This window comes from Coregonus clupeaformis, chromosome 14, assembly GCF_020615455.1.
Source record: "Coregonus clupeaformis isolate EN_2021a chromosome 14, ASM2061545v1, whole genome shotgun sequence".
In the NCBI taxonomy this organism is placed as follows: Eukaryota; Metazoa; Chordata; class Actinopteri; order Salmoniformes; family Salmonidae; genus Coregonus; species Coregonus clupeaformis.
In genome coordinates, this window is record NC_059205.1 from 26,416,822 (window position 1) to 26,486,088 (window position 69,267).

The window sequence follows — 69,267 nt, forward strand, 5'->3', positions numbered from 1 at the left end:
ATATATTCTCCCTGATCTACCCCTTTAACATTACTCAAAATAAGTTAGCAATCACTCATAACCCTCTTCCACTTCATATCGTTTTACAAAATATACTTCCTTTCACTAGATGAAACAGCTTCTACTTCTGGTCCTGATAACAGCACTTCTTCTCCATAATTATCTCTCCACATGGGAAGAATTTCACCTCCCCCACTCCTTCTCTCACATCTACAAGGAAGATGAGCTGTACCACCCATCCTAACCCTAATGACAGTCTTTTCTTCTAAAATTGGTGTTGAAGCGATTGTCTAATGCTCCATTGTAATCAAATGTGATACATTTATAGCTTTAATAACTGTCAATGTTGAAAGAGTTGAATTGCTTCTCACTGTTGTTGTAATAGGCTGAAGTGTTGATGTCATTGTTGTTGATTCATCTATTTTCCCTACAGCTTTTGAGCTCTTTACTTGTATTTCCATCTATCACCACTAGTCTCACTACATTAACTCTCACTCCCAACTCTAATCCCTCACTTTCAAACTGTTGATTATAAAAAATACATTTATAATCACCTTGATCCTCCTGCTGTGAATTGTACACATAGAGACTACAATCACCCTCAATCTTCATTCTTCTCTTATCATTCAACAATGCATACTTTCTCAATGCAACTGCTCCTAACAGATCTAAACTCCTACCATATCTATCTTCCCACTGAACTCTAAATTTCCCTTCACCACTGTTCTCTCTCATGCACTTACATTGAAGCTGAGCTGACTGTCCTAGAGTTACTTCAACCCTAGTTTTCATAACTTTTTTAGTCTGACTTTTTTCCCCAATTTCTTCAAAAACCATTTCACTGATTTATCCACAAAACTCTCTCCCACTAATTTGAGGATATTCCATCGGGAAATCCCCACCTGCTTATGACTTCTTTACACAAAAACTTGGCAAACGATTGAGCATCTTTTAGCTTAGTTTGACATCTTATGCACCTCTTGGTGTAGGAATGTAACCAAGAAGAACAGTCACACCCCTGCGAACATTATTTTTCAGACAGATTGTGCACCTGCCTATGACATAGTCAACCTGTTCAAGCAAATATGATTCCCAAAAACCATACTCATTTGTGATCTTTCTCCTAACCTCCCCCCTTGCAACATTAGCTAACCCATAGCTTCCTGAATCATCAGACCTAATAGGTCTAGAGGCGCTACTATCAACCCCTCATGGTTTCTCCAAAGACAACAATGGATTGCTACTCTAGTCTTCAAAACACCTGCTTTCGAAAGTCCTTCAATTTGTGGTTCAATCCCTTGGATTGCTTCATCTTTCAATGGATACTGATTCTTCCAAGGAGGTCTGGCTCCTCGTCGAAGTTCAACTTTCACCTCAATTGGGCTGATTTCACAAGTCCAAAATCGGTACTATTTTGAGACCACAAACATTCTTGAACTTTTTGCAACATCTCCTCTTTCATAGGGTCTTAATCCATCTTCACACTGCAAATAGATTCATGTGTCATCCGTACAGCTTATGGCTCTCCTTGTCCTTGAGCCAAAATCATTATTTTGAGAAATCGCTGATCTTCACTCCTCCAAATCCCCAAATTCTCTTTCATCAGTACGAAAACAACTTTCTCTGCTTCTGTCATCATTTCTCCTATTTGCTTCTACTCATAGCCTTCAGAAACCAACAAGGTCACATGTGGCACACTCTTCTCAATCTCCAATTCTTTATCCAGATATTCGTCTATGTTTATCTTCATAGCTGCTCCTTGTGGTCCTAAAATTATTCAACATAAGCTGAGTTGAACTTTCTTTGGTTGATGACTCAACCATTCCTCTGAGTTCGATTGGGCAGCATTCTTAAAATACTTGAGCTGAGTTGAAATGGATATTCCCAAAGCCTCGCATCTGGCATATTTTTCCCCCAATAGATTTCTCCCATATCTTAGCCTGCTTCAAAAAATCTTCACTGAGATTTCCAATCCAGAATACTAAAGACGAATCCATCTCTGTCATCATCAACAATTGGTAAACCTTTTCCTTTGGCACTTCTACCAGACAGCCGTCTGGTGTACATTTTATTTTACAGTTCAACTTACACAATGCATCTCTTCCCAACAATGCAATAGGTGTATGTTCTGATACCAGTATGGGTATTGTAATTTTCTGATTTTCATAGCAGAGCTCAATTGGTTCCGTAAGAGGAATCAGCTGTTTCACTCCCTCAAATCCCTGTCCTAATTAGTTGATTGGACATAGTGAGATGTGTAACATCTTCAGGCTGAACACAGATAAAAACAGCTCCGCTATCCACCATGGTCGGTTGTTTATTTTCACCTCAATTGTTGGATCTTTTTCCCCTAACTGGTGCTACCAGCTGACACCCCCCTTTCAGATCTTCTCTGCACCCCTAGAATCCTTGCTCCAGGCTCCTATAAGGGTTCACCTGTCCTCCAGATGATCTTCACTTGCCCCTGTATCTTCCTCTGAAATTCCCTCTGATGTTTCCTCCTGGCCCATTACACTCACAGCAAAGTCACCAACCTGTCCACAATCATAACACACTTCTGAAGATTGCTGGAAGTATGGCTTAAATCTTCCTCCTCTTCCTCTTCCTAAGCCTTCTCGTCCTCTTCCTCTCCAATTATGTGTCTGTCCAAAAACTGTCTATGGATATGAAACAACTTGTACCACTAGTTGTGGCTGGTACAATTGCGGTTGGAACTGGTCCAGTTGAAGCTGTGGCAGTGATTGTTGATTTGGTGCACACTGATTCTTCATAACCAAAGCTTATTTCTTCTCCTTCTTATTCTCCACCAGTTGTATTTGATTGAGTTTTCTGAGAGTTTCTTGGTCCTGTTCTTACTGGTTGTGTTCCTTTTTTCGGTACAGATCCACTTGATGGGCTATATGATCTATATCTCTTTCTATTTCTTCTGTGCTAATCATTGTAGAATAAAATCCTCCCGAACATAAAGCACCTTTAATCTCCAAATCTTCATCGCTTTCTCCATCTTCACTTTCGAATCTCTTCCTTCTTCTTCCAACTTCCATCACCCCTTCTTTCCTCTCTGGCCAACCTCCATCTGATCACAGGGTCATATCCACCCATGATCTCTTCTGAATCACTCTGATCATCATCATCATCTTCAAGTTCCATCCTCCTGAACCTCACTCCACCCTTAGTTTCCAGACATCTCGTTTTCTTCTTACTTTTGGAGTTTTTGATTCATCTTTATGGTCGTTTCTGCTTTTCTTCTCTCTATTATACAAGCACTTTCATTATGTTGATGACGTCAGGGTTAAGAGTCCCTTCCACTGGCCATGGTTGTTCAATGTCAGGCCAACGTTTATTCCATTTTCCAGATAACCTTGCAATACCATTAACTAGAGGATTACTATTTTCTACTACATCAACAGGAGTAATTACTTTCATAGTTTTGATGTCCTTTTTCCCCATTGTAACAACTCTTTTATATTCCTTTATTGTGAATTATTTTATTATTTTAGACTATGTAGAATAATGTCAGTGCTGGATTTCCAACTCAACTCTAATCAAACCAACTCATTCACAAAAAACTCCAATGTGTAATTCTTTAATTACATCAATTGATCAGTCTGTTGCCATGTCCTTGTCAAATTGTCACAACATGAAATATGCTAGGCACACAAAATATCCTCTATGGGAAGGTAAGTTTTGTAAACAGAACAGTACTGGCCTTAATTTGACTTGATCCGTTGCAGCACACCCTCTCGCGTGAGGCACTCGTCAGCACCTCCTCTCTCTCTCTGTCTCCTCCTTATCGTCTCTCATATGACAGGAGAACAAAGTACAGACAAGAATTTAGTCTTTTATGCACTCACTGGGTTATTTCAACCATACAATACACTTTTGTTCACATTCGCGCTAAGAAATAAGCAAACAGCTTAACTCAGGAATATTATAAATAGCTCAATAACATTTTATTTTAGTTATTTATTTAATTATTTTTATTTTTAATCTGTCAACATATCTCTCATTTATAAATTCAATAGATCTCAATCAAATAGTTTCATCGTTAAGCAACAGCCGATTTAACAAACAGAATACTTTATTTGTGTGTAAGTCTCCCCCTTCTTCTCTGTCTGCATGTCACAGCAGCTCAGTGCAGGCAGGGGAGTGGCATATTTGCTCTACGTAACACTAAACTCATAAAATCCCACACATGCGCAGTTCATTCACCAATGCGATTTCAAAGTGAGAAGAGCTCCCAAGCTGTCACGCCCTGACTCTGGGGACTGGTATTTGTTGAGTCAGGGTGTGTATTTTCTGTGTGGTTATGTTCTATGTTGTATTTTCTATGTTTAGATCTAGATCGTGTAGATCTATGTTGGCCGGTGTGGTTCCCAATCAGAGGCAGCTGTAGCTCGTTGTCTCTGATTGGGGACCATACTTAGGTAGCCTATTGGCACTAGTGCGTTGTGGGATCTTGTTCCGTGTGATGTATGCTGTTTGTCTACCTTGGACTTCACGTTTCGTTTCATTTGTTGTTTTGTCGTGGTGTTTATTCAGTAATGATAAACATGTATGCATATCACGCTGCGCCTTGGTCCGTCCCGTCTGTAAGCGAATGTGACACATGCAGCTCTCTCCAAGCTAAACAACAGAAAGTAGACAGACCAGCTGTCCCTCCGTTATTTCCCCACACAAACAAACAGTAACACTTAACAGAACTCACAAACCAACACAAAACATAGAACACAAATCCTACTTCGAAGTTTCTTATCTTTACTTATCCTAATCTGCAGATTTATAGTTATTTTCTTATCCATTACAAAACATCTCTATACACTCTTAAAATCCTCCCTGTAGGCTCCTAGTCTTTTAACAGTTATTAAACGTTCTCTTTTTATAGAGACTCATAAGATTTTTACTTTAACTTACATATTTCCTTACAAAAAACTAAAACCGCTGTTCTCATAGCCTTAGTCGACACACTGCAGAGACCTCCCCTTTTTTCCCACATGCTCAGGCTCTCTTCTACACACACAATTCAAGAGGTTTGTATCCGTTCCTACGGACCTCTAAAGCATGCTACCGTCGTTCCTTATTTCTCATTATTCCTTCCTAAATTTCTGCTACCTCGAGTTTGCGGATATCCAATGAGAGGTTACATCGAACATATACCTCATCAACTATAAGTCGAGCGGTAACTTGCAACCGAATGTATCTACCACAAACACCAATCCCCAGAACTGACCTAAAAATCAACCTAGTGAGTTTTCAGGATTTTCGGCCCATCCTAATGATCGCCTCGTTTGAGGGCTTGCCATAGATCACCTGTCTATATAAGGTCCCCTGGTTGATAGTCCATGTCAGAGCAAAAACCAAGCCGTGAGGTCGAAGGAATTGTCAGTAGAGCTCCAAGACAGGATTGTGTCGAGGCACAGATCTGGGGAAGGGTATCTAAACATTTCTGCAGCATTGAAGGTCCCCAAGAACACAGTGGCCTCCATCATTCTTAAATGGATGAAGTTTGGAACCACCAAGACTCTTCCTAGAGCTGGCCGCCCAGCCAAACTGAGCAATCGGGGGAGAAGGGCCTTGGTCAGGGAGGTGACCAAGAACCCGATGGTCACTCTGACAGAGCTCTACAGTTGAAGTCGGAAGTTTACATACACTTAGGTTGGAGTCATTAAAACTCGTTTTTCAACCACTCCACACATTTCTTGTTAACAAACTATAGTTTTGGCAAGTCGGTTAGGACATCTACTTTGTACATGACACAAGTAATTTTTCCAACAATTGTTTACAGACAGATTATTTCACTTATAATTCACTGTATCACACTGTTTACATACACTAAGTTGACTGTGCCTTTAAACAGCTTGGAAAATTCCAGAAAATGAAGCTTCCAATTTCGTGGTATCCAATTGGTAGTCTTTGTCCCATCGCTGCAACCCCTGTACGGACACGGGAGAGGCGAAGGTCGAGAGTCGTGCGTCCTCCAAAGCACAACCCAACCGAGCCGCACTGCTTCTTGACACAGTGCCCGCTTAACCCGGAAGCCAGCTGCACCAATGTGTCGGAGGAAACACCGTTCACCTGGCGACTGAGTCAGCGTGCACTGCGCCCGGCCCGCCACAGGGGTCGCTAGAACGTGGCAGGTAGCTTAGTGGTTAAGAGCGTTGTGCCAGTAACCGAAAGGTTGTTGGTTCTAATCCCCGAGCCGACTAGGTGAAAAATCTGTCGATGTGCCCTTGAGCAAGGCACTTAACCCTAATTGCTCCTGTAAGTCGCTCTGGATAAGAGCGTCTACTACAATGTACATGTAATAATTATTTTGATGGAAAACCGAATTTTGCTTCTTAGCCTACGTCGTTAAAAATGATATCGATATTACTTCTTAATTCGCTCGATAACGTTATGGAAAATGGGTTGATTTGATAAATGTGGCAACTCCTCTCCTGCTGCGATTTTTTTATTTAAAGATTGTTTCCAGGCATTGTGGGCGGGTTTTCAGAGGACATTCGGGTAAAAATTGTAGCGTAGCTACACCTGGCAACCTTGTCTACAAGTCAGTGGAGGGTGGAAAAGAAGAAAGTTAAAATACCTGAATGGATATTTGGGGATAAGTAGGCCTACGCCGTTTTGGGTGGTCGAAAGCTTCTTTTTCAGTGTGGATAGATATAGTGAACATGTTTGGAAATAATTGACCATTGAAGTAAAGGGCGAATAAAATACATAAGCGCTAGGGTGAGGTTTCATGGTTCCGAAACAAAAGTCGGGAAGAGGCTATGTTCGCACTCGGTTTTCACTCCAGACCGAAGCTGCAGGGAAGTTTAGAGAGGACCCCTGGCCTGATCGGGCCTATTGTTATATTCACACAGGCCACGTAGCAACGTGGTTCGAAGAGTTGAATCCTCAGTCCCAACAATTTGGCAGAAATTAGCCGACCCTCATCCCAACGAGATGGGAACGAGACGATGAGAGGACACGTGTGGGTTTAAGCTTCGTGAGAAATTTCGCCGAAGGTTGGTGTTCAATTCAATATGCATGATCCATTCATCCAGGGCTTCCCCTTTCGAAAATAAATGGAGGAAAATATTGGCGGACTGGAAACGGATCATCCATTTGTGCCCGATAGTGACGGGAGATTCTCGTCCCATTGTTTGCTAACCCTCATAATGGAGGATACATTTCTGCTACGTCGGATAAAATTGGCATTTATAACTTTTATATATCGTAGTTGAATCTTCGATAAACATGTTTTGTGTTTACTAGTTTATTGCTAATTTAGTAACAGGTTATTGTTTCATTCAGTCTTTTGTGGTTACACTTAATGAAGATCCCTGTTCCAAACCGACTGGTAATGAAATGAGGCATGCCACTATTTGTTACGAATATAGTTAACTACGGTGTATCTGATTCAATTTGTGGCTAAATTACATGTTTGTAACGTTGTTGCACTTGCAACATTGTAACAACGTAGGGTATGTCACCATTGTAAGAAGTTATTAACAAGGACTGCAGATATGCATGTTACAAATGTATCATAGAGACTAAAGTGAAACAGTATGTCAACAGTAGGTTACTACAGCACCACAAATTATGGCGATTGTTAAACTTTAACTTCGTAAACTACACAATTACTGAGTTTTAAATGTTTTAAGTTAAAAGTTATGTTAGGCCTATGCTATCAAAGTGGTCCTGTAAAATGATCAGAATCTAATGAAGTTACAACAACCAACTTTGATTAATCTGTATTTGTTTATCTGATGCCTATTTTTCTCATGCAGTTAGCTTTTGCTAGGGCTATTGTAGAGTTCCCAGGGCCAAGGCTATTGTCCCAGTTGCCTGTGGCTCTCAAAATAAACAGGCCCACAAGTCGGAGGCCCATAGATGAGGCATAGTGGTGACTGAGGCAAGACTTTGGACAGTGGTAACCTCAAACCCATGCTTGGATATGGTCACAGAACAGTTAGTGTTGGCAAGTGAAGGGTCAACTGTCTTGCCCCTCTTGTAACAATATCGTAATAAGACTGCTTTGTCCAGTCCATAAACCAAATGTTGATTTGGCCACACCCCATCTTTTACATTGTACACACACCTGCTCCACTTCATAGCACATAGGAAGATTGTCACTGCAGTTAGAAGTAGGTGGGTGGAGGTTGAAATGGTGTGTGTGGCCCTTTCTCATACTCACTCTACCACTGTACTGGGCATGTTTATTTTCACAGTTGCCGTCTTTTTGCTTCAAATACTGTTACATGAAGTTACATACCGCTTTGCCACAATGAGAGTTGTTTGGAATCTGCCACTCCCTCAAACAGTTGGTGAAAGTTTGGATTTCATGAAATGTAGAAAACGTTGATTTGTCCAATGGCTTTGAATTGTATTTCTGTGTGGGCATGTAGTTAGGGGTATATCACCTCTGTTTATATTTACCAAGCAACTATTAAAGCATTAAGCTTTGGAAGAGAGGAAGGAAATGGTTGTGTCATTTGGCAGGCATGTGTGCTGTTATGTTAGGCTAGTTAATTGTAGAGTCATGGGAACAGAGAGATGTGTACTCAGAGAAGGCATCTGTGATGCTCACTGTGGGGCAACGAGACATGCATGATAGTTTATACACTGTCAGACAAGCCCTGCCTTCGGCGTTGACTTGTCTGACTGGGTCATCATCTTAAATCCCGGACTACACGGCCAGATTTCTAAAAGTGACTGAGGTTGAGTTGGATATATCATTTGACTTTCATTCCTGGTAGCTACTCAAGGGGCTGGAGTGGGTACTGGACTTGCTTGTGTATGAATTTTCAACAAGCACAGGCAGATGAATCTGACAGATGCCAGCATACTTGGTAGATGTTTGCATATTTTCCCTATCTATATTATATGGATTAGCCTTGCCAGAAGATACTGACCCTACCGTTACGCTTGTTTACACTGAGCTGCACTGGGGTTGGAAGGCAATCATGGTTATGTAACCATGGCTAGGTCTTTTTTATTTACAGTGAGGGAAAAAAGTATTTGATCCCCTGCTGATTTTGTACATTTGCCCTCTGACAAAGAAATGATCAGTCTATAATTTTAATGGTAGGTTTATTTGAACAGTGAGAGACAGAATAACAACAGAAAAATCCAGAAAAACGCATGTCATAAATGTTATAAATTGATTTGCATTTTAATGAGGGAAATAAGTATTTGACCCCCTCTCGCTTCTGTGGACAGGTGTCTTTTATACAGGTAACGAGATGAGATTAGGAGCACACTCTTAAAGGGAGTTAAGAGTTACCTGTATAAAAGACACCTGTCCACAGAAGCAATCAATCAATCAGATTCCAAGCTCTCCACCATGGCCAAGACCAAAGAGTTCTCCAAGGATGTCAGGGACAAGATTGTAGACCTACACAAGGCTGGAATGGGCTACAAGACCATCGCCAAGCAGCTTGGTGAGAAGGTGACAACAGTTGGTGCGATTATTCGCAAATGGAAGAAACACAAACGACCTGTCAATCTCCCTCGGCCTGGGGCTCCATGCAAGATCTCACCTCGTGGAGTTGCAATGATCATGAGAACGGTGAGGAATCAGCCCAGAACTACACAGGAGGATCTTGTCAATGATCTCAAGGCAGCTGGGACCATAGTCACCAAGAAAACAATTGGTAACACACTACGCCGTGAAGGACTGAAATCCTGCAGCGCCCGCAAGGTCCCGAGTGGCGCAGTGGTCTAAGGCACTGCATCGCAGTGCTAGCTGTGCCACTAGAGATCCTGGTTCAAGTCCAGGCTCTGTCGCAGCCGGCCGCGACCGGGAGACCCATGGGCGGCGCACAATTGGTCCAGCGTCGTCCAAGGTAGGGGAGGGTTTGGCCGGCAGGGATGTGGGTTCGTTTCCCACGGGGGGCCAGTATGAAAAAAACTAACATGTATGCATTCACTAAACTGTAAGTCGCTCTGGATAAGAGCGTCTGCTAAATGACTAAAATGTAAAATGTCCCCCTGCTCAAGAAAGCACATATACAGGGCCGTCTGAAATTTGCCAATGAACATCTGAATGATTCAGAGGAGAACTGGGTGAAAGTGTTGTGGTCAGATGAGACCAAAATCGAGCTCTTTGGCATCAACTCAACTCGCCGTGTTTGGAGGAGGAGGAATGCTGCCTATGACCCCAAGAACACCATCCCCACCGTCAAACATGGAGGTGGAAACATTATGCTTTGGGGGTGTTTTTTCTGCTAAGGGGACATGACAACTTCACCGCATCAAAGGGGACGATGGACGGGCCATGTACCGTCAAATCTTGGGTGAGAACCTCCTTCCCTCAGCCAGGGCATTGAAAATGGGTCGTGGATGGGTAATCCAGCATGACAATGACCCAAAACACACGGCCAAGGCAACAAAGGAGTGGCTCAAGAAGAAGCACATTAAGGTCCTGGAGTGGCCTAGCCAGTCTCCAGACCTTAATCCCATAGAAAATCTGTGGAGGGAGCTGAAGGTTCGAGTTGCCAAACGTCAGCCTCAAAACCTTAATGACTTGGAGAAGATCCCTCCTGAGATGTGTGCAAACCTGGTGGCCAACTACAAGAAACGTCTGACCTCTGTGATTGCCAACAAGGGTTTTGCCACCAAGTACTAAGTCATATTATGCAGAGGGGTCAAATACTTATTTCCCTCATTAAAATGCAAATCAATTTTTTAACATTTTTGACATGTGTTTTTCTGGATTTGTTTGTTGTAATTCTGTCTCTCACTGTTCAAATAAACCTACCATTAAAATTATAGACTGATCATGTCTTTGTCAGTGGGCAAATGTACAAAATCAGCAGGGGATCAAATACTTTTTTCCCTCACTGTACAATGGGGAAAAAAAAGTATTTAGTCAGCCACCAATTGTGCAAGTTCTCCCACTTAAAAAGATGAGAAGCCTGTAATTTTCATCATAGGTACACGTCAACTATGACAGACAAATTGAGGGAAAAAAATCCAGAAAATCACATTGTAGGATTTTTAATGAATTTATTTGCAAATTATGGTGGAAAATAAGTATTTGGCCACCTACAAACAAGCAAGATTTCTGGCTCTCACAGACCTGTAACTTATTCTTTAAGAGGCTCCTCTGTCCTCCACTCGTTACCTGTATTAATGGCACCTGTTTGAACTTGTTATCTGTATAAAAGACACCTGTCCACAACCTCAAACAGTCACACTCCAAACTCCACTATGGCCAAGACCAAAGAGCTGTCAAAGGACACCAGAAACAAAATTGTAGACCTGCACCAGGCTGGGAAGACTGAATCTGCAATAGGTAAGCAGCTTGGTTTGAAGAAATCAACTGTGGGAGCAATTATTAGGAAATGGAAGACATACAAGACCACTGATAATCTCCCTCGATCTGGGGCTCCACGCAAGATCTCACCCCGTGGGGTCAAAATGATCACAAGAACGGTGAGCAAAAATCCCAGAACCACACGGGGGGACCTAGTGAATGACCTGCAGAGAGCTGGGACCAAAGTAACAAAGCCTACCATCAGTAACACACTAAGCCGCCAGGGACTCAAATCCTGCAGTGCCAGACGTGTCCACGCCCGTCTGAAGTTTGCTAGAGTGCATTTGGATGATCCAGAAGAGGATTGGGAGAATGTCATATGGTCAGATGAAACCAAAATATAACTTTTTGGTAAAAACTCAACTCGTCGTGTTTGGAGGACAAAGAATGCTGAGTTGCATCCAAAGAACACCATACCTACTGTGACGCATGGGGGTGGAAACATCATGCTTTGGGGCTGTTTTTCTGCAAAGGGACCAGGACGACTGATCCGTAAAGGAAAGGAATGAATGGGGCCATGTATCGTTAGATTTTGAGTGAAAACCTCCTTCCATCAGCAAGGGCATTGAAGATGAAACGTGGCTGGGTCTTTCAGCATGACAATGATCCCAAACACACCGCCCGGGCAACGAAGGAGTGGCTTCGTAAGAAGCATTTCAAGGTCCTGGAGTGGCCTAGCCAGTCTCCAGATCTCAACCCCATAGAAAATCTTTGGAGGGAGTTGAAAGTCCGTGTTGCCCAGCGACAGCCCCAAAACATCACTGCTCTAGAGGAGATCTGCATGGAGGAATGGGCCAAAATACCAGCAACAGTGTGTGAAAACCTTGTGAAGACTTACAGGAAACGTTTGACCTGTGTCATTGCCAACAAAGGGTATATAACAAAGTATTGAGAAACTTTTGTTATTGACCAAATACTTATATACCATAATTTGCAAATAAATTCATTAAAAATCCTACAATGTGATTTTCTGGATTTTGTTCCCTCATTTTGTCTGTCATAGTTGACGTGTACCTATGATGAAAATTACAGGCCTTTCTCATCTTTTTAAGTGGGAGAACTTGCACAATTGGTGGCTGACTAAATACTTTTTTCCCCACTGTATATATACACTACCAGTCAAAAGTTTGGACACAACTACTCATTCAAGGGTTTTTCTTAATTTTTTACATTGTAGAATAATAGTGAAGCCATTCAAACTATGAAATAACACATATGGAATCATGTAGTAACCAAAAAAGTGTTAAACAAATCAAAATATATTTGAGATTTTTCAAATAGCCACCCTTTGCCTTGATGACAGTTTTGTACACTCTTGGCATTCTCTCAACCAGCTTCACCTGGAATGCTTTTCCAACAGTCTTGAAGGAGTTCCCACATATGCTGAGCACTTGTTGGCTGCTTTTCCTTCACTCTGCCGTCCGACTCATCCCAAACCATCTCAATTGGGTTGAGGTCGGGTGATTGTGGAGGCCAGGTCATCTGATGCAGCACTCCATCACTCTCCTTCTTGGTCAAATAGCCCTTACACAGCCTGGAGGTGTGTTGGGTCATTGTCCTGTTGAAAGACAAATGATAGTCCCACTAAGCCCAAACCAGATAGGATGGCGTATCGCTGCAGAATGCTGTGGTAGCCATGCTGGTTAAGTGTGCCTTGAATTCTAAATAAATCACAGACATTGTCACCAGCAAAGCACCCCAACACCATAACACCTCCTCCTCTATGCTTTACAGTGGGAAATACACATGCAGAGATCATCCGTTCACCCACACCACGTCTCACAAAGCCACAGCGGTTGGAACCAAAAATCTCACATTTGGACTCCAGACCAAAGGACAAATTTCCACGGTCTAATGTCCATTGCTCGTGTTTCTTGGCCCAAGCAAGTCTCTTCTTATTGTTGTCCTTTAGTAGTGGTTTCTTTGCAGCAATTCGACCATGAAGGCCTGATTCACAAAGTCTCCTCTGAACAGTTGATGTTGATGTCTGTTACTTGAACTCTGTGAAGCATTTATTTGGGCTGCAATTTCTGAGGCTGGTAACTCTAATGAACTCATCCTCTGCAGCAGAGGTAACTCTGGGTCTTCCATTCCTGTGGCGGTCCTCACGAGAGCCAGTTTCATCATAGCGCTTGATGGTTTTTGCGACTGCACTTAAAGAAATTGACTGACCTTCATGTCTTAAAGTAATGATGGACTGTTTTTTTCTCTTTGCTTATTTGATCTGTTCTTGCCATAATATGGACTTGGTCTTTTACCAAATAGGGCTATCTTCTGTATACCCCCCCCTAGCTTGTCACAACACAACTGATTGGCTCAAACGCATTAAGAAGGAAAGAAATTCCACAAATGAACTTTTAACAAGGCACACCTGTTAATTGAAATGCAATCCAGGTGACTACCTCATGAAGCTGGTTGAGATAATGCCAAGAGTGTGCAAAGCTGTCATCAAGGCAAAGGGTGGCTACTTTGAAGAATCTCAAATATAAAATATATTTTCATTTGTTTAACACTTTTTGTTTGGTTACTAAATGATTCCATATGTATTATTTCAATAGTTTTGATGTCTTCACTATTATTCTACAATGTAGAAAATAGTACAAATAAAGAAAAACCCTTGACTGAGTAGGTGTGTCCAAACTTTTGACTGGTACTGTGTGTGTGTGTGTGTGTGTATATATATATATATATATATATATATATATATATATTAGGGCTGTCAAATGATTAAAATTTTTAATCAAATTAATCAGAATTTTCAGTGGATTAATCATGATTAATCACTATTTGCAATTACACCTGAATCCTAACCATTTTTTTTCTGAAATGCATACGATGTCCCGCTCACGTGCAACAGACAGGAACTGTTCTTTACAAGCCTCCGCAAAATGACGCTCCTCAGTTTTTAATATAGTCAGCGCAAAAGACTTCAGTTCCCACGTGTCACTGATTAAATGTGCAGTTACTCCGAGGTAATTGTTGTTACTCACTGATGTCCAATGGTCTCCTGTCAGGGCGATATGATTTACTTGAGCCAAGACCTCTTTCCTTTTTTCTTTTTTCGTTTTCATAGAGCTCGTGGATTTTCTTCATAACTGTGGCTCTTGACGGTGGCTTATAGAATGAGTCTTGAGACGGCACTTGCAAAACATCAAGGAAACCTGAGTCTTCTACAATGCTAATGGGTCTACAATCCTTTGCAATCCATTTTGCTATTGTGTTGGTCAAATTATCTGAGGTTGATTTTGTTAATTGCCTGCAAACATTCAGCGTGGTCTGGCGCAAACCACTTGCTGAATCTGACGGCCCAGCAAACGCATGTTTAGGCGTTGACATGGTACTTCAAGCTTGAACAGCTCCGGTGAAATTGAAACTCCTTCTTACAAATCTTGCAAATAACCTTGTACTTGTTAACTGTACCATCATCATTCTTTTTATATTTGAATCCGTCAATAGGCCCACTTTGCTCACCTTGCTCCATCTCGCCTCTAGCTCCCAACCACTTTCCTGACCTGAATAATTTGTCACACTGCGCATCGTGAAATGCGTTAAAAAAATTGGCGTAATTAACAGCAAACAACTAATTAACGTCGTTAACGCGCTATTTTTTGACAGCCCTAATATATATATATATATATATAATCTACCTGCAGTGAAACCGGCAACATTTACATTACATTCAGTCATCTAGCAGACACCTCAACCCATCCCACCTGTCTCTGCTGGCCACCCTCTTTGGATTTTTACACACCATATATCTTTCAACTATGATGTGATGTTTAACATACAATTTGAATCTATCTAATCGAATAGAATCCACAGATTGCGAGTTGAAGATGATTACTAATACTCTTAGTAAAAGTATTTAACTGACCAGGTCTCTCCAAATCTCCCAACAATGCTATTTCTAGGGTCAATTTTAGATTAATGTTATGCTTTTTTAGCCATTCCTTTTTTAGCCATTTCGCTGAACCGGAGACCAGAAACAGGCTATACCAGAACAAATAGTCTATTGTTTCTTTATCCTCACAACAAAATATACAGAGCTGCGATGATTGTATGCCCCAAATTTTAAATTTTCTGTTGGTGGCAAGAATTCTGTACAATCATTTTAGCTGAAAAGCACGAAGTCTTGAATCTTGTCGTTTTATATACCAACTCATACACTCTGTGCCATGAAATCGGTACATAAAACATCTCTTCCCAGCTATTTTGCAATCTGTATGGCACAGCTGTCAACATCCTGGTCCTCAAATTAAACTGGTATACCTTCCTATTTATGCTATTTTTGTTCCTCCGCCAGTTTTGATCCTTTATATTGGGCAGACAGACCAGTTCCCTACCTCCTCCTGCTGCTACCTGCCTCCTCCATTTTTGGGGTAATGCTGTAATCAATTGGTTGTAATCTTGGATTGAGTAGACCTTCCCATAAAATTCCGATAGCTCCATGAAAGACATAATTCTACCATTCCAATTTACAATATCATTTATATCACTCAGCACATTTGAGTTCAACTATAATATTTGTTGTAATAGTTGTTCTATCTTTTCTGGGGATGAAATTGTAACCAGCTCTGCAATGCTTGTTTGAAAAAGAGCGATACTTTGAACAAGGTTTCATTTTCAATTAATCGAAAATGAGACATGGCAATCTACACAAAAGCAAAAAGGCAATTTTTAAACAAGGAATGAGCCTTTCTTAGTAATCTACTTGAGAACCATTTTGAATTAAAGTAAAACTTTTGTATAAGTGAAGCTTTTAGAGACGTTTAGTGCTTTTATATTTAATAATCTCAGCCCAACCAGTTCATATTCATTGGCATACATGGACACCTTTGTTTTTAAGCCTTGGATTTCTAATCCTCTGTTGTTATTTGATCTGATTTTAATAGCTAGCATTTCGATGGCAATATCGAATAGATATGGTGACAGCGGGCACCCTTTAACTCCTCTTGACAGTTCCAAACTCTCTGAGAAGTAGTCACTATTTACTATTTTACACCTAGGATTGCAATACATTTATTTTACCCATTGAATAAGAGACTCGCCGAAATATATATATATATATATATATATATATATATAAAATCCAGTCTTACTTTATCAAAGGCTGTTTCAAAATCTGCTATGAATACTAGGCCTAGCTTCTTATGTTTCATGTTGTTCTATTATTTCTAGTAGTTGTCATATTATCTCCAATGTATTGTCCATGTAAAAAACCTCTGATCAGGATGAACAATACCTGGCGAAACCTTTTTTAATTCTGAGTGCTATGCATTTCGCTAGTATTTTTGCATCACAACATTGAAGAGGCCTCCAGTTTTTTTTTATAGATAGACTGGGTCTTTATATTTGACATCTGGGTCTTGTTTCAATAATGGTGAAATCAGAGCTTCCTGCTGGCTAGGTCTTTATGATATGATGATGTGGCTAAGTGAGGTTGGCGTGAGTGAGGAGTCACCACTATCGCACAGTTCATTGACCTGGTTACATGACATATAGGGTGGAATAAGAAAAGGGAATTCTGTCTCTCCAGCAGACCACACCTTGATGGATCAGATGTTCATCATAATCATATCCCCAGTATCAAGTAGACAGCCTGTGTGGGGGATCTGTTTTTGGGAGATCAAGTCCAGAGCATGGGAATATGAACAAGCCAAGCAAGCCACAATGAGCATGTGGGTTCTCTCTGCTCTGCCTTATGTAGCAGACATTTTTTGAAATGTAGGAGGAGTAGGCTATACATTTTGCTCCATGTGCACCACACCCTCCCAAGGCTGCACAGCACATCCACATTGACTGATTTATAGATTGTTTCGTATCAGCATGTGATGGGAGCTGAAGTTCAGCAAATGCTCTAGGGCTCTTAGGTTTTTATTGGTGGGTACAAAGGATATGAGTTTATAGCATAGACAGTGGGGCACTTCCCAAGTCGATGCTTAAATAAACTTGTGCATGCAAACAGACATACAGTTGAGAATAGAATGGCAGTTTAAGGGAGTTAGTTGTTCAACGTAATGCCCTGCATGCATGGCCATGACTGACTATTGCCCCATATGTGACAAATCAAACTGTCCAATTTAACATGGTAAGCCAATACAGTTAACATAGTGCCCATATCAATTAAGCATGTGACAAGACAGTCTTTTTCTCAGGGTAGGAGAGGGTGGCATACGGTCAGTTTTCCATGGAAACTGTCAACCTCCAATCCCCTTCATCTGAACACCCTCTTTTCATCACCATGGCAGCAGAGAGGCCCTGTTACCCAGGGGGCCAAGGGAGACCAAGAGGGAATGTGAGATGGGGAAAGAGAGGGAGAGGGCAAACAAGTTTGTGAAAACACAGTAATCCAATATGGTCTGTAGAACTACTTGAGGGCCAACCTTACCTGAGATCTAAAAGCTTGTATTCACCCCTAGAGCTAACACGTTTTAGCTCAATTGGCTAACGTCATCTTCAGTTGCACAGACAGTCAGGGTCAAATACCCACAAACACTTTCAGGCTATGCTCAAACACTACACCCCAAACCCCAGTACTCCATTCTGCCACCTCTGGTCTCTTGGCTCACCCACCCCTACGGGAGGGCAGCTCCCACTCAGCCCAGTCAAAGCTCCTCTCTGTCCTGGCACCCCAATGGTGGAACCAGCTTCCCCCTGAAGCTAGAACAGCAGAGTCCCTGCCCATCTTCTGAAAACATCTGAAACGCTACCTCTTCCAAGAGTATGTTAAATAATCCCACAGATTATCCCACAACCACCCCCACTAGCATTGGTTTTGCTGATAGCAACTTTGAGGAAAAATTTACTTGCTATGACTGAGAGATGTGGTTGTCCCACCTAGCTATCTTAAGATCAATGCACCAACTGTAAGTTGCTCTGGAGAAGAGCATCTGCTAAATGACTAAAATGTAAATGTAAAATTAAATCAGGTTGGATTTAAACACCAGATTAGGGATAGGAGTTTGATTTTGTCACCAATTCTACCCCTTCTCTCCTCTATTTCAGGGCCTGTCCACTTCAACCCCCCCCCCCCCCCCACCCCCCACCCCACCCCCATCCTACTCATAATCCTATATTTTCACCCCCCCCTCCTGTCTAGTCTATCTTCTCTTCTTCCTCCCCTCCCCTCCTTTTTCTAGTCCATTGTTTCCCTGATTCCGTCTTTGTCTGGTGGGCTCTTCTCCCTCTCCCTGTCCTCCGGCCTCCAAGATAGATTCCCTCAGGAGTAAGGTTGAGCTGCTGAAGCTGCCCCTGGCCCTATCCACCAAGTCCATCTCTGAGCGCAAGAGCCAGCTGGGCAGAGTCAGGGAACTAGGCACGGGGGGAAGAGGGGCCTGTCAACCCCGTCCACCGACCCGAGATATGGACAACGAGTCACAGTACTCGGGCTACTCCTACAAGTCGTCCCACTCCCGCAGTTCCCGCAAGCACAGGTACCAGAGGGTTGGTCAGACATGCACAAAAAAACACACACAAGCGTGCAAGTACACTTTAAACAATCGTTCCACGCATGTTTTAGTGAAACACTAGGCTCAAATGCATGTGTAATACACACACACACACACACACACATTGATCCATTAGTCAATGGGCATATTGATGAGCAACCACACACACGTGGAAAACACATGTACCCCCAGGCCTCGGTTACGCAACGACAAAGGCTTAACACGCTAACATATAACTGTGTGGTTGTCCTTTCTTTTATCCAGGGATCGGAGGGACAGACATCGCTCCAAGAGCAGAGACGGCAGCAGCCGTGGGGACAAGTCTGTCACCATCCAGGCCCCTGGGGAGCCACTACTAGATGCAGAGTCGACCCGCGGTGATGACAGGGTTAGAATCACAACCTTCTCCTCTTCAACCCCTCTAGATCTCCATATTTCTTTCTCAGAATCTTTATCTCATAATGGCGACAACGGTTTTTCCTGACCATGTGACCTAACCAGGATCAGGTTATGTGGTCAGAAAAACGTCAGGTCCAGTTATAATCTTCCCTACCCATCCAAATCGCAACCTCTCTATCCTTTTATATCTCTATAAAGCCCCCCTCCAATCTCTCCTCCACGATTACTCTATGTCCTGTCTCTGTCCCTGTCTGCAGGATGACAACTGGGGCGAGAACACCACCGTGGTCACAGGCACATCAGAACACAGCGTGTCCAACGAGGACCTGACGCGCGTCTCCAAGGAGCTGGAGGAATCGTCTCCCCTGGAATGCAAGCGCTTCCTGGGGCCTGTGCTGGGTGGCTGCCTAGGCCTGTTTGCTCTGGTCACCCCCCTGGCCTTCCTGGTCCTCCCCCAACTGCTGTGGCGTGAGGCCCTGGAGCCCTGCGGCACGCCCTGCGAGGGTCTCTACGTCTCCCTGGCCTTCAAGCTCCTGGTGCTCCTCATCTCCTCCTGGGCGCTGTTCCTGCGCCCGCCGCACGCCACCCTGCCCCGCTTCTTCATCTTCCGCTGCCTGCTCATGGTGCTGGTGTTCCTGTTCGTGGCGTCCTACTGGCTGTTCTACGGCGTGCGCGTGCTGGAGCCCCGGGAGAGGGACTATAGAGGCATCGTGGAGTATGCTGCATCGCTGGTGGATGCGCTGCTCTTCATCCAGTACCTGGCCCTGGTGCTGCTGGAGGTTAGACACCTGCAGCCTGCCTTCTGCCTCAAGGTGGTGCGCGCGACAGACGGGGCTAGTCGCTTCTACAACGTTGGACACCTCAGGTGAGTGTGTGCATGTGTTTGTCTCTGTGTGTCTGTGTACGTACAGTGCCTTGCAAAAGTATTCATCCCTGTAATTTAAATGGATTTTTATTTGGATTTCATGTAATGGACATACACAAAATAGGCCAAATTGGTGAAGTGAAATGAAAAAAATAACTAAACTTATAACTTAATTCTAAAGAATAAGTAACGGAAAAGTGGTGCGTGCATATGTATTCACCCCCTTTGCTATGAAGCCCCTAAATAAGATCTGGTGCAACCAATTACCTTCAGAAGTCACATAATTAGTTAAATAAAGTTCACCTGTGTACAATCTGTCACATGATCTGTCACATGATCTCAGTATATATACACCTGTTCTAAAAGGCCCCTGAGTCTGCAACACCACTAAGCAAGGGGCACCACCAAGCAAGCAGCACCATGAAGACCAAGGAGCTCTCCAAACAGGTCAGGGACAAAGTTGTGGAGAAGTACAGATCAGGGTTGGGTTATAAAAAAATATCAGAAACTTTGAACATCCCACGGAGCACCATTTTAAATCCATTATTAAGAAATGGAAAGAATATGGCACCACAACAAACCTGCCAAGAGAGGGCCGCCAACCAAAACTCACGGACCAGGCAAGGAGGCCATTAATCAGAGAGGCAACAAAGAGACCAAAGATAACCCTGAAGGAGCTGCAAAGCTCCACAGCGGAGATTATAGTATCTGTCCATAGGACCACTTTAAGCCGTACACTCCACAGAGGTGGGCTTTACGGAACAGTGGCCAGAAAAAAGCCATTGCTTAAAGAAAAAAATAAGCAAACATGTTTGGTGTTTGCCAAAAGGCATGTGGGAGACTCCCCAAACATATGGAAGAAGGTACTCTGGTCAGATGAGACTAAAATTGAGCTTTTTGGCCATCAAGGAAAACGCTATGTCTGGCGCAAACCCAACACCTCTCATCACCCCGAGAACACCATCCCCACAGTGAAGCATGGTGGTGGCAGCATCATGCTGTGGGGATGTTTTTCATCGGCAGGGACTGGGAAACTGGTCAGAATTGAAGGAATTATGGATGGTGCTAAACACAGGGAAATTCTTGAGGGAAACCTGTTTGTTTTCCAGAGATTTGAGACTGGGACGGAGGTTCACCTTCCAGCAGGACAATGACCCTAAGCATACTGCTAAAGCAACACTCAAGTGGTTTAAGGGGAAACATTGAAATGTATTGGAATGGCCTAGTCAAAGCCCAGACCTCAATCCATTTGAGAATCTGTGGTATGACTTAAAAATTGTTGTACACCAGCGGAACCCATCCAACTTGAAGGAGCTGGAGCAGTTTTGCCTTGAAGAATGGGCAAAAATCCCAGTGGCTAGATGTGCCAAGCTTATAGCGACATACCCCAAGAGACTTGCAGCTGTAATTGCTGCAAAAGGTGGCTCTACAAAGTATTGACTTTGTGCTCAAGTTTTCTGTTTTTTTGTATTATTTCTTGTTTGTTTCACAATAAAAAATATTTTGCGTCTTCAAAGTGGTAGGCATGTTGTGTAAATCAAATGATTCAAACCCCCCAAAAATCCATTTTAATTCCAGGATATAAGGCAACAAAATAGGAAAAATGCCAAGGGGGGTGAATACTTTCACAAGCCACTGTACATTGTGCTGTTCACATAACCTCATTGTGATGTTGATAGTAATGAAGATTATGATTGTGTGTTCCAGTATCCAGAGGGCAGCAGTGTGGGTGCTGGATCAGTACTACAGTGACTTCCCAGTCTACAACCCTGCCCTGCTCAACCTGCCCAAGTCCATCCTCTCCAAGAAGATGTCTGGATTCAAAGTCTACTCACTGGACGGTATACAGCATTCTACACCCCCTCTATCTCTCTACCTTACAGTATCTTTCCATTCATCTGACCAGCCAGCCATCCATCAATCCACCCATCCAGTCATTCGTCCTCCCCCTCCCTCCCTCCCTCCCTCCCTCCCTCCCGCCCTCCCATCCCTCCCTCCCTCCCGCCCTCCCATCCCTCCCTCCCATCCCTCCCTCCCATCCATCCCTCCCATCCATCCCTCCCGCCCTCCCCTCCCATCCATCCCTACAGCCCTCCCTCCCATCCCTACAGCCCTCCCTCCCATCCCTACAGCCCTCCCTCCCATCCCTACAGCCCTCCCTCCCATCCATCCCTCCCGCCCTCCCATCCATCCCTCCCGCCCTCCCATCCATCCCTCCCGCCCTCCCATCATGACCTCCCCTCCCTCCCATCCGTCCTCCCCTCCCTCCCATCCGTCCTCCCCCCATCCGTCCTCCCCTCCCTCCCATCCATCCTCCCCTCCCTCACTCCCATCCATCCTCCCCTCTCTCCCTCCAATCCATCCATCCTCTCCCTCCCATCCATCCATCCTCCCATCCATCCATCCTTCCATCCATCCTCCCCTCCCTCCCCTCCTCCATCCCATCCATCCCTCCCCTCCATCCCATCCATCCTCCCCTGCCTCCCTCCCATCCATCCCTGCCTCCCTCCCTCCCTCCCCTCCATCCCCCCTCCCCCATCCATCCCTCCCCTCCCTCCCATCTATCCATCCATCCTCCCCCCTCTCATCCTCCCTCCCCACCCTCTCATCCTCTCTCCCCCCATCACTCCATCACCCTCCCTCCCTCCCTCTCATCCATCCATCCCTCCCTCCCCCATCACTCCATCACCCACCCTCCCTCCCTCCCTCTCCATCCATCCCTCCCTCCCTCCCATCCATCCCTCCCATCCATCCACTGACTGATATATTGATCCACAGAGAACAGCACCAATAACTCCACCAGTCAGTCCCGGGCCATGATCGCTGCTGCGGCCCGCAGGAGGGACAACTCCCACAACGAGTACTACTACGAGGAGGCCGAGATGGACCGCAGGTGCCGCAAGCGCAAGGCCAGGTAAGACCGACAACATCCTGTCCCCTATACATTTCAGTAATATGCTTTTAAAGTAAATAGGGAAAGAAGAATCCTGTTGATGTCCCTGTTCTGTTTATGTCTCCAGTGAGTCTTGTTGCTATGTATGTTGCTAGAGGATAACCAGTCCCTTTCATAGTGTGTTTCAGGCACAGTTATGATGACTGATGCCACTTCTCATTGAGAGCTGTTGCTGATAATAATAACACTGATCATAATGATTATTGTTGTGTTGTCCAGGTTGGTAGTAGCGGTGGAAGAGGCCTTCACCCACATCAAGCGTCTCCAGGATGATGACCCCGCAGCCTCGTCCCACAAACATCCCCGTGAGGTGATGGACCCCCGGGAGGCGGCTCAGGCCATCTTCGCCCCCATGGCCCGGGCCATGCAGAAGTACCTGAGGACCACGCGCCAGCAGCCCTACCACAGCATGGAGAGCATCCTCACACACCTGCAGTTCTGCATCACCCACAACATGACCCCCAAGGTGAGCAGAATTTATCATGTTCTCTTGGAGTCTATAATATATAACCTTCAAATAGAAGGGATACATTGTGTGACTCTGGGTAAAATGTTACAACAGCTTTTGGGATAAATAGTAGGGCATGGGACGATACCAGTATTGCGATTTATTTTTTCCATGACAAAAATGAAAACACAAAGCAGACCAAACTGTTTGGTCATTTTAAAAACCTGCTATATGTAAAATATTGTCTGCTACAGCTTGGGAAAAAAATACATGTGACTGGATGACAGCATAATTATATTTGTTTCCAACATTAGGGCTGTTTTCCTAAAGAAGTCAAATCTGTTTTGTTTCCTTGCCACGATACTAAAGTGTATCGCTATACTGGTATCCTCCCGGCCCTAATAAATAGCATGCATTTGATCAGATCTAGAATTCAAATTCGAACTTGTACTTAACTACTCATCCTCTCTGTACCCATTCACATGTCTTCCTCATTCAGGTTGATTTTGAAAGGCTGTATTTTATTTTGTCTTTCCAGGCATTCCTGGAGCGTTATGTGAGCCCGGGCCCTACCATGCAGTACCAGCGTGAGCATGGTAGGGGGCGCCAGTGGACTCTAGTGAGCGAGGAGCCGGTAACCTCTGCCCTGCGTCAGGGTCTGGTCTTCTCCCTGCGCCGCCTCGACTTCTCCCTCGTCGTCACAGTGCAGCCCCTCCCCTTCCTGCGTATCGGTGAGGAGTTTATTGACCCCAAGAGCCACAAGTTTGTGATGAGGCTGCAGTCGGAGACGTCTGTGTAGAGGGGGTCAGTGGAGGCTCCTGATCCTACTGGGATATGCAGGGCGCTAGATCATCATGTAATCTCCTATCGAACCATTGTCGTGGATGTTAACAGAATGTGATAAAGCTACGATCTTCCAAAGACAGAAGATGGATGCCTTGACCATTACTTATGACACTGTAAAATTCCCTTTAAAAAAAAAGAAAAAGGTGTTTATTGTTGCCTGTAGGTCAACTGTCTCCATCTGTTTGCGAAGGAACTACATTCCTGAGCTTGTTGTAACTGAGACTCTGTATGTTGTAGAGTCATATATTCTGTTGTTGTAGAGTCATATATTCCTTGTATATGTGGCTCTTATTTCATTTTACACTGGCCTTTTTACACATAAGTTATCATGATTTTGGTAACATTAAATGAGAAAATAATTCCTGCCTTGGGACAGCATTCTTACAATGTTACTCAGACTGACTTTCCTGACTAACCTGTAGTTCCATGAAGCTGTTTTGAATGGACTTGTCTTGTCTTTATCCTGTGTCCACTGTCCTCCATCCATCTCCCTCTGACCAGGGACATGTGATTGTATCCTCACTGCAAGTCCTCTGCAGTCATAGCAAATCACCAGATTGTGCCACATTGTAAAACATTAAAACAAGCACAGTAACAGCCTTACCCATGTGTGATCTACGAAATGCTGGCCAGTGATCTTTAGCAAAGAACCACTTCTCTGACCACTAAACCTCTCGGTTCTAACCAAGATGTGCTGTAACTGGCAGCCTGATGTTGCAGTTCATCTTCTGAGCCACAAAATGACTGCCAGTCATTTTTATTCAAGCAGTTAGAACTTTAATACCATACATTTCTGTGAGAACAACCAATGAAAGTTCAGAACTGGTTTGACAAAATTGATGATAAAGTCATCTGGATGACAGAATGCTAATGATTGTCATTCCAGTTTTTTATGCATGCTAGAATTTTGGGTTTAAATATATTTTATGAGGTTGTTTGTTTTCTATATATTTTTTACTATGCCTAAGTTATAATTCAATTCAAAAAATGTTTTTACTTTTGGAAAAGAGGTGGGGTGTACAAAGATTTGAATGTTTCTTTATTGATAATATTAGCTTGTATAGTGTGCAAGATGTTTTTACTTCCTGTCACTGCTTTTCTCACATACACAAAGTTGTGATTGTATGAAGCCCTGTCTTTCATTCGCTGGTCCTGTTAGCAAAAATAATACTGTAAGCCTACTGATGAGAAGATGATTAAAGACATAAATGGAATCTGAGTCATAATTCAGAGAAAGATATAGAATTGAAAAGTAATTCCAATTGAGTTTAAACTTCCCTTTCTTACCTAAAACACGCTTCCCACTCATTCCCTTCGGAGTCCTTTTAAGGCTTTTTGTTTTCCATAGCACCCCATTATTCAGTTATATAGGACCCTCTAGTGACATGCCAACACCCTCACACTGAGGAGTAATTTCATTTTTAGCCATGTGTATGTATATCATACTGTAAGTTTCTGATCACCATATTATTTAATATTTACATCACAAGTTTGTCAAAAAGGGAATCACACTAACAAATAGCCTTACACAGTATCAATACTTATGAATTACAATATGCCACAGAATTAGGTATCCAGGAACAGTGTAATGTCCTCGGCAGTAGAATTATGCATCAAATGTGTACATGTTTGTGTTTCCATCTTCTCTTTCTCACATACTGTAGTTGACACGTATCTCTATGGGTGAGGAGAGGACAAGCGTGTGGTTTTTAGATGAAAACTGACACTTCAGTATGAGCACATAACTTCCTGCTACAGCTCTCTGGACTTTCTGTTCAGAGGCGTCAGAAACCCACGGACAGCCATCGAAATAACACGAAGTACTCCAACTGTCCATCTACTCTCTCTCATTTTGCGGCTCCTACAAAGATGTTTCGGGATTCTCTGATCTTGGTCACTCTATTCTTGAACTTCAGCCTTGCTGGTGCGAATCCTGTTTTATTTTCCTGTTCAGCACTGGACAGGGACATTTATACTCTGTATACTTTGACAGTTACTCCTGATCCTCAACTGAATTGCCTAGTAATACAGCACTCTATGCAATATATTATTGATCTTTCTCTTTAACTACAATGTCCTTAACAATGTGATAAGTGAATAATGAAGTATTTGCAGTATTACAATATGAGCAGATAAAAACAGTAGGCTTGTGGTTGACGTAATTTATTTTTACATTCGATTTATCTATGATGGATGGCGATGATGAAATGTGCTTCCATAATGTGTACAGAGGCCCAAGTGCCGGAGGGGAAGCTGTGTTACGTCCTGGATGGGATTCTCTTGTCCTACGGCATCGTTCTCACCTTCTTGTACTTCAGACTGAGGGTAAGGTTTTATAAACGTCCTATAACACATAAAACATCACAACATACACAAAACGTGACCAAAGGTATGTGGACGCCTCGTCGAACATCTTATTCCAAAATCATGGGCATTAATATGGAGTTGGTCCCCCCTTTGCTGATATAACAGCCTCCACTCTTTTGGGAAGGCTTTCCACTAGATGTTAGAACATTGCTGCAGGGACTTGCTTCCATTCAGCCACAAGTATTACTGAGGTTGGGCACAGAATTTGGGCGATTAGGCCTGGCTCACAGTCGGCGTTCCAATTCATCGCAAAGGTGTTCGATGGGGTTAAGGTCAGGGCTCTGTGCAGGCAAGTCAAGTTCTTCCACTGATCTCAAACTATTTCTGTATGGACCTCCCTTTGTGCAGGGGGGCATTGTCATGCTGAAACAGGAAAAGGCCTTCCCCAAACTGTTGCCACAAAGTTGGAAGCACAGAATCGTGTATGCTGTAGCGTTAAGATTTCCCTTCACTGGAACTAAGGGGCCAAGCCCGAACCATGAAAAACAGCCCCAGACCATTATTCCTCCTTCACCAAACTTTACAGTTGGCACTATGCATTGGGGCAGGTAGTGTTCTCCTGGCATCCGCCAAACCCAGATTTGTCCGTCGGACTGCCAGATGGTGAAGCGTAATTCATCACTCCAATGAACGAGTTTCCACTGCTCCAGAGTCCAATGGCGGCAAGCTTTACACCACTGCAGCCAACGCTTGGCATTGTGCATGGTTGTGATAGGCTTGTGTGCGGCTGCTCGGCCATGGAAACACATTTCATGAAGCTCCCGACAAACAGTTATTGTGCTGACTCAGTAGTGAGTGTTGCAACCGAGGACATAATTTTTACGTGCTTCAGCACTCGGCGGTTCTGTTCTGTGAGCTTGTTTGGCCTACCACTTCGCGGCTGAGCCGTTGTTGCTCCTAGACGTTTCCACTTCACAATAAATGCACTTACAGTTTACGGGGGCAGCTCTAGCAGGGCAGAAATCTGACGAACTGACTTGTTGTAAAGGTGGCATCCTATGACAGTGCCGCATTTAAAGTCACTGAGCTCGTCAGTAAGGCCATTCTACGGCCAATATTTGTTCATGGAGATTGCATGGCTGTGTGCTCGATTTTAACGGGTGTGGCTGAAATGGCCGAATCCACATACTTTTGTGTGTATATAGTGTATGATACATCAGGGTGTGCAGTGCACACATATCTCCATGACCATTTAGTTACGACATTCATACTTTAAAACTGTCTTTATATTTCAACAATAATGGCACATTCAAAACATCCAATATAACTTCCTCACACCAATTGAAGACTAGCTCCCACATAAATAGAATACATTTCACATTCACACAGCTGTTTAGTTAAAATTATATTTATCATGTTCCTCAGATGACTCCAATCTACAGAAACACTGATGGATATCCACAGGGCACTGGCGGATATTCACAGGTAAAATAACAATTTTGTGCCCGTGTTTAAGAGGGAGAGAAAGAAAAAGCAAGAGAGAATGTAAATGTGTATTGAGCATGTAGAAATGACGCAATACTCTCAATATTCAACTCTGAATGATTTTCTAATTTAGCTGGCGAAATTATTATCCTGCTTATCCTTCATGAATTCAAGTCCTATACTGTCTTACCATGTCATCTCAAGACCCACAGTTCTGCTTTTCCTCCCCCAGCAACTGTCATAATTTCCTGTTAACAAGAACTGACCACCAAGCCTGTTACTTATAAACACAGTTTCCATTACTGTCAGACTAAAACACAACCCCATATCCTGTTACACAGAAATAACTGTGTAGATAGATTGTGATAAAAATCAAATCAAATTACAGTAAAAGCTAAGAGTAGCATAAGCCTTATATGTTGGCATCACTCTGTCTGCAGTCTTTACACCAATTCCTGCCTTTGCAGTTAAAAATAAGTAGAGGAGAAAATGAGAAGTAGGGAAGGAGAAATGCATATCGATGCCCTTTAGTTCTGTCTGCGTCTGCTAAACAACTCATTTATGTGAACTGTTGGGAAATCATGTTAAAATAAATTGTGTGTGCGTGTGCCTTCAGCAGATAACAGTTCTCATAATTTCCATTTTACAGAAAGGAGAGGGACTTTACGCAGTAAGATCAATTTTCTTATTCTTATTATGACATATCATTAATGAAACAAACAACATTGCAGTTTTCAGGATTTCAAGTTGTTTTCAAGACCCTCACTCTTCTTCCTCTCACAGGGTTTGACCCATAAAGGTCAGGACACTTATGAGACCATCAAAGTGCAGAAGACAGCTGTGCTGGTGTGATAGAGGAAGAACAGTAAAGCGAGTTGTGGTAAACAACAAACCCTGTCTAACATGGCATTTAAATTAGTTTAAATCTACATGACTGCTTTCCAAAACATCAGGCTTCGGTTGGGCCAGTAGTGTTGGTGGCTGTTGACTGTAGGGCAGTGTTCAAAATGCATTTTTATTATTCTGTATACCAGCCTTTCACTTCATAAAATGAACGATCAATTCTCCTGTCATTTAAAACTGTGATTAAATGATTCGACAACAATTTTAAATCAGGGTTCCATGTTTTCTATTAAAGTTTAGTCAACATTGTATGCTAATGATACTACCATAGGCTAACAAACAGTGCATTTTATTTCTACATATTTTATATAATTGATATGAAATATTTATCTTAACACATTTTCAGCATGTTTATTAGGATGGGTGTTCTACTTCTGTGTTACCGTTGGAAGGACCCAACACAAGCTCAACAACCTGACTGCACAGAGTCCGACTGACTTCCTGTCTTTACTCATAAAATGCTCATAAAGGTTTTGCATCTGTGTGATTCAATATAGGCTATGTAAATTCATATGTGGTTTCATTCTATAAATATTTTTTTCATGCATGTGAGATTATCTGTCAAAGGTATCCTTGCTTTTGTTTAGCTCCAGAAAGACCACTAGATGGTGGTGTCTCCTAGTCTACATATTTCTCAAGCAACACCATTATTTATTCCCTGCCTGTGACTGTTATCAGCACCTCACAACCCCGAGCTGCACATTCCACTCCCCATCCCCCACACCCTTACCCTACGAGGTCCAGAGCCTGCTGGTTTTATGTTCTACCTGATAATTAATTGCACACACCTGGTGTCCCATGTCTAAATCAGTCCCTGATTAGAGGGCCTCAGTAAGAGTGAAAGTGACCAATTAGACATCAAGTTTGACTCTAAATGAGATTTGATCTGATTCAATACTAATTTCCATTAATCTGACCAAATACATACAGTATACGTTTACATTTAGATAAGGCTATGGCCATTTGAGAATAGACCACCAGGTGTACAGTATTGTGCATTGGATTGTGTCAAATAAAAGAATGCACTGTAAAACTCAAGACAGAAAAGCAGGCTTCTTTACCTGTCAAAATATTTTGAATATTAATTAGGGGGGTGATGCAACTAAAGGGGTGGAGAAAGACGCAGGGGGCCACTGGTGTATTCAACAATGGCATGAGCATGGTGTAAATTCGAGAAATTTCACAGAATAATGTCAGTCTTGTGTAGGCTAATGACTTAATCTAATTATGTTCAAATGTTGTTGAGTAGGTACCTGATTGGTGTTTGCAGTTGTTCGGATTGGAATTAACTTTTTACCTCATGCATCTGTCAGGTATGGACTATGGATTCCTGGAGAGAGTGAGAGTTAGAAAAATTTGAACACTAAACTGAAAACATTTTTTTGAATGTAACTAAATATTTTGGACATAGTTATACAGTGGAAAATGTGTACACAATTCGTGGGCTCCTGGAAATAAATTGAACTGGTTGGGTTTGATTGGCAAAAACGTAGCCTCTTTTAGAATCCATGAGTGAAATACTTACACACTCGTCTATCTTTAACATGTAGGCTCAGCATTCCCTGCCTGTGACTGTTATCAGCACCTCACAACCCTGAGCTGCACATTCCACTCCCCATCCCCCACACCCTTACCCTACGAGGTCCAGAGCCTGCTGGTTTTATGTTCTACCTGATAATTAATTGCACACACCTGGTGTCCCATGTCTAAATCAGTCCCTGATTAGAGGGGAACAATGAAAAAATTCAGTGGAACTGGATTCGAGGTCCAGAGTTGCGTTTGAGGGGTCTAGGGAGTACCATAAACCTTATATAATGTATTCTTGTAACAACATCCTCCTTTTGAATACCCATAATTAATATGAAAGAAAACATCTCAAATTCAGGGGCAATATATGAGCATAGACCTCAGCAAGAGTGAAAGTGACCAATTAGACCTCAAGTTTGACTCTAAATGAGATTTGATCTGATTCAATACTAATTTCCATTAATCTGACCAAATACATACAGTATACGTTTACATTTAGATAAGGCTATGGCCATTTGAGAATAGACCACCAGGTGTACAGTATTGTGCATTGGATTGTGTCAAATAAAAGAATGCACTGTAAAACTCAAAAGACAGAAAAGCAGGCTTCTTTACCTGTCAAAATATTTTGAATATTAATTAGGGGGGGTGATGCAACTAAAGGGGTGGAGAAAGACGCAGGGGGCCACTGGTGTATTCAACAATGGCATGAGCATGGTGTAAATTCGAGAAATTTCACAGAATAATGTCAGTCTTGTGTAGGCTAATGACTTAATCTAATTATGTTCAAATGTTGTTGAGTAGGTACCTGATTGGTGTTTGCAGTTGTTCGGATTGGAATTAACTTTTTACCTCATGCATCTGTCAGGTATGGACTATGGATTCCTGGAGAGAGTGAGAGTTAGAAAAATTTGAACACTAAACTGAAAACATTTTTTTGAATGTAACTAAATATTTTGGACATAGTTATACAGTGGAAAATGTGTACACAATTCGTGGGCTCCTGGAAATAAATTGAACTGGTTGGGTTTGATTGGCAAAAACGTAGCCTCTTTTAGAATCCATGAGTGAAATACTTACACACTCGTCTATCTTTAACATGTAGGCTCAGCATTCCCGAATAGTCCCACTACAAGTCGGAACGTTGAACAAAAAATCGTTTCAATTTACTTTACCTGTTGTCTGGCGATTTTGTATCTATGGTGGAAGTAATCTGATACAAAATATCAACAGGGTAGTGTTATCAACCCGACCTACAGTACGCTGGTCTGTATATCGGTTTGTATTTCCAGTTTTGTTTTCAATACTGATGCACTTTGCGTTTGACAAAGCGAGCCTAACCGAACCACAGAACAAACAGCAAACACTTCCAGCTGATTGCGAGGAAACGCGCTTTGGTGGACTACATTCGGTTACATTCGGCTATTGTTTACATATTGTGCGTCACGTGCAATGCCTCAAGAGATTTAAAATACAAGTGACAGAACCTGCGCAAAATTTCGGGTAAACAACATCTCCACCTCCTACCACCAAAAAGTCCAACAACATGTACAACAGGGAAAGGAAGTGTAAATATAATTGTATTAAGAATTCTGTCTTGTAGAGACTATTGCGTATTTTTTATGGCAACTTCGGTCAGACTGAAAAGCCATATGGAGTAACCATGGTAAGTGTATTAAATCAAGCAAAAACGAAGAGAGACGAACACCTGACGCACTGCCAACCTGACGCACAGCCTGTCTACCTGCCTCTGCCGTAAACAGCGCTAGGACTGAATCTTTTTGCTTCAATACACTTCAATTGCACTATAAGTGGCACCAGTTTACTCTCATATTTCTAATAATGATGAGATGACAAAAAATGAATTATTTCATAACATTTTGAAGCTTGTAGTTCAACGTTGATATTGTGAGGGCTGGTGAATCGAGGAATGAAGTTACCTGTCTGGGACCAGAGCCAGTCGGAGGCAGCGTGGTTGGTGCTATGGGCATTTGGTAAGATTTGAGAATGGGTTTAAAAATATATATATATATATATATAATAGCTTTTATAATATCTGTGTGTGTATTTTAGTTGCATACCATGACACTATTAGGAAAGGGAGTGGTGGTGACAAGTGCTGAACAACACTCACCACCACAGAAATGTGGTAGAGTAACATTCTTCTTTGGAAAACAAAAAAAACACAGGCTATTTCCCTGCATCTTTTGTTTTGATTGATTAGTAATGAGTAAGTTTTTGTAGCATGAAAAGGCCTATACCTGTGTTAAAAGTAGACTTCCTTTGAGGTCAGTAAGTGCACTTTTTGTCAGTATGTTTGTGTTAATGGCCTTAGCATGACTGTCAAACTGAGGTGTGATAAAGGTAAATGTCATGAACAGGAAAAGCAAGAAAAACAGCATTGTGGTTCACACTCTACCTCTGTGTGTGTGTGTGTGTGTGTGTGTGTGTGTGTGTGTGTGTGTGTGTCTGTCTGTTTCCCACTCTCCCCTGTCTCCCCGGTCACAGAGTCCCTTTTTTATGTTGACTATAAATAAGTGTGAGCCTGTGTGTGAGAAAAAGTTTGTTTGCATTCCTTTGTGTGTCAGTGCATCCGAGGGGTCTGTGTCCTTGTTCTTGTGTGGTTGAAATTTATAGAATGGCTCATAGTATATGCCATGGTCTCTTATCTACAGGTGTAATCATTAATGAGTGAAGGAATCATTAATGACAGACTGTCTATCCACCCAGACATTTCAAAGGGCAATGTTTGTTCTTGTTTATTATGGTGATTATGCATTACTCTTTCTCACACCCCTTCTCTCACCCTTTTCTCTCTCTCTCTCATACAGCAGCGTGTGTGAGGGGTGGGTTTGTGGAGCCTCCTCCATCCTTCTCCCTGCGTTCCTTGACGGAGGCTGAGACGCGGCTGCCCTGTCAGTTTCAGGTTCAGGAGGACGAGCAGGTAGTTCAGGTCAGCTGGATCAAGGAGCTACCTGATGGCACCAAGGAACATATCATCACCGTCCACCGCACAGAGGGACACACAGGTTGGTACACCATGCCCTCACCAACTCACACATCTTAACCACTTAATCACTATCATAATGTTGTTTTCATGCATTTGTCTGCAATGACTGTAATGTTTACCTGAAACAAAACCATGTCTCTGTCTCTCTCTGTTAGAGTTTGGGCAGTATTCTGGAAGAGTAAGGTTTGAGAGCAGTCGCCCCATGGTGAACTCTGCTCTGCTCATCCTGATCACTGAGGAGTCTGATGAGGGGAAATACATCTGTCACATCAGCACATTCCCCTATGGGAACTTCGAGAGGAAGCTGTCACTCACTGTGTGGAGTAAGACTAATTTATTTCACCATCCTTCTTTTCATCCTAGTTGTAAACCAAGTTACTATTTTCATTGTTATAGATTTTTGTCATTTAGCAGACGCTCTTATCCAGAGCGACTTACAGTTAGTGAGTGCATAATTTTTATTTTTTCATACTGGTCCCCCGTGGGAAACGAACCCACAACCCTGGCGTTGCAAACGCCATGCTCTACCAACTGAGCTACACGGGACATAGTCATTTCCACTGAAGGAACTCTCTCAGTTCTGACTGACCAAAGCCTTACTTAAAAACTAAATGTACCTGCATAAAATGCAATCTAATATAGCTCAGCTTGACCGTGCCCTTCTACCTCCCTTCCTCCCCAGCCTTCCCCATCTCCTCTCTGGACCCAGTGGTTCTGGAGGAGGGCCAGTCCTTCCGCGTGGCTGCCTCCTGCCGCTCCGTGGCCCGCCCTCCACCCCGCCTGACCTGGGACACGGACCTCCCTGGCCAGGCCCAGAACCGCAGCTCAGAGAGCGGGGCCGTGTCTACCCACTTCTCCCTGCACCCCCTGAGGAGCATGAATGGCATGCGGTTGGACTGCCTGGTCTGGCACCCTGCTCTGGAACAACCCCGCAGGATCAGCAACCGCCTGGTGGTGCAATGTGAGTTTACCCTCAGCTGTCACCATGGGAAGGTGGTAACTAGATGGCCATGCTAGGATGGATTAAAGTGAAAATGTTTGTGTTGATAGTTCCCCCAGATGCATCTGTCACCGGCTTTGATGGAAACTGGTACATGGGACTGAAGGGAGTTGAACTCCGATGTGAGTCTGGAGGAAACCCCAAACCAAAAAACTTCACCTGGACCAGGTATTACCTGTCTGTCTGACTTACTGTCTTTGTTTCTGTCTATGCATTATTTGCCTAATGTAACACACTGCATTATAAAATATACTATACATATACTGGCGTGAACAATATACACACACACACAGTTTTGTATTGCTATCCTTATGGGGACCAAATAATTGATTCCCATCCAAAATCCTATTTTCCCTAACCTAACCATAAGCCTAACCTTAATCCCAAACCCCTAACCCTAAAACTATACCTAACCCTAATTCCTAACCCTAACCGTAACTCCTAACCCTAACCTTAATTCTAACCCTAAGCCTAATTATAATCCTAACCCTAAACCTAAGCCTAAAATATCATTTTTTCTTGTGTGGGGACCAGCAAAATTTTTTACTATCCTTGTGAGGACTTCAGGTACCCACAAGGATAGTTAAAACAAAAACATACACACACACACACACAAAGAAGAATATGTCAATTAGGAGGGTGCCTTTCTCTCTTTGTTCCATTCAAGATGAAATAAAAGACATCGTGTCCAGTTACAGAATAAGAAAACCGATTGGGAGAGAGACATTTTCACACGTGTGAAGGAGCCAGGGAGGGAGGAGGAAGAGTTGGAGGCGCATCTTAAGCACTTAATCATAGTGACTCACTTTAAATATCACTCTAATACGCAGTAAAACACAGGGTCTGCACATAATTAAAGATTATTCTGCAAGCTTTACAATAATGACAGAACACACAATTAAATACTCACTATTGCAGTATGATAAAAATCCATGAGTCCGTTTCTGCAGTAGTTAGATATAATTGAAGGAGATATACTTTCCAAAATTGCTCTAAATGTATATAAGGTATCACATTTAGCATGTTGCTAAAAACGTAATGCATTTTAATGAAAAGAAACAGGATCCTGACCACTTGGTGATAGGGTTTCCCTATCAGTAGTATTATTCTCAAACATATATTCAATGTCAGATGTAATCTCTGGCGTTAATTCCATTATGAAGGATTGGTTAGAAGGTTGGGCTGAGTGAGAACAGAAATGTGAGAAGCTCCTTGTTGGGGTGAGCAATAAACTGGTAGCCCGGCTGGGCACAGTGAAACTAGGGCAACATGAGCCCTCTCAGTGGACCTAGTTCCTGGTGGGGTCAGATACTGGCTCTCTATTAAACTCCCTGGGACATCTGAGCTTATTCAGGGGCCTCTTACTTCATAGTAGGCTCAAATCCCAAGCCAAGCTGTATTTTTCTATTCAGATCAATAGGAGCAGCAATTAAACTGATTTTACAAGTGAATGCAAATGGTTGGTTTCCCTTTAGTCAACCTGATACAACGAAAATGTATTTAGCTAAAAACAGTGTTGTGTTCGAGACCATCTAAAGCGAGACCGATTCAAGACCAAGACCGGAGCAAATCGAGTCCGAGTCAAGACCAAGACGGGTGGGGGGGTGGCGAGACCGAGTCAAGACCGAGACCGGAAGGGGCACACCTGTCGCTATGGGCGGGCCATAGGGGGCCGGGCCCGCCCCCAAAAATGCTTGTGCCCCCCCCACTTGAGGGAATTTATTATTAAATATACGTACTGTAGGCTAATAATAATTGTGCCCTGCCCTCCCATGCATTTCATATGCCCCCCTTAAGACTGAGGTCTGGCGACGGGTCTGGGAAGGGGTCAAGGGGTCCGAGACCAAGTCAAGACCTAGACCAGAAAAATGCGAGTCCAATTCAAGACCATGATTGTAATTTTGTCAAATCACCACCATAATAAGAGTTAAAAATGTCCAGTATTTCTGTGTTCATATTTCAGAACAACATATGGATTCTTTAGTCATTCAGAATAGTGAAAGAATGCATTCTGAGGGAAATAGAGCCACTCTACTAATTATTACTAACCCAAACACAGTGGGGAACAATTGGCCTTCTACGCCTTCAGAGAAGGGCTAAGGATTTATAAAATAATTATAATCATATAATTATAATTTGTAAGTCGCTCTGGATAAGAGCGTCTGCTAAATGACAAAAATGTAAATATAATTATATTATTATTTTCAAAGATGTTCTGATTTAATCTCTTCAGTTTGTGTTGGAAAGGAAAGGGTTAACGCTGAAGAGAAAAAAATATCCAATCAGGATTTTTCTTTGCTAGTCTCTGGGGAGATAAATCTAGCTAGCTAAATCAGCCTTTGGCTAGGCCATCAGAAGCTACAGTAGATAAAGGCATCTGCCATTCAACTGTATTAGGGCAAACTTTTGGAGTGACAGTGGAATCAACCAATCACATTTTGACTTAATGGGTGGGACAATTTGTACAAATATGAATGGAAACTTCTGTCTTCTTTAAGGTCAGCATGTCACTGCGCAATATCGAGCAGTAGTTTTCCCACGGTCTAGCTAGCTAACTTTTGTTGTCGGCTAGTTTGCAGTGGCTGCAGCAGGTGTTATCAAAGAGGATGTTGTTGATAATTTGTTAGCTTCTCCCTTTTCAAGAATAACTTTAAACAAGAAGTTAAGTTTCAAATGATCATTATATGGTGAGTGGAACTGTGTTTTTTATTGCAGCGCGCTTGCTGTTGTTAGCCATCTCTTTGAAAATAACTTATGTGTGTGAAACATTGTTGCATTTAAAGTGGAACTGACAGCATTTTAGCATCATGAAATCTTGTAAAAATTACACCCCCAGGAAGAAATCGGACACTTAGATATGGTCATTTTCACGTTTTCATAAATTCTTAGAATGTTTGGGAATGATGTATACTAAGGCATTTGTGAAAATTCTATAGCAACATAGAGAGGGAAAGCAGCCTTGCGTTTGGACAATTAATAGACACTGCAGCAAATAAAACTGAGTGTCCAACCAGGCCCATCCATGTATACGCCCCTGATGCAAACAGTGCATGATGACAATTGCACATCACAAATAGCCTACTAACCAACACTTCAGACAAACTTTTTCAATACCTGGTTTGCATACCCGTTGTTGCCTTAGTTAGCATTTACTGGTAAATATCATAAATTGAAATTTCTTTCCTACCCTACCGGCTACTTCTTCTGCGAGTTGCTCCATGCCAAAACCAGTTAAGAGCTGCACACTCTTGCTGCCTGCAGATGATATTCCTGCAGATGATATTGGTATTACGGTTGCTGTCCTTTCAGAATCACGAACCTGTCACACACTGAAGGCCTATAAGTTCGCCACTGCGCAAACATCACTGTAATAGATATAAAGACTATTAAGATATTCATGTTTCAAGAAAGGAGTGTATATATTTGGCCTGGCGAAGTGGTTTTATGCGCTGACTGAATGGAAGCTGATAATTATGAGTTTTTTACTCCGCTGGCTTCGGGAAAAAATTACGAGTCCTCATTTTCCGAGATCGAGTCAAGACCGAGTACAAATGTATCCGACACCGAGCCAAGACCGATTCAATATGTGGTCTCGAGTACTCCAACACTGGCTAAAACACCTCACCAACGCACGCTGACCTATTGTTTTGATTTAATTGTAGGCTACTACTGTGTAGCTTAGCTGACATTCTTGTCAGAGCTTTATATTCTGGAAGTGTCTAGTTGAACAAAAGGCTTTTAATGTTGTTGTTTTTCCGTGATTTGAATTGAGAATTGACCAACCTTGCCCTTACAAAACAAGTTTTGAAACTGCAGTAAAAGTGCAGTAACTGCAGTCAACTGTGGTATTTTGGACACAGTAATTGCAGAATAACTGCAGTTGAACTGCACTCTGACTGCAATATGTTTTTCGTAAGGGTGCCCACTGTGTCTGCCTTCATGGACATTGCCATTGTTTCATGCAGCGAGTCTGCTATTCCATTAGTCATGATGAGTATGTTGAGTAGGTTACATGATTACATTGTTGAGAAGTTTAGTATTAATGTGGGCATTCTTGTTTTCTGCTATTCTTTAATCCCCTGAATGTGTGTATTTTGTCTCCATCTTCAGGGATGGTAAGGCTCTGCCAGATGGCCTGACTGTGGATGGAGAAAGGCTTCTGTTTGGCCGAGCCCTGAGACAGAATGACACTGGAGTTTATGAATGTGTGGTGAACAACGGTGTTGGGACAAGGAAAGTAGAATATAACATCACAGTTACAGGTAAGGGGCAATGTTACTCCTGTATTTTGGGGAGATCTGAACAGAAAAACATAACACTGGTCACACTACGCCTGATTGGTAATATTTGTGTAACATCTACCCCCTTGTGATAATAATCTGAAATACAGATCTCACTAAAGTTGCAATAAAACTGCATTTTATAGACATGGCACTGCAATCGCTACCTTTGTTTTTCTGTGTTTACAATTTTGTGTGCATTTCCTCTTTCCGTCCCACTCCCTCACACAGAGACATCGCGGAGTGTGCAGGGAATGATCGTTGACACTCTAGTGATGATCATTATAGGTCTGGCTGCTGGGGTGTTGGTCATCATCATGATCATCATGATCATTTTAGTCAACCGATACCAAAGACGCAAAAACAGCAAATTAGAAATGGAGCTTAGCAAAAGGATGTGAGTTGATTTCCATAATACTTTGAACCCCCCTTCCCTATCCTTACATACTCAAATCCCCCTCTGTTTCTGAAATGCTCTCTTTCATAGGTTAGAAATCAACACTCTCTCCAGACAGGCCTCCTCCAGGAGACTCAACTCTGTCAGCACAGACCCCAGAGGACAGGTGCAGAGTACTTTAAATTCAAACACTTGTTTGCTCTTATTTCCAGTTATCTATCATTTTCAGTTATTAGTTATCATCTACTTGTGAATGTGTGTCTGCCAGCAATAATGATAGTATTTCTCTACTTTTTACCCCACCCACAGAATGAAGACTATATACTACTCAGACTAGACGGTAGAATGAAAAACAGCCTAATGTCCCTTGAGGTGAGAGTTCAATAAAAGCTTCAACACTATTATACATTTACAACATTATGAACAGTGTCATATTGATTTATTCATTGATGTTTAATCTGTGGATTATTGTGATCCCTCTCGTTAGGACCATCCCATCTACAAAGGCAGTCAATCCACCCTTGGTGGGAGGTGGGGGACGGTTGGAAAGGGTGATTTGGACCACCTAGGCCGTCCCGTCCTGTACCAGTCTAGCTGGCGCGAGTGCAGAGAGAGTATGAGGGGGGCTGAGATGGAGGGAGAAAGGGAAGAGCGCAGACGAAGGGTGGAGTCGTACCTAAAGAGCAGCAATATGTCCCTGGTGTGTATTTGTGTCCGAGATAGGAAAAGGATACGTGAAATTTGAAAATGCACACTAAGTTTACTCTGTAATAACTGAAGGCCTATCTGTTTCTCTTCATGCCTCGCAATATGTGGCTCTCTATTTCTCAGGACTCTGGCCTTCCTTCCTCCCTTGTCCCCATGAAGCCCCAGGACCAGGATGGCAGTGTGGGGCCCACAGACATCCCCCCAATGCTCAGCGACCTGGGTGGCCAGAGGGAGGGCGTGACCGAAGGGGAAGACTGGGGCCACAGACAGGACATGCTGGAGGTTGACGAGGCTGACTGTGACACCAGTTCATACTAGATCTCAGAGGCACTCTCCAACCACAGCAACGGGTTCCTGCGGCCCAAACTGCACTCCAACGCCATCCTCCTACACCCCAGAGGACAGATCATCTAGACAGGGGTGGAAGGAGTTGGTTGAAAAGGGAACTGCCCTCCGCTCGATCCGAACACAATGGTCATGGAGGCCTGTTAGATTGCAGCATCACTTTGTGTCAACTGTAAACCTAGTCTTGTCTAAGCACTTATTAGTTGTGCTTGTGCTGTCATTTCAGCTAACATTATAGTTCTGATATACTAAATATACCCTACCCTTGTGCGTTAATGTTATTTTCATGTTTATTTCTATTTTTAAAAATCAAAAGGGCTCAAAGTTTGAGAGAACTCTCATGTTTATTCATAAAAATGTATGCACTGATAAAAGCATGTCCACTGTCGTGTTTCTCTCCAGATGTGTTAGTCTCTGGCATAGTTTTAAAAAGACGATGGAGATCCGGCTCTTGATAACATTGTTCCTTTTTAAAAGGTTACAAGCAGGAGGCTGTGATCCCTCCCTGCAGTATATTAGCACCACTAGTGTAACAGTTGTGGTAGGGTTTCACTGCTCTCACTTCACAAAATAGGAAGACAAAAGTAACACACTACTGCTTTCTGCAAGTGTCTTGACTGTCTTCTCATAAACTCTCTGTTCTCAGTCATTAGAAAATGTTTGTCAATAGCTAGGTTTCCATCCAATTGGTGACAGATTTTCATGTGAATATTCTAGAATCCGCATAAAATATTTGTATTTCCAACCAGTGTGTTTCCATTGTTTTCATGTACCGAATAAAAATCTAAAGTTCAATGTGTTTCCATCACATTTTCATCTACTGATAGTTTGGTCACAAAAACTGTTGCGTTAAATTGCAAATATGCCTACTCTGGTCTTGGCATGTGCGCTCTAGCCAACAGCTCGCAGATACAGTGTGGGTAAGCTCTGTGGGTAGGGTACTCTACATGATGAGATTATTATGGATATTTTTATTTGTCAAACAGCAGTCAAGCGTTGATCATAATGTCACCAGTATAAGACCCTCTATATTTATTGGAAAGGAGCATCAAGATCACCGTGCTCTTTCACCACCCTCCCACTGGGCAGACATAATTTCAACATATAGTTTATATTTACATTGGGTTGAGATGTCAACTAACGCAAATTCAACGTGAAATGTCACAATGTCATTAGATTTAGGTTAAAAGTTGAATGAACGCAATCGGTTTTCCATGTTGATTCAACATCATCAGATTGAATTTTTTGTTGAAATGACATAGAAGCAATGATGCAACCAGTTTTTGCCTTGTGGGCTGAGAAGTTCATAACTAATTTCATCTGTAGCCTAATAAACTGCATGGTTTCCCATGTCGTAGTGGGAGGACCACATACCATATCATCGTGTGACTCCAAGTTTACTTTGATATGATGGTTATTCAATTAATATTTGCGGATAAAGGCGTTTCCACTTCCATTTATCGCATAATACATTTTACAGACACAAAAAGGTAGAACAAACAAATTATCTGTCGGAATTGATGAAATTGTACCAAAACTTCCTATTTCCATCACAGTTGTCGTGATTTAAAAAAAATATTGTATGACTTTACTCGCATAAAAACTGGATGGAAACGTGGTTAATGAGGTTGTGTTTCATAATGTGTGGGGCGGGCCCCAGCTGGTTTCTCTAGAATGTTCTTAGTTGTCTCTTCATGGTGATACTCTGTAGCTCAGCTGGTAGAGCACGGCGCTTGTAACACCAAGGTAGTGGGTTCGATCCCCGGGACCACCCATACACAAAAATTTATGCACGCATGACTGTAAGTCGCTTTGGATAAAAGCGTCTGCTAAATGGCATATTATTATTATAACCATCAGTAGACTGTTTGCGTTGTTCTGAGGCCCCTGTGTACTCGCTGGTGTGTGCGGAGATTACTCTGCTGAGCAAAACTCCTCCCACATGTCACACAGTTGTACGGTTTCTCTCCTGTATGAATCCGTTGATGCATCTCCAAGTGGCTGACCCAGTCAAAGCTCTTTCCGCAGTAGGTGCAAACAAAGCGCTTCTCTCCTGCTGGGGTTCCCCGTGGGGCTACTTTTGCGGAGTTGAAACCATTTGGGGCAAACGAGAATACGTTGTTTAGCCAAACGTTGGAATATGCTCCACCCTCATTGGCTCGCGTTTGTTTGTCTGACAGCACTCTGGTAGTTGTTCCATCCTCCCTTCTCTCTGGGTGCATAGTTTGCTCTCTGTGCTGACCTGGTTGTGCCTGAACCAAATCTGTAGGGGTCCTACTTCGGTGATTCCAAACAGACTGTGCTCGCATCTCTTCTTTCATTAGTCTGTTAATGTACCCCATCTCTGATGATGGATCGCTATCCAGACCCTGCACAGCACTTTGAATAAGCTGTATGTCTGTATTGAGATCCTGTGTATATTGTTCTGTACCATAAGAGCAATCTGGACCCTCAGAGTCAAAGTTGCTCTCTGATACAGACGCCCACAGCTGACTCTCTCGGTCATTCATGGCAAACTCAGTTTCCTGATGATCTGATCTCTCTGTGCCATGTTCACTTCCTGATGTATGTAGTGAAATAACGTCATACTCCTCCTCTTGCTCTGTCTTCACCACTAATTCTAGTCCACTACCCTTCTGATCTCTGTGGCCAGACCTGTCCTGTTCATTGAGCCCCTCTACTTCTGCAAGTGGCTGTGGTCTATTTTCATCCAGTTGGTCATCTTTAGGTGTGAAAACTTTGTCTCTGGCGGTCTGCTCAAATGAAGTCCTTTCACCAGCACCCTTATCAGACCCCTTGGACCCTAGGAAAGGTTTAAATGAACTGTCAGTATATGTCAAAATCAATGTAAAAGTTCAGAGAGCACTGAACAATTGAACAAGGTCAACAACTGAAATCCATTATCTACACTAGCTAGGCATAAATGATTGTCAGTCATATTGTTAATACTTGATATATTTTTGCAGAATTTACCCTTGAGTTGAGATGGACAGCAACACATTTCAGATTGCTCTACTCAAATGCCCCGTTCAAGTGCTAGTCGGAACTAGGAAAGTCGGAAATGTCCACCTTGCTAACTGATTGTAGTAACACATCATCAAGTTGGCCATTTCCGAGTTTCCTAGTTCCGACTAACATGTGAACATAGCATAAACCTAAACCAGTTCCTGGGCTTGGGGAGAAGCTTAATATGACGACCTCTCCTCTGACGCCCAGGATCCTTCAATTCAAATGCTGCGTTCATATGTTAGTAGGAAACTCGGACATTTCCGACTTGCTGGTCGTTGAACGCGGCACGTGTATAACGACAACATTTAGCGTGTCGTAAATGTCCGAGTTTCCTAGTTCCGACTTGCAATAGAACGCGGCAAAAGCCCCATTAACCAGGTCTGCGAATGTTATGTCAAAATAGGTTCTGTACTCACAAAAATATGGAGTTTCGCAGAGCAATTAGTCATTACTGCCGTTGTGCACTTCCAATAAAATAAATGACCTTTCGGAATATAAGAATGTTGGTGGATCAGCCTGCGAAGCAGTAGTAATGTGTGATTTTATTGGAGGTGCCGACGGTTGATTTGCCGCATGCGGTCAAAAACGAAATAAATTGTGTTATTTACCTTTTTTGAAAGTACATATCGTGCATAAGGGCAGTAATGACTATAGTTGCTCTGCGAAACTACATATTTTGCTGAGTACCGAACGTATTTTTTTTTAACATAATAACGTTTGTAGAGCTGGTTAATGGGTCTTTAAATTTAAGTATCCTGGGCGTCAGAGCAGTGCTCGTCATATTTATCGTCTCCTCAAGCCCATGTACTGGTTCATTCTAAACTCAGCTAGCTAGTACAGTCTTAGCAATATAATCCATTGATTTTATTTATATGGGTACAGTGAACACGAGCTGGCTCACCCTGCTCTGTTCTGGTGGAAGACAAAGGGCATGTGGAAGAACAGCCTGCCTCTCGCGCTTTGGACGTCGTCGTTTGCCGTTCGTTCTCCATAAACAATAATTTCCGTTTCAACGTTTCGATTTCATTTTCTCTACGACACATTTCTAAGCGTAAAACAGCAAACCCATCATCGAACATTTTACTTATTTCTGCAACTGCAGCTTTGGCTAACACATCCATAACCGAGGTTAACTTGGTCTGAAAAGTAACACAATTGGTTATATTCTCCTGGAACAACATTTTATCTGACTAGTGTTATGTTTCTAAAGATAATGTTCAGTCGGAAAAGACAATAGCTAGCTAGCTACCAGAGACAGCTGGTTCCATGGAAGTCAGACACAGCTGCTATTGCGTTCGTGTCCTATGGGAGACACACCCAGTTAAGTATACATTTTTTCAAAGGTAAACGGCTTCAGTTAACTGTTAACCACTTTTGCTAGCTACCACTGATGGTGTTTTACTTCCGCGACAACAAAGGATGGGAGAAGCGCGTGGTCATATGAGCATTAAAGAATCCTACGGTGTCCGTAGAGGACATAAATAGACCGCGAGCTCACCTGTCTTTTCTGTAGCCAGATACATGGCACAGGCACATAATACTGTCATGGAGGCCTGCTACTCACTCAAGTGAACTGAATTTGGATACAGTTGGACTGAAGAGTGAGTGTTAGGCAACCTCATGTTCACTTTAATTGCAATTTTTTAGGTTGACTTTGTCTTTTTTTTTACATCAGCATTGCCTTATATACAGTCGTGGTCAAAAGTTTTGAGAATGACACAAATAAAAATTTTCACAAAGTCTGCTGCCTCAGTTTTGATGATTGCTTTGCCTCATGGTGAAATCCCTGAGCGGTTTCCTTCCTCTCCTGAACTGATTTAGGAAAGACGCCTGTATCGTTGTAGTGACTGGGTGTATTGATACACCATCCAAAGTGTAATTAATAACTTCACCATGCTCAAAGGGATATTCAAATTATATATATTTTTACCCATCTCCCAATAGGTGCCCTTCCTGGTCTTTGTGGTTGAATCTGTGTTTGAAATTCACTGCTCGACTGAGGAACCTTACAGATAATTGAATGTGTGTGGTACAGAGATGAGGTTGTCATTCAAAAATCACACAGCGTTGCACACAGCGTGAGTCCATGCAACTTATTATGTGACTTGTTAAGCACATTTTTTGTCCTGACCTTATTTATGCTTGCCATGACAAGGGGTTGAATACTTTTTCACTCAAGACATTTCAGCGTTTCATTTTTTATAAAAAACATAATTCCACTTTGACATTATGGGGTATTGTGTGTAGGCCAGTGACAAAACATCTCAATTTAATCCATTTCAAATTCACGCAGTGTTATGTTTGGGGCAAATCAAATACAACACATTACGAAGTACCACGCTCCATATTTTAAAGTATAGTGGTGGCTGCATCATCTAATGGGTATGCTTTTAAAAGACTGGGGAGTTTTCAGGATAAAAAATTAACGGAATGGGGCTAAGCACAGGCAAAATCCTAGAGGAAAACCTGGTTCAGTCTGCTTTCTACCAGACACGGGGAGATGAATTCACCTTTCAGCAGGACAATAACCTAAAACACAAGGCCAAATCTACACTGGAGTTGCTTTGCTTACCAAGAAGACAGTGAATGTTCCTAAGTGGCCAAGTTACAGGTTTCACTTAAATCTGCTTGAAAGTCTATGGAAAGACCAGAAAACAAATTTGACAGATCTTGAACATTTCTGAAAATAATAATAGGCAAATGTTGCACAATCCAGGTGTGGGAAGCTCTTAGAGACTTACCCAGAAAGACTCAGAGCTGTAATCGCTGCTAACGGTGGTAGCTTAGTGGTTAAGAGCGTTGTGCCAGTAACCGAAAGGTCGCTGGTTCTAATCCCCGAGCCGACTAGGTGAAAAATCTGTCGATGTGCCCTTGAGCAAGGCACTTAACCCTAATTGCTCCTGTAAGTCGCTCTGGATAAGAGCGTCTGCTAAATGACTAAAATGTAAATGTATTGACTCAGGGGGTTGAATAATATATTAGTGTTTTTTATTTTATTTTTTATTTTACTAACTATTAAAAAAGTATTACACTTTGACATGAGTATTTTGTGTAGATCATTGAAAAAAATAAAAAAATAATTTCATTTTAATCCCACTTTGTAACACAACAAAATGTGGATGAAAGTCAAAGGGTGTGAATATTTTCTGAAGGCACTCTATATGTCCCACTATGTAAACATTATTTATGAGCCGAAGTGAAGATTGAACAAAATTGCAGCATCACTTTGTGTCAACTGTAAACCTAGTCTTGTTTAAGCACTTGTCTATGTCCCCCCCTTCCTAATATTGAGTTGCACCCCCTTTTACCCTCAGAACAGCCTCAATTCGTCAGGGCTTGAACTCTACAAGGTGTCGAAAGCGTTTCACAAGGATGTTTGGCCCATGTTGACTCCAAGGCTTCCCACAGTTGTGTCAAGTTGGCTGTTTGTCTTTTGGGAGGTGGACCATTCTTGATACACATGGGAAACTGTTGAGCGTGAAAAACCCAGCAGCGCTGCAGTTCTTGACACAAACCAGTGTGCCTGGCACCTACTACCATACCCTGTTCAAAGGCACTTAAATATTTTGTCTTGCCCATTCACCCTCTGAATGGCACACATACACAATCCATATCTCAATTGTCTCAAGGCTTAAAAATCCTTCTTTAACCCGTCTCTTTCCCTTCATCTACACTGATTGAAGTGAATTTAACAAGTGACATCAATAAGGGATCATAGATTTCACTTGTATTCACCTGGTCAATCTATGTCTTGTTCTATAGTTGCCATGGCGCCCTAGTTGCAGCCTAAGCACAGAGCTCCTGTAAATGTGTACATATTTATACTGAACAAAAATAAATGTAACATGCAACAATTTCAAAGATTTTACTGAGTTACAGTTCATATAAGGAAATCAGTTAATTCAAATTAATTAATTAGGCCCTAATCTATGGATTCCACATGACTGGAAATACAGATATGCATCTGTGGTCAGAAATACCTTTAAAAAAAGGTAAGGGTGTGGATCAGAAAACCAGTTAGTATCTGGCTGTGCAAAGTTGCTGGATATTGATGGGAACTGGAACACGCTGTCGTACACATTGATCCAGAGCATGGATCAGAAAACCAGTCAATATCTGATGTAACCACCATTTGCCTCATGCAGCGCGACACATCTTCTTTTCATAGAGTTGATCAGGCTGTTGATTGTGGAATGTTGTCCCACTAATCCTCAATGGTTGTGCGAAGTTGCTGGATATTGGCGGGAACTGGAACACGCTGTCGTATACATCGATCCAGAGCATCCCAAACATGCTCAATGGGTGACATGTCTGGTGAGTATGCAGGCCATGGAAGAACTGGGGCATTTTCAGCCTCCAGGAATTGTTTACAGATCCTTGCGACATGGGGCAGTGCATTATCATGCTGAAACATGAGGTGATGGCAGCAGATGAATTGCACGACAATGGACCTCAGCATCTCGTCACGGTATCTCTGTGCATTCAAATGGCCATCGATAAAATGCAATTGTGTTTGTTGTCCGTAGCTTATGCCTTCCCATACCATAACCCTGGGGCACTCTGTTCACAACGTTGACATCAGCAAACCACTCGCCCACAAGACACCATACACGCACGCGTCTGCTATCTGCCCGGCACAGTTGAAACCGGGATTCATCCATGAAGAGCACACTTCTCCAGCGTGCCAGTCGCCATCGAAGGTGAGCATTTGCCTACTGAAGTCGGTTAAGACGCCAAACTGCAGTCAGGTCAAGACCCTGTTGAGGACAACAAGCACATAGATGAGCCTCCCTGAGACGGTTTCTGACAGTTTGTGCCAAAATTCAGTTGTGCAAACCCACAGTTTCATCAGCTGTCCGGGTGGCTGGTCTCAGACGATTCCGCAGGTGAAGAAGCCGGATGTGTAGGTCCTGGGCTGGCGTGGTTACATGTGGTTTGCGGTTGTGAGGCCGGTTGGACATACTGCCAGATTCTCTAAAACGATGTTATGGTAGAGAAATTAACATTAAATTATCTGACAACAGCTCTGGTGGACATTCCAGCAGTCAGCATGCCAATTACACGGTCCCTTAAAACTGGAGACATCTGTGGCATTGTGTTGTGTGACAAAACTGCACATTTTAGAGTGGCCTTTTATTGTCCCCAGCATGCACCTGTGTAATGATTAGGTTGTTTAATCACCTTCTTGATATGCCACACCTGTCAGGTGGATGGATTATCTTGGCAAAGGAGAAATGCTCACGAACAGGGATGTAAAAAGATTTCAACATAAAATGTGAGAGAAATAAGCTTTTTGTGCATATGGAACATTTCTGGGATCTTTTATTTCAGCTCATGAAACATGGGACCAACACTTTACATGTTGCGTTTATATTTTTGTTCAGTGTAGTTATTTATTAGTTGTTTAATTGTTGATTTTTAATCAGATCTTTTTGATCACATTGAGTTTTATTGCATATATCTGGTATTTTTGATCCACGGATTTGCAGATTGACTGACAGGTTAACACTTTTTGGCTTGGCTAACTAGCTAGCTGGTTAATATTTTTGTTTGAAAAATGCATCTGGACACATTACCAGCTTTTTTGTTTCACCTGGCTGCCAATTCCTGATCTTCTGAGAACATCATTTGAGGAGTCGCCTGAAGTGTGAGGAATGGGAGATGGAATAATACAGCAGTGCTGAGACAGAGGGCTAGTAGTGAGGACGACTGGCTCCTGTTCTGAACTTGGTGTGGTGAGCTTTCTGTTGCCCAGAGCTGCTGAGGCATCACCCAAGTCGGTGCTACACAGAGTGGAAGAGAAGAAGCCCAGTGGCTATAAGAGTCAGGCTGGTTCCCAGACACGCCCTCTACAAGATAATCAACACACTCCATCTACCATCCTCTGACCAGCTCTCTCTGCTCAAGCCATGAACTGACCCTCTCCATCTTCAGAGGATGCAGCTTTCAAAGACTTGGCCTCTATTGGTTGACCTGTCATGATACATTGCTTCTTTGTTTTTTTGCTCTTGAAGCGCTTTGAGAATCTATGAAAAGCGCTATAGAAATGTAATACATTATTATTATTATGGAAAGAGCAGGTGTTCTTAATGTTTTGTATACTCAGCATGTTTCAACAACAAAAAAAGGGCTCCAAGTTGAGAGAATTCCCATGTTTATTCATAAAAATGTATGCATTGATAAAAGCACGTCCATTGTAGTTTTTCTCTCCAGATGTTAGTCTCTGGCATAGTTCTACAAAAACTAAAAAGACGATGGAGAGCCAACTCTTTATAACTGTTCCTTTTAAAAGGTTACAAGCAGGAGGACGTAAACCTGTAACTTTGATAACTCCCTACAGTATATTAGCAGAACTAGTGTAACAGTTGTGGTAGGATCACACTGCTCTCACTTTACAGAATAGGAAGACAAAAGTAACACACTGCGGCTTTTTGCAAGAGTGTCTTGACTGTCTTCTCATAAACTCTCTGTTCTCAGTCATTAGAAAAAGTTTATATTAATGAGGTTGTGTTTCATAATGTGTGGGACGGGCCCCAGCTGGTTTCTCTAGAATGTTCTTAGTTGTCTCGTCATTGTGATTACTTTTTATTTTCTTTGTTCTGAGGCCCCTGTGTACTCGTTGATGAGTGCGGAGATTACTCTGCTGAGCAAAACACCTCCCACATGTCACACAGCTGTACGGTTTCTCTCCTGTATGAATCCGTTGATGCATCTCCAAGTGACTGACCCGGTCAAAGCTCTTTCCGCAATAGGTGCAAACAAACCACTTCTCTCTTGCTGGGGTACTCCTTGGGGCTACCTTTGCTGAGTTGAAACCATTGGGGGCAAGCGAGAATACATTGTTTAGCCAAACGTTGGAATATGCTGCACCCTCATTGGTTCGCGTTTGTTTGTCTGACAGCACTCTGGTAGTTGTCCCATCCTCCCTTCTCTCTGGGTGCATAGTTTGCTCTCTCTGCTGTCCTGGTTGTGCCTGAACCAAATCTATAGGGGTCCTTCTTCGGGCATTCCAAACAGACTGTGCTCGCATCTCTTCTTTCATTAGTCTGTTAATGTACCCTGTATCTGACGATGGATCGCTATCGAGACCCTCCACAGCACTTTCAATAAGCTGTATGTCTGTATTGAGATCCTGTGTATATTGTTCTGTACCATAAGAGCAATCTGGACCCTCAGAGTCTAAGTTGCTCTCTGATACAGACGCCCACAGCTGACTCTCTCGGCGATCCACGGAAAACTCAATTTCCTGATGATCTGATCTTTCTGTGCCATGTTCACTTCCTGATGTATGTAGTGAAATAACATCATACTCCTCCTCTTGCTCGGTCTTCACCACTAACTCTAGTGCACTACCCTTCTCCTCTCTGTGGCCAGACCTGTACTGTTCACTGAGCCCCTCTACTGATTCTGCAGGTGGCTGTGGTCTATTTTGATCAGGTTGTTTGTCTTTAGGTGTGATCACTTTGTCTCTGGCGGTCTGCTCAAATGAAGTTCTTTCACCAGCATCCTCATCAGACCCATTGGACCCTGAAAGGGAAGGTTTAACTGAACTGTCAGAATCTATATGTCAAAAGCACTGTAAAACAAAGTTAAGAGTGTACTGAACAATTTAACAAAGGTCAACAATAGAATTGAAACCCATTATCTACACTTGCCTGGAAACCTGACCTCGAATTGCATTTTAATTCTACGTTGGGCAGAAATGTGTGTTGGAATCAGTAAAGTTTCTTCTCACGACCTCTACAAGTCAGAATGTTGAATAAAATGATATTTTAACTTACTTGTTGATGTTTGTCCGTGCAGTTGCTCCTTTTGGCGGTAGGATTATAATTACATCAATTTTTCTAAAGCGCTGGTAGTGCTTTCGGATTTCTATCACCTGAAGCATGTGCACAAGGTAAAAATACATGCATGAGATGCATGCATACTTGCCGAGCTCGTGCTTACATGGTTATGTGCATGCTTCAGATTATACAAATCTGAACCCACTACCAGCTCTTTGTAAAGTTGATGTAATCATACTTTCCTGTGGATATATTGTCTCACATTCCTACCACCAAAAGGACCAACTGCACGGACAACCGATAAAGTAGGTTAAAATATAATTTTATTCAACATTCTAGCTTGTTGAGGTCGTGAGAGGAAACTGACCTGACTCAAACGCTCATTTCTGCCCGACATAGAATTAAATTTACATTTACGTCATTTAGCAGACGCTCTTATCCAGAGCGACTTGCAAATTGGTACACTCACCTTATAGCCAGTGGGATAACCACTTTACAATATGTTGGGGGGGTAGGAGGATTACTTTATCCTATCCCAGGTATTCCTTAAAGAGGTGGGGTTTCAAGTGTCTCCGGAAGGTGGTGAGTGACTCCGCTGTCCTGGCGTCGTGAATTCAATGTCGGGTTTCCAGGCAATAAGTACACTAGCTAGCCATTGAGCTAAATGATTGTCAGTCATATTGTTAATACTGTATGCTATTTTCTTGAAGAATTGACCCCTGAGTTGAGATGGACACTGGACAACAACACATTTTAGATAAGTCGAAACCTAGTTAGCTAGTACAGTAAGCAAGCAAGCACGCGCAGGCTCACCCTGTTCTGTCCTTCTGGAAGACGAAGAGCATGTGGAACAACTGCCTGCTTCTCGCAGTTTGGAACTCGTCGTTTGCCGTTCGTTCTCCATAAACAATGTTCTTTTCAAGGCTTCAATTTCATTTTCTCTTTGGCACATTTCCAAGCGTAAAACAGCAAACCCATCATCGAACAATTTACTTATTTCTGCCACTGCAGCTTTGGCCAACACATCCATAACGGAGGTTAATTTGGTCTGAAAACTAACACAGTTGGTCACATTTTCCTGGAACAACATTTTATCTGACTAGTGTTATGTTTCTAAAGAAATGTTCAGTAAGAAAATACAATAGTTGGCTAGCTATCACTGATGGATTTTACTTCCGCGAAAACAAACTAAGGGGAGGAGCGGGAGAGGGCGGAGATAATTTTAAGGAGATAGGAAACTCCCTTCGAATCACATTAATACCAGCGATGTTAGAGAAAGGAGGAGATGGAAATCCCATTGTGCAATGAATGGAGGAACGTATAACGCCTCACCCAGCAGACTGTCGCCCAATCGCGTTCACGTTGTTATGGCGCGTCACGCGGTTGCTAAACTCATCAAAGTCAGGGAATGAGTCGAGAAACCTGCCTATTTTCCTCGAAAGTACATAATGTCACGATTCCAAAGCTATACGAAATTACAGAGAACAAGTTAATTATCTCACGTCTCACGATTTTTTTATTGATATTGTACTTCTTGTTGACGAATTTCATGCTAATGTTGGGTTTTTGAGCTAACGCCCAATTGACTCCCATTCACTCCTTGAAGGAGAGCTCTTCTTGTCCCATAATCGCCCAGAATGCACCGCGCGGTCGTTACTTTGATTACAGTGGAGTTTCTCATCTCCTCAAAGGTATCTCTGTTAACACACTGTGTACATTGTCAATAGGCCGCTCAATGTATTCTAGGTAAACTCCAACAAGGAAATCTCTCCTTCAAAGAGTCAGTGACCACGGTTACATGAACACCAATAACCCGTTATTATGCAGCATTCAAAACAACTTGGACCTCGGAAAAATACGAGGTCAAATCATGAATTCACTGAAGTCGGACGTCGGAGATTTATGAGTTTCGAGTTACCAGTTGCGTTGAACGCAGCATTATTCGGTAGCGATGGGGAAACAAAGCTTCCTGAAGCGTTGACGCTTTCTAGACAATAGTGTCGAAAATAGGTTCATTACTCGAGGCTTTGATCAACACAGTGTACACTAGTGGCACCTGCTGGTTAAAATAATTTCGAGCATCCAAATTATTATAGACGACTTCCCACACGCTGGAGCGCGTGCGCAGAGTAGCCTTTTTGTTTTCTACCAAATAAATAGCCTACCAAACCAATCAGGTGGTTATTCGAAAAGGGAGAAGGTTTCTTAAAGAAGAGTGGTAGGAAATGTAAGCAAAGTGAGCTGAAGACAGGAGTAGAAAAGGAAGAGGGTGAAGTATCGGAGGTGGTAAGTGTGGTGAAGTGCTCGGAGCCAGAGGCTGGGACAGTAGGAGTGACGTTTGTGGAGAGGCTGGGACAGTAGGAGTGACGTTTGTGGAAAAAGTGGATCCTTGCCTTTTGGCTGATCCATTTGTGGTTTCAAGATGGGTGAAAAAAGCGTTGGGTATAGTGGAATCGGTGAGGGTAACCAGAAATGGTCAAGTGATAATTGTTTGTGTTTCTGTTGGGCAGAGGGAGAAGGGGCTCAGGGTTAAACAAATGGGGGAAAGAATTGTGAGTTGTTTCGCTCTTAAGAAAAGTGCGCCATTGAGAGGACTGATGCTGGAATACCCATCCACGACCCATTTTCAATGCCCTGGCTGAGGGAAGGAGGTTTCACCCAAGATTTGACGGTACATGGCCCCGTCCATCGTCCCTTTGATGCGGTGAAGTTGTCCTGTCCCCTTAGCAGAAAAACACCCCCAAAGCATAATGTTTCCACCTCCATGTTTGATGGTGGGGATGGTGTTCTTGGGGTCATAGGCAGCATTCCTCCTCCTCCAAACACGGCGAGTTGAGTTGATGCCAAAGAGCTCCATTTTGGTCTCATCTGACCACAACACTTTCACCCAGTTCTCCTCTGAATCATTCAGATGTTCATTGGCAAACTTCAGACGGCCCTGTATATGTGCTTTCTTGAGCAGGGGGACCTTGCGGGCGCTGCAGGATTTCAGTCCTTCACGGCGTAGTGTGTTACCAATTGTTTTCTTGGTGACTATGGTCCCAGCTGCCTTGAGATTATTGACAAGAACCTCCCGTGTAGTTCTGGGCTGATTCCTCACCATTCTCATGATCATTGCAACTCCACGAGGTGAGATCTTGCATGGAGCCCCAGGCCGATGGAGATTGACAGTTATTTTGTGTTTCTTCCATTTGCGAATAATCGCACCAACAGTTGTCACCTTCTCACCAAGCTGCTTGGCGATGGTGTTGGAGCCCATTCCAGAGTGGAATCTGATTGATTGATTACTTCTGTGGACAGGTGTCTTTTATACAGGTAACAAGATGAGATTAGGAGCACTCCCTTTAAGAGTGTGCTCCTAATCTCAGCTCATTACCTGTATAAAAGACACCTGGGAGCCAGAAATCTTTCTGATTGAGAGGGGGTCAAATACTTATTATTAAGTCAATTTATAACATTTTTGACATGCGTTTTTCTGGATTTTGTTGTTGTTATTCTGTCTCTCACTGTTCAAATAAACCTACCATAAAAATTATAGACTGATCATTTCTTTGTCAGTGGGCAAACGTACAAAATCAGCAGGGGATCAAACACTTTTTTCCCTCACTGTAGATCACTTTATATAATCGGATCTGTTTTATTTTCTTCAAACTCTTAAGCTAATAAGGGGTAGGCCAGTGCTTTTTGCAATTTTCTTTAATAAAAGGTAGGCCTATGGCATACCCTCTCAATTCGAGTCTTGGTTTTAATTTAACAGCCCTTCACTGACACAGAGGAAGGCTATTTAAAGAGTCCATGGTGGGTGGAGGAATTTACTCACACTATATAGCAGCCTATAGCCTAATTTCGTCTGCCAAACAGGTAGGCCTACCTCTTATTTCTTAAATAGGAAGAAATGGGCTCCAACACAAAACTCTCTTGTTGTTAGTAACATCTAATTAAAATGAAGACGGTTGAAATGAATTATACCTACTTTCAGCACCATGAGCTGTACATTTCCGATTGATTGTGCCGTGGCTGCTGCTTGAAGTTTCAGCGCCACAATATAAATTACTCTAATCTGGTTTATTGTGAGGTCAATAACTCTGATAAATCACGGGCAACAAAAATTGTTTTTAATAAAATCAATTAAAGCTATTAAAGTTCTCAAACAGAACAGAACATAGGCTATAGGCTAGTCCATGCGCAAGATAGTGAATTTTTTTGGACTAGGCCTAATCAAAAAATATTTTAGGAAGAAACCTTTGACTCTCCTCCTGAACTGCCACCATAGCCCTACACAGCACAGCCATTGGTTCTACACAGCACAGCCACTGGTTCTACACAGCACAGCCACTGGTTAAGCAGCACACAAAAAAGTGTTTGATCTGAAGGAGCAGAGCAGGCTGGGGCTCAGGGTTGGAATATCCATTGCAGCGTGTAATGCAGCCTAGTTTTATTTACACCATCCCAGCAGCTATCTTAGAAATATAACTTTGCTATGTGCTTCTCCGAGCATGCACTTTGTAGCCTATAGCTTATAGGCTATGGATCATTTGATTTAGACCACACTAAATAGCCTATAGGCGCAGTTGATATTGCACGCCCAGCAGAGAATCAGAGATGAGGGGTGGCATCGGTCACACATCGATATATAGCTTAATAAGCTACTAATTCTAAAACACTGAGAAATATAGACATTTTATCAATTACAAATTGCATAACCCTCCCCTGGACTACATAAAAAAATATATATATAAACCCTCCCCTTGACTGAAATTGTAAAAGCATGACCCTCCCCCATTGTCCTTCAGGTAACCATTCTGTAAATTTCGATCCATCCCTAGCCTGAAAAGTCAGGACACCTGAAAGGGGGCTGAAACTGTCCCAGGAAAAACGGGATGGTCACCCGAACACACATAGTTACTTACTAGACTAGGCTACAATGTGTATTAGCATGAACTTCAAATAGGCCTAACGGTAGTCAATGATGTAGTGTTAAAAGAAAAATAGGTGGGTAAACTCTGATTGCCAGTCCTGGTGAAAAAAGTAATGCTCCCTATGCTTTCATTGCATTTTTCTGAAAAAGGTGGGTAAACGGCATTTACTTGCGTTTACCCTCCACTAGGCCTACACCCCTGCCGGTAACCTACCCTCTCAGCCAACACAATTTGAATCACACGAACATACACAACATAGGTAGCCTACATTCAATATAATACATTAATTGAATTAAAACATGTTTTACACCCTAGTTCATGAGTTGTCCATAATTCATGAGTTAATGCTTGGAGTCTTCACAGATCGTGTGACATAAAACACTACATTTCTTTCCTTACATTAATGACATTTATGACAATGTTATTTGTCATTATTAAGCATTTAGGCTAACAATTGAAATAGAACATTGAACTTAAACCCTGTACAAATCATGGATCTTGGAGATCTCGGAAAATGCACTGTAAGTGTAACTATGCCTACGTAACATTTCATTATGTTTCACCATGAAAACAGTTATCATGTGCACACAAATCCAAAATAATGTAGGCCTATGCCATTGCAAAATCTAATGATTCTAACCGAAAGAGTCAACTAGGCCTACTGTCATTAAAGTGTACTTGTTGGATGGATTGGATGCGCATTGGTGTCTGGCTGTAGGCTAGTTGTCTAGGGATATTGCCGACCATCATCAGGTGATCCAGTAAAGAAAACAAATATGAATAGAATAGAATAAAGCTAAATAAATGGTCTACTACTTCTGGCCATGGCTGGCACGGAGAACACCAGTACCCGCTCGCACCTGAAAAACAAAGCAATGGGCGCTCTACACAGCTGACTGACAAAAGCAAACAATGATAAATCAACAGATAAATCGAATGCATTGGAATAAAGGCTATTTATATTAAGGATGCATGGCAAACAAATGGCGAAAATTTGGAAGTACAAAGGAAAATCTATGAGTAAAGGAGCTCAGTTTAGGCTGAAATTCAGCACTAGCCTACTGGATGGACAGCACCGCCACATAGAAATAAATGGTTTAAACCATGACAGAGAGGTGGCGGTGTTCGTTTCATTGGAAGATTTTATTTTAATATTTACCACTGTAAAACATGTTTACCACTGCATTTTAAACAAATAGGAGAATGGTTAAATTAGCATTATTTAGAGACCCCCCCTAAGTTCGACTTTTGTTGCATTTAGGGGAGCTAATGTCTCATTCAGGGGAGCTGGATCCCCCGTAATTCGCACTATGAGCGTGTCTCTGTGAAATGTCAATGGAGCACTGAGAGTATACCATGCTAATTGTGCTTTTTGCGAACCACAGAAACAACTTTGAAGATGATGACCACAAAATGTAAAATCCTCAAGTTGTTACAAGAAACCTACACTGCTATGTCAACAGAGCTCAGTGGATGTATTGGATTATGAAATCCAACTTTTCGTATATAATGTTAATTCAGAACATGAATACTCATATTTGTCTTAGTAAAATGTATTTTATAAGGAAGTTACATTTCATCACCAAAGCACGTTTTCACCCACTCTAGGCAGATCTGGGTGGACACCCTACAAGTTATTTCTCCCTCGATGATAGAAATAAACATCACGTAGCCTACTTATATCAGTACACTTATCAAAACCTAATCATTACGCAACTTCTATTCATCAAATAAGCCACACGTACAGTGCCTTCACTTGACTTTTTACAAAGTGGGATTAAAATTGATTTAATTGTCATTTTGTGTTAACGATCTACACACAATACTCTGTAATGTCAAAGTTCAAGAAAAATTCTAACATTTGTAAAAAGAAAAAAAGAAAAAGAAAACACTAATACTGTATATCTTGATTAGATAAGTATTCAACCCCCTAAGTCAATACATGTTAGAATCACCTATGGCAGTGATTACAGCTGTGAGTCTTTCTGGGTAGGTCTCTAAGAGCTTTCCACACCTGGATTGTGCAACATTTGCCCATTTATTCTTAAAAAAGTTCTTCAAGCTTTGTCAATTTGGTTGTTGATCATTGCTAGACAACCATTTTCAGTTTTTGCCATATATTTTCAAGCAGATTTAAGTCAAAACTGTAACTTGGCCACTTAGGAACATTCACTGTCTTTTTAGTAAGCAACTCCAGTGTAGATTTAGCCTTGTGTTTTAGGTTATTGTCATGCTGAAAGGTGAATTCATCTCCCAGTGTCTGGTGGAAAGCAGACTGAACCAGGTTTTCCTCTAGGATTTTGCCTGTACTTAGCTCCATTCCGTTTCTTTTGTTTCCTGAAAAACTCCCCAGTCCTGAACGATTACAAGCATACCCATAACATGATGCAGCCACCACTATGCTTGAAAAAATGGAGAGTGGTACTCAGTAATGTGTTGTATTGGATTTGCCCCAACCATTAAAACTTTGTATACAAGACAAAAAGTTCATTGCTATTCTGTACAAGCTTTCTTCTTTTCACTTTGTCAATTAGGTTAGTATTGTGGAGTAACTACAATGTTTTTGCCCTCGTCGTTTTAACGCAACCTTCCTTTCCTAATTCCTCCTTCCTCCCTCCCAGACTCTATCTGGTTATCAGAGGTCAGTACGCAGTCCGTCCTTCTCTCCCTCCTCCTCTCTGCTGTGCACTGGCTGTCTGGAGAGGTGAGGCTGTGATCAGTTCCAGCCTCTATCTGCATGGGCCGCTACCAGGCTCACAGCAGATCTACAGAGGTGCTCACCTTCCTGCTGGAAGTGACCATACTCCTGAGTGCTGGCTCTGACCACACGGTGAGAGATGCTTTACACACACACATATATTTTGAAATGTCCACTTTTTACTTCTCCCTCCTCCGCAAGTCCAATTATGGTCAGGTGGTCTGAGCCGCTCTGTGAATGTGTTTGGAGAACCCAGGTTATGCCATTACACTCATCTTTCAGATGTTCCTCAATGTCCATTTCTGTCACTCGGATGTTCAAAAATCACTTTGTTATTGTGGTTGTTTGTTTTGACAAGAGTCCGTTGTTCAGAAGGGAAAGAAGGTGTCAACCATTGAACCCGCTTCTCTGTGTGGCTGTCACTGAGGGTTATGCTGCAGTGGGTTACCATGGTGATGGGTTGAAGCTCTTGAGTCTTAAATCATGTATATGGTTTTAAAAGTTTGCCAACAACTCTGTAAGATAATGAACTTAATTAATTTAATAAATCACTGAACACAACATCAGTGATTAAGAACTGATGAAACCACCCCAACCCTATTGTGCAGGTTAGAGGACGTGGGCTAGCGAGGATCTGCGGGTGTCCATCCTCTATCTGATTTGGCTGGCTGCAGAGGAGTCCAAGCTCCTGGTATCTCAAGGCAGGGATCAACGGCTAAGGGTGTGGAGGAGATAGGAGGAGGGTGAGGCAAGCATGGTGCTGCTGGGAGGTTTTGGGGTGCAACAAGGCCCCATCCTGGCACTGGCAAAAAAACGATTCTTATCTGGCCTCCACCTCAGGTCAGACTAGTTGAAGATCAACAACTAAAACACTTATTAAACACTCAGTTAATCAATAGTAAACCCATGAACCACATGTTCTCCTTGGAATCTCCACACACCACCAACTCTGGAGACAGGACACAGAATAACAGTGCAGTTAATAAATTATTAATATAACAACTTGTTTACAGATGATTCACAAGATGTATCAAAATGTGTATGAGTATGTGAGTGCAGCTACCTCCCTCCACAGTCACTGCAGTTATCCAGCTACCTTTTCCCCCACTTGACGTCCATTTCTAGCTCAGTGTCACCACATGATTACGGCAGGTCAGTATTTGGGCCCATGGCATCCTAGGGAAGACAGATAGGACCATATTATCATCCGCCAATATAACTTATATCAAAACAATAATCCAAACAGCAGCAGTGTGGTCATTGATAATGACGATGATGATGAATGTATTGGTGATGATGATGGTGGTAAACTCACCAAGAAGCCAAGCACAACCTGTCCTTTCTTCTCGCCCAGCAGTCAAGTGCTTTTTTCATCGTTGGCCACCATCCCAAGAATTTGCGTGTCATCCTTCCAACTGCAATTTAATCAGTTATGTACATTTGGTGTGTGGTGATGCACTGGGCCAGCTCTCCTGGAGAGAAATACCACCCAGTGTACACACAGTCATTGTATACACACGGTTCCATAACACATGCAATCATAATTCACTTACTCTCACACAGATATATCAGTACTACTGAACTTTTATGCATATTCTCTCATGTAGCTCAATCAACACTAATCACTATCTTAAACACACTATCTGATATGGACACTCTTTATGTCTAATAACTCATTTGTGTGCCTTAAAAACTCTAAGAGAAGAACCTTAATGTAAATCAGCTAAGATGTATGTACTATGCAAGAGTTACTTGAAATATATAATTAAATAAAGTGTATTTGAAGTTTACATGAAACTAGATTATGGTCTTTGTTCCCCAGCTCTGTGTCAAACAAGTTATATACCTTTTTCTATCCATTAATAAATACTATACTACATTTTCAGAATGGTTTATTGTGTCCTGAAAATGGAGATGACAATATTTGACAATATATAAACCATGAGTTTTTATGAATGGCTGAAGAAAGTGTTTTTGTATTTTACATTTTACCACAGTGCATTGTGCATTATGCATCTAGCCTTTTATGCGTTAATAACCACACTGCATTTAAAAAAAAGAAAAATATTTATTCATATCGTAAAACGTCATTTTTTTGTCAGTAGACATGGCTAGCCTAATTCTACCAATTTTGAAGGGCTGTTGCACTCTCATATTTACGGTAATATTTACTTAAGTCACGTGTTGAACGGAAGTGCAATTGCGCACGCATCTCCCACTTGAAACATTGTTGCCGTTTATTAACATCTATGGATTGTTTATTACACATTAGCATTGAAATTCTACACTATTTTCTTAACACAGAAAATATACATCTGTAATTTGGGTTGGACAAGATGGCCAGCTGCAATTTTCAGGCGCAATTGGTATCCATTATGGAGGTATTAGCTAAAGCAGCTGTAGCAGAAATAAACAAACGAGTTGATGATAGCTGTGCAGTTATACGTTTGGAAATGACCCAAAGCCAGCGAGATATCGATGTACTGAAAAGGAAGTGTCAAATGATGGAGGGCGAGCTGAAGAAGACGCGAGGACGAGTCAGGAGAAAAGGTACTTGATTTTTGTAGCTACTGTTACGGCGGTGTTATGTGAATGATTCGATACATCCATTACACATTAGCTATTGAACATAATAGTAGGCCATTTGTCAACTAACCTGTTTTTGGCGATACTTTCTCTGTTCTCGATTCGGGGAGAAAATTGTATCTTATAAATGTCCGTATCCAGTTGCAGGTGTTTCTCCAAAAACCAGAAAATATTCTAAAAGATATTAAATCCACGTTTTGTATCGAGTGAGAAATTCCTTTTGCATGTGTGTAGATCTCTGTTTTGCGCTCTGTTTCAGTGCGACCTGTAATATTGCCATTCCCCAGGTTTCCACTAGATAACACAGCCAATAATCTTAATTTAAGACGAGGCATACTGTTAGCATTGTGGCTAGGGTTAAAATCTGATTTTAAGATAATAAATTGTAGAAATGGCCGGGGTTTAGCCATAATTATGACTTTGTGGCTGTGTTAACTAGTGGCGACCCCCCAGTAGGAGCAGTCCGGTCATCACTAGCTTTAAACCAGTGATTTATACAAACCCTGGATTGCTAATGTTATTTATTGGCAATTGAGAGGCTTTGAAGACACCGGCCGGCCAAATTGGCACTCCCTAGTATTTGTTATTATTTTTAGTTATTTTACCTTTATTTAACTAGGCAAGTCAGTTAAGAACAAATTGTTATTTACAATGATGGCCTACACCGGCCAAACCCGGACGACGCTGGGCCAATTGTGCGCCGCCCTATGGGACTCCAAATCACGGCCGGTTGTGATACAGCCTGGAATCGAACCAGGGGTTCTGTAGGGACGTCTCAAGCACTGAGATGCAGTGCCTTAGACCGCCATAGAAATGAATGGAATTCTTCAGTATTTCAATTAAATGTTTCAAGGACCAATATTGTTTTTTTAATATAGGTTTTAATTTTTTATTTGACTGTTTTGCTCACAATATATTTTTAAAGTGTGCATGAAGGTGTCTGTAATATAATAAACGTGTCAAAAATGAATGTAGACATTAATAAATGCATTTCTATAGTTTCCAGAATATATTATTTTACAATTGAGGAGGAATGCCAAGATGGCTGTGCCAAGATGACTGACGGGGGGCTTCAAGCGCCCCCTGTCAGTAATCCAGGGTTTATACAAATCATTATTCTATACCCGGCTTTCAACCTACTGAAAGTTGTAATAGTACATTTACATTTAAGTCAGTTAGCCGACACTCTTATCCAGAGCGACTTACAAGAATGCACAAGGTGCAATTTCTAAATTGGGTAGTGCATCAGCAGTGTTCCTCTTGTCATGTCAGTCATTGCAGACCTTAGATAGCTATTTATAACTTGTCAGAAATGTTCAGATCAACTAGCCCATGTCAGCTAATGTTATTTAGCTAGCTTTTTTAGCCCATTGATTTTGTAATGAGCTTTAAAACGCCTATATTTTTCTCTGCACCCCATGACAAAATGTGTAGAATTGCATGAAATGAGCTTCAAAATGGCAAAAAAAAAGTCTCCATCCCATGGCAAAATGTATAGAATTGCAGGAAATAAGAGTGTAAAATGTAAGAGGGGTGTGAACAGTGTGTCATGAACATTGCTTGTGCCCATAGAAAGAGACGTGGCACACGCGTGCAGGCGGGGTTATGGGATGTTCCCCATTGCTGGAAGGGGGGCCTGAGTGAAAAAGTTTGGTAACGCCTGAAAACCGAGCAGTCCTCCATAGGAATGAATAGAATTCTACAGTATTTATATATATTTCAAGGACAAAATGACATGTTTCTTTGTTGTAGAGGGGACAGTAACATTAGTACTCTATAAAAATATATATCTATTTTAAGGAATATGTTTTTATTATTTTTGTATTTTCATGTTCAGTTCACTTAATATAATTTAAAAGTATGCATTAAGGCAGGGTTCCCCAACTGGCGGCACGGGCCGCGGGTGGTTGTATTTGCCCCCCCAAGTTTTCATTGTTGGGCATAGAAGACTGTAAAAACACCAGGAAATCAGCTGCAAGTGATTTTAATTTTGGAAATCTGTTCCCAAGTATTCCCACGCATAATAGAGCGGGTTAGTGGTTAAGAGCGTTGTGCCAGTAACCGAAAGGTCGCTGGTTCTAATCCCCGAGCCGACTAGGTGAAAAATCTGTCGATGTGCCCTTGAGCAAGGCACTTAACCCTAATTGCTCCTGTAAGTCGCTCTGGATAAGAGCGTCTGCTAAATGACTAAAAATGTAAAAAAAATATGTGATCGTATACTAATAATAAATAATAATTTATTGGGTTTATATAGCACTTTTCTACTAACTGAGTTACTCAAAGCACTTGACATAGTAGGGGGAAACTCACCTCATCCACCATCAATGTGTAGCACCCACCTCAGTGATGCACGGTGACCATTTTTGTGCCAGAACTCTCACCACACATCAGCTATCAGGTGGAGAGGGGAGGAGTGATCTATGCCAATTAGGAATGAGGGGGATGATTAGGTGGCCATGATGGAATGTCACCAGGTTGGGAATTTAGCCATGACATCGGGGTGAACACCCCTGCTCTTACAATAAGCGCCATAGCATTTTGAATGACCACAGAGAGTCAGGACACCCATTTTAACGTCCCATCTGAAAGATGGCACCCTACGCAGGACAATGTTCCCAAATGTAATCAAGGTTTGAAATGATTATGTTTTAGTCCAATATTATATCTGTTTAGGCTTCTTGCGGTCAGTTTGCAGTCAAAACATTATTTTTTATTATGTTCCGACCATCCGCTCAAGAACAAATTGGCCTGCGGCTGAATGTAGTTGATGATCCCTGCATTAAGGTGTCTGTAATAGAATATAATTGTCAAAACTAATGTAGACATTAAAGACACAGTGCAGTCCAAAACTTCCTGTGATTTATGTATATTTCCACACTATGAGGTTGGAATAATTCTGTGAAATTGTGAAAATGATGAAAATGCTGTTTTAGTGTAAGAGCTTTTCGAAAAGGCCGCCTGAAATTTCAGCCTGTTTTGGTGGGATGGCGTTTTGGCCTGCTTGGTGGCATCACCAGGCAATAAATTAGTTAAGACCAATAAGAAAGTTCTAAACCTCTCTGCCAAAATCAGCTAGTTTTCAGTTTTATCTTCCCTACTCAGACTACTCTGACAGTCCTAGGAAATTCTTGCTTGAGAAATTTCTCTTAGCTAAGAAGCTTTTTATTTTTATTTGAGACCATTTTGATTGAAAACAATCACAGTAAGGTACTTAATTGTTACCCAGAAATGATTTCATATTGAGATAAAAACGGTGCATTAGGCCTTTCTATAGCTTCCAAAATCTTTTTTTTTACAGTAGAGGAGTACCAAAATGGCTGTGTGATTGCTTCAACAGAGCCCCCTGTCAATCATCTAGGGTTAATACATACTGTGTCATTGTATGTGACTCGCTGTCATTTACTTCTACAAGTGGCTGTGTCTGGCAGTTGAAATGGCAAGGGAACTCCTCACTCGGTGCCAAACAAGTATTTAATATTTTTCGGAAAATTCTGTGGTTTTTGGAGAACCACCTGCAATTGGACAGGGACATCTTTAAGATACACATTTCTCCCGAATTGAGAATGAAGAAAGTATCGCCAAGAACAGGTTAGTTCAACATTTGGCTGCTATGCTTTATATTAGCTAATGGGTAACGGCTGTATAGAAGCATTCTGATATCACCGCTGTAACAATGTGGAGCTAGATAATTTGATTGCATATGCATAATCCAAATGTGTGAATAGCCCTAATATTTAACTGAATACAATTATTTTAATATCTTTTACCCCATGGCATCAGAGAGATCTTCATATCCAGTCAAGATTGTTTTGAACAAGCAGAGCAATAGCTCACAGTGGAGAGACGGAGAGATGGCTGTTGGAGAGGACTCTCAACCCCAGGTGTGATACATCACCTTTTACAATTACAGACTTCTTGGATCAATTCTGTTATTGGACTAGGAGAATTTAGTTTTTGTGTGATTCATTAATACCAAAAGGGTTAGATATGGTGTGTGTGTCCAGAGTAATAACCTCAGTCCCCTGTTACAGCCTACAGATGTGGAGCAGAGAACGGAGACTGAACCCATACTGATCAAAGATGAGGAGACAGCAGAGGATGTGTGGAAGACTGACCCTCAGGAAGAGCTCAGGATCACTGGAGAGGGTGGGTGCTGACATAAGGGGTACTGCTCTGTCTGTCTATGGAAGACTGTGTGTGTGGGTGTGGTGGTATGCACGTTGCAAAGTGCTACATTGATGTTGGGCGTTTTCTGTTCTGGCATACGGAGCGCAAATATACACACAGTCCGTTCTAAAGCAGTCATGGTTTGCTACTGGTAGCCCTTTACACTCGTATCTCTATATGGGTTGAAAATGGTAGATTTGGGCACTGACAAGTTGGTTTGTTCTGAACAGAATTAGCCTATTTTTGTCTATTGTGAAGAAAATTTGGCACAGAACTCACTCCTGAATGCACGCATGACTCCTTTCTATTCGCACCAAAATTACAATCTGTTTCTCTGAATTGCCTTGTGAAAGCCTAACACTGTAAGATCGTATTTTATAACTTAGCTAGTCATGTTGGCAATAGAACAGACTTTCAAATGATGCCCAGCTGACCCAGATTGTGATTTAAAATGGGCAGGTTTTGGATTACGTAAACAACAACAGTAATTGTGTGAAGGCGGGGATGCATGGGCTGTGTTATAAACAAAACAACTACAAGTGAACTTGTTCTAGTTCCTCAAATGCACCTTATAGTTGTAGACTATTCTTTTAGTCATGAAAGTGTATTGAAATTACTTAGGAACTGTGCAAACACCAGTTAGTCCTCTCAGTCAAACCCTTGTCATTTTTTTGTTTTATGTTGCACCTACCCCACATTTCCAGGATTATTCTTATCATGTTACTGAATGTATCCAGAATATTTTCAGATTTTGTTCTCAACAAATGCGGCAAAAAGTACAGTAAATGTAAAATGCACATAAAATCAAGTGTAACGTTTGGATTCAGTCTTGTCAGGTGAACTGTTGTATCCTCAACTTTAGTCTAATAATTTCCCCCAAATCTCCAAACTGCTCCCTTTCAACTGCTACCATGCTTATCCATTTCATATGCCTTCTGTAAGAAACATTTCAATTTAGCCCTATCTATATAGGCCATTTCCCACAAGTGTAAAGGGTTAAGGGTCTTTTTTAATGTTTCTTTAATGTTTATCTCCAAATCTTTAGAGTCTGGTTCCAAGGCTGAGCAACCACCATCCTTTGAGCAACGGCATTGTGATGAAGACTTCAATGCACAACCCAACATATCTCCTGAAGACTCAGTGGAACATTACCCCAATTCTGATCGTCCAGAGGAACCAGGCAGACCCCGGCTCACGTCTACAGAGAAGTCAAAGGGGTTCAGGACAGAGCAGCACCGGCCAGCCGAGGACGAGGACTCACTAGAGCTAGTGATGGTGAAGGATGAGAAAGAGGAGGAGCTGGATCAGACCACAGCCCTGGCAGGACCTGACCAGTTTGTCATGGATGAGACTGATCGGCATCGGTGGACCTCTGTGGATCCAGGCAGAGACACTGACCCTGATGGCCACCCAGATTTCTCCTTTCATGCCACAGAGGAGTACTCTCAGAATATCTCAATTTTCCCATCTCATAGTGGGCTGCCATCCATTCCTACTATGACAGATAATGTAGGGCCATCGCTTCACTCTTCTATAGGGAAACCACATGCTAACATGTTCAGTGCAGCAGCACACATGAAAAGACATGTCAGGACATTGGCTGATGAGACTAGACAACAGATGCCAGAAGGACAGAGCAGCGAGAGGCTGAACTCAAATAATGACGGAAATAATTTATCTCTACAGTCAAGGCAGCATCAGTACAGGGCTTCAGAAGCAACAGTGAGATTGAGTGAGTGCATGACAGGGTCAAACATGGCCACCACCTCCACCTTCTCTGGATACAGCCTGAGTCGCAGTAGTTTTAACAAGGTGAAGAGAATGAGGACTCAGTGGAGGTCGGGCGGCACCACCGAGAGGCGTTTCAGCTGCACCTTCTGTGGAAAGAGCTTCCAGCGTTTCAGCCAGCTCAAAGAACACCTCCGAAGTCACACCGGAGAGAAACCGTACACCTGCGAACAGTGTGGCAGGAGTTTCACCAAGCACTGCAACCTAATCAGACATGCTGTGGTCCACAGCGGGGAGAAGCCTTACGAGTGCACACAGTGTGGGAAATGCTTCACCCAGAGCTCCAGTATGAAGTCACATCAGAGAACTCACATAGGAGAGAGTCCATTGTCTCAATACGTTGTACCTGCATACCCTGGGGATCCACATACAAGTTTGTTGTCTCAGACCAGGTGGAACAAATAAAACATAATTGCATGATGTTTCTGTAACACTTTCTATGTGAAAATGTGGTACAGAATGTATTTTGAGACATATTGACAAGCTTTTCCTCCCAATTTATTTGTGAAATGGTGTTCATGTTTAACTGTTGACGGCTTCTCACTTTCATTTTAACACTCAGTGAAAGAATTCCATAACTACTAGAATGGCCATGACGATCAGTCTGACTTCAATTGTATAAATATTCCATAATAAATAGCTACATTTAATGCATTTATTATGTTTAAAATAGGTCATAAGAAACCACAGGACACCAAATGCAAATTGTAATCAGTCAGAAAATGTATTGATTGAGCCAGAAGCGCATAGACTGTAAAAACAAAAAAAAGGTGATAGTGTATTTTATAACTGTAAGACAACCTATTTACAACTGGTAGCATTGTGTTTTGTACCACAAATAAACCTGATTTAATGAAAGACTCAATCTGCGCTTTTAGGTCAATCATTTATAGGAGCCATTTAGTATGTATTGTTTAGTTAGTGTTTGTCTATCTGTGATGTCACTTCTTGCCACAAGGGACAGTCTCATATCAGGTCAGGTTAATAACTCAGCTTGATTTTCCCAAGTTATATTTTGACGTTACTCTGCTGCCTTAAAATGTTAAGTAATGTCAACTCAAAACTTGGCAATTAAATATTTGTTTCAGTGTAATAGGCTATACTTGCTCATACAGCTTTACATTTTACATCTAGAAACAACACTTTTACTGTGTACATTGACTAAACTGACACTACACCGGTACTGTATGAAACTGGTAATCTGAATCAAAGATCATTAGATACTGTATATATCTAAATAGATTGATATGATTGGTAGTTTGAATGATTTACTGGTTCATTGATTTGCCAGTCAACAGAGGCGGAGATAATGGTGGCGATATACAGAAAGAGAATGTAAGAGAAAAGGAGAGACTCAGGAAGTCAACAGGGGAAGTTTAGTGGTTTCTTGTGTCATCGCTTGCTGCTGCTTGGTTGTGCCTGTGCAGAGTGAAGGTAGGAACAGTCTTAACTCTCTTACTCTTTCTTATTCTTACCTCTAAGCCACCCCGAAACTCGAAAGGAGTGACATTGTGTTAAAGGTGGGATGGTAGGGGTCAGGGGGATGGAGAGGTGGGGTCAGGCTCAGAGGCTTCATGTTCTACGACAGGCCTACAGTCACAACGTACAGTTAAATTGACTTCTGCTGCAGTGAGAGGGACACGAGTGGCAAGGAGGAGAGGGCCTCTATTGGTCAAAGAGAACAGCCAGAGCCATGGTTTCGGGTGTCAGGGTGTCCATCAACATAGGAAGTGAATTTGAAGTGTCCCCAGATTATGGCACAGAGGGAGACTGGGAGTGTTTATTTTCTGAAAAAAGACATAGGGGGCAAGTGAAGAGAGTGATGCATGCTGTAGATTGTGTGCGGTGCACAGTTCGATTTTAAGTGATCACATTAAGTGTTGTGTTGGTGTATGCATATTGAGACGATTTTTCTGGTTTCTTACTTTACAGAGTGCCACAAACACAACACAAGACAGCATGACCCAGCAGAACATTTCAGAACACAGCTCAGTATAGTAAAGCAATGCATATCACTGAGTGGAACAACACAGCATAGAATATTAATGGCACATTGTAAATGTTTATGAAATCCTCATGGTCACGTTAACATTGAC

The 69,267-nt window shown here is 42.2% G+C and overlaps 6 protein-coding genes and 2 long non-coding RNA genes across 14 annotated transcripts; 4 read left to right on the forward strand and 4 right to left on the reverse strand.

Moving 5' to 3' along the window:
* Nucleotides 1–6,523: 6,523 nt before the first annotated feature.
* LOC121581106 (vang-like protein 2) lies at nt 6,524–25,472 on the forward strand. 3 transcript variants are annotated; one of them, XM_045224769.1, is made up of 8 exons: nt 6,524–7,004; nt 18,399–18,732; nt 19,012–19,135; nt 19,404–20,011; nt 21,719–21,852; nt 22,790–22,925; nt 23,184–23,430; nt 23,951–25,472. In XM_045224769.1, the coding sequence occupies exons 2-8, from the start codon at nt 18,662–18,664 to the stop codon at nt 24,209–24,211; spliced, it is 1,581 nt and encodes a 526-aa protein (XP_045080704.1). In that variant the 5' UTR covers nt 6,524–7,004; nt 18,399–18,661; the 3' UTR covers nt 24,212–25,472. The 3 variants fall into 3 exon arrangements, with proteins under 3 accessions (XP_045080704.1, XP_041752422.1, XP_041752423.1); XM_041896488.2 differs by having other exon boundaries at nt 18,439–18,732; XM_041896489.2 differs by having other exon boundaries at nt 18,509–18,732.
* Nucleotides 25,473–25,566: 94 nt separating this feature from the next.
* Nucleotides 25,567–29,427, forward strand: LOC121581108 (high affinity immunoglobulin epsilon receptor subunit gamma). 2 transcript variants are annotated; one of them, XM_041896491.2, is made up of 6 exons: nt 25,567–26,182; nt 26,489–26,583; nt 27,991–28,050; nt 28,700–28,720; nt 28,834–28,930; nt 29,300–29,427. In XM_041896491.2, exons 1-5 carry the CDS (start codon nt 26,128–26,130, stop codon nt 28,900–28,902), a joined length of 300 nt encoding a protein of 99 aa, XP_041752425.1. In that variant the 5' UTR covers nt 25,567–26,127; the 3' UTR covers nt 28,903–28,930; nt 29,300–29,427. The 2 variants fall into 2 exon arrangements, with proteins under 2 accessions (XP_041752425.1, XP_041752424.1); XM_041896490.2 differs by having other exon boundaries at nt 28,834–29,427.
* On the reverse strand, nt 26,527–31,801 carry LOC121581109. Of its 2 annotated transcripts, XR_006003165.2 has the most exons (4): nt 31,561–31,801; nt 31,289–31,365; nt 30,207–30,283; nt 26,527–26,602 (listed from the first exon to the last, which is right to left on the reverse strand). It is a non-coding gene; the product is annotated as an uncharacterized LOC121581109 (long non-coding RNA). The 2 variants fall into 2 exon arrangements; XR_006003164.2 differs by lacking the exon at nt 26,527–26,602 and having other exon boundaries at nt 30,081–30,283.
* LOC121581105 (nectin-4) lies at nt 31,163–41,015 on the forward strand. Of its 2 annotated transcripts, XM_045224768.1 has the most exons (12): nt 31,163–31,348; nt 32,367–32,474; nt 33,312–33,509; nt 33,646–33,813; nt 34,173–34,451; nt 34,541–34,658; nt 38,601–38,752; nt 39,002–39,167; nt 39,258–39,333; nt 39,477–39,539; nt 39,655–39,867; nt 39,948–41,015. In XM_045224768.1, the coding sequence occupies exons 2-12, from the start codon at nt 32,411–32,413 to the stop codon at nt 40,191–40,193; spliced, it is 1,743 nt and encodes a 580-aa protein (XP_045080703.1). In that variant the 5' UTR covers nt 31,163–31,348; nt 32,367–32,410; the 3' UTR covers nt 40,194–41,015. The 2 variants fall into 2 exon arrangements, with proteins under 2 accessions (XP_045080703.1, XP_041752419.1); XM_041896485.2 differs by lacking the exon at nt 31,163–31,348 and having other exon boundaries at nt 31,945–32,474; nt 39,999–41,015.
* Nucleotides 41,016–41,999: 984 nt separating this feature from the next.
* Nucleotides 42,000–44,935, reverse strand: LOC121581104 (zinc finger protein 165-like). 2 transcript variants are annotated; one of them, XM_041896484.2, is made up of 2 exons: nt 44,479–44,935; nt 42,000–43,023 (listed from the first exon to the last, which is right to left on the reverse strand). In XM_041896484.2, exons 1-2 carry the CDS (start codon nt 44,495–44,497, stop codon nt 42,077–42,079), a joined length of 966 nt encoding a protein of 321 aa, XP_041752418.1. In that variant the 5' UTR covers nt 44,498–44,935; the 3' UTR covers nt 42,000–42,076. The 2 variants fall into 2 exon arrangements, with proteins under 2 accessions (XP_041752418.1, XP_041752417.1); XM_041896483.2 differs by having other exon boundaries at nt 44,131–44,935.
* A 4,411-nt stretch (nt 44,936–49,346) lies between these two features.
* On the reverse strand, nt 49,347–52,211 carry LOC121581103 (zinc finger protein 13). The gene is made up of 2 exons (XM_041896482.2): nt 51,827–52,211; nt 49,347–50,756 (listed from the first exon to the last, which is right to left on the reverse strand). Exons 1-2 carry the CDS (start codon nt 52,101–52,103, stop codon nt 49,726–49,728), a joined length of 1,308 nt encoding a protein of 435 aa, XP_041752416.1. The 5' UTR covers nt 52,104–52,211; the 3' UTR covers nt 49,347–49,725.
* A 6,117-nt stretch (nt 52,212–58,328) lies between these two features.
* On the reverse strand, nt 58,329–61,563 carry LOC121581102. The gene is made up of 4 exons (XR_006003163.1): nt 61,287–61,563; nt 59,946–60,045; nt 59,727–59,806; nt 58,329–59,579 (listed from the first exon to the last, which is right to left on the reverse strand). It is a non-coding gene; the product is annotated as an uncharacterized LOC121581102 (long non-coding RNA).
* LOC121581095 (zinc finger and SCAN domain-containing protein 2) lies at nt 60,842–68,036 on the forward strand. Its single transcript, XM_041896473.1, has 4 exons — nt 60,842–61,180; nt 64,997–65,097; nt 65,248–65,362; nt 66,429–68,036. The coding sequence occupies exons 1-4, from the start codon at nt 60,967–60,969 to the stop codon at nt 67,574–67,576; spliced, it is 1,578 nt and encodes a 525-aa protein (XP_041752407.1). The 5' UTR covers nt 60,842–60,966; the 3' UTR covers nt 67,577–68,036.
* Nucleotides 68,037–69,267: the final 1,231 nt, after the last annotated feature.

Excerpts from the sequence above, each read along its gene's own strand:
- LOC121581105 (XM_045224768.1), top strand. The coding sequence starts at position 32,411 with ATGAAGTTACCTGTCTGGGACCAGAGCCAGTCGGAGGCAGCGTGGTTG. Across the intron at positions 34,452-34,540 it reads CAACCGCCTGGTGGTGCAAT|TTCCCCCAGATGCATCTGTC; the intron begins GTGAGTTTACCC and ends TTGTGTTGATAG. Across the intron at positions 39,540-39,654 it reads ACAGCCTAATGTCCCTTGAG|GACCATCCCATCTACAAAGG; the intron begins GTGAGAGTTCAA and ends CCCTCTCGTTAG.
- LOC121581103 (XM_041896482.2), bottom strand. The coding sequence starts at position 52,103 with ATGTTGTTCCAGGAAAATGTGACCAACTGTGTTAGTTTTCAGACCAAA. Across the intron at positions 50,757-51,826 it reads TTCCAGAAGGACAGAACAGG|GGTCCAATGGGTCTGATGAG; the intron begins GTGAGCCTGCGC and ends CTTCCCTTTCAG.
- LOC121581106 (XM_045224769.1), top strand. The coding sequence starts at position 18,662 with ATGGACAACGAGTCACAGTACTCGGGCTACTCCTACAAGTCGTCCCAC. Across the intron at positions 21,853-22,789 it reads CAAAGTCTACTCACTGGACG|AGAACAGCACCAATAACTCC; the intron begins GTATACAGCATT and ends ATTGATCCACAG. Across the intron at positions 22,926-23,183 it reads TGCCGCAAGCGCAAGGCCAG|GTTGGTAGTAGCGGTGGAAG; the intron begins GTAAGACCGACA and ends TGTGTTGTCCAG.
- LOC121581104 (XM_041896483.2), bottom strand. The coding sequence starts at position 44,410 with ATGTTGTTCCAGGAGAATATAACCAATTGTGTTACTTTTCAGACCAAG. Across the intron at positions 43,024-44,130 it reads TTCCACCAGAACAGAGCAGG|GGTCCAAGGGGTCTGATAAG; the intron begins GTGAGCCAGCTC and ends AACCTTTCCTAG.
- LOC121581095 (XM_041896473.1), top strand. The coding sequence starts at position 60,967 with ATGGCCAGCTGCAATTTTCAGGCGCAATTGGTATCCATTATGGAGGTA. Across the intron at positions 61,181-64,996 it reads AGGACGAGTCAGGAGAAAAG|AGAGATCTTCATATCCAGTC; the intron begins GTACTTGATTTT and ends CCATGGCATCAG. Across the intron at positions 65,098-65,247 it reads GAGAGGACTCTCAACCCCAG|CCTACAGATGTGGAGCAGAG; the intron begins GTGTGATACATC and ends CCCCTGTTACAG.
- LOC121581108 (XM_041896490.2), top strand. The coding sequence starts at position 26,128 with ATGTTTCGGGATTCTCTGATCTTGGTCACTCTATTCTTGAACTTCAGC. Across the intron at positions 26,584-27,990 it reads TCTTGTACTTCAGACTGAGG|ATGACTCCAATCTACAGAAA; the intron begins GTAAGGTTTTAT and ends CATGTTCCTCAG. Across the intron at positions 28,051-28,699 it reads GCACTGGCGGATATTCACAG|AAAGGAGAGGGACTTTACGC; the intron begins GTAAAATAACAA and ends TCCATTTTACAG.